Genomic DNA, 60,948 nt, shown 5'->3' on the forward strand with positions numbered 1-60,948 from the left:
TCCAACCTGCTGTCTCTTAGATTCAAAGACTTCAGGAGCTCTGCAAGATTTCTGCACTCACCAGTTTAGAAGCTACTACTCACTCAAGCTGCTAAGCAGAAAAAAGTCAATAGGAATTGTATACATTATGTATTGTCATTACATGCTGGCATGATTCCCTGGCAGAACAGATTAGGCTACATTTCCAACATGTTGATTTCCTAATAAAGCATATTAATTTGTCTATGGCAGTTATTGCCTTGAACCACCACAAATTAAGGATTAAATAAAGTATTTTATTTTTAACATTTTCATTTATATGCTCATCTGTTGAAGTACAGGCATTATTTTCATGCAAGTTATGATGTGGGTGAATCAGATTCACTTGCTTGTAAAGTCTTAGTAGCTTGTAATTAAATTGCTTATTTCATATGCAACCCAGGGCAGAGATTTACGGTGTGTGCACTGTCCTGGCATGTGGGTAGCTTCCCTTGCAGACCTGCACAGCACAGCCACTGCAAACCTCTATGGCTACACTTGATATTCCAAGTCATGCCCGATTAGCACTGGCCTCCAGAAGAGGACAGACCCAGGCTGGGGGGATGGCTGACACAGCTCTGCTGAGGCCATCCAGCTCTGAGCACCCTGACTCACACACACACACACACACACACACAGAGGAGTCCAGCACTGCTGGTTTGGGTTCTGGGTTCTGGCACTGCTGGGTTTGGGCTCTGGCACTGCTGGGTTTGGGTTCTGGGTTCTGGCACTGCTGGATTTGGGTTCTAGCACTGCTGGGTTTGGGTTCTGGCACTGCTGGGTTTGGGTGCTGGGTTCTGGGTTCTGGCACTGCTGGGTTTGGGTGCTGGGTTCTGGCACTGCTGGGTTTGGGTGCTGGGTTCTGGCACTGCTGGGTTTGGGCTCTGGCACTGCTGGGTTTGGGCTCTGGGTTCTGGCACTGCTGGGTTTGGGTTCTGGGTTCTGGCACTGCTGGGTTTGGGCTCTGGCACTGCTGGGTTTGGGTGCTGGGTTCTGGCACTGCTGGGTTTGGGCTCTGGCACTGCTGGGTTTGGGTGCTGGGTTCTGGCACTGCTGGGTTCTGGGCTCTGGCACTGCTGGGTTTGGGTGCTGGGTTCTTGCACTGCTGGGTTTGGGTTCTGGCACTGCTGGGTTTGGGCTCTGGGTTATGGGTTCTGGCACTGCTGGGTTTGGGTTCTGGGTTCTGGCACTGCTGGGTTTGGGCTCTGGCACAGCTGGGTTTGGGCTCTGGGTTCTGGCACTGCTGGGTTTGGGCTCTGGCACTGCTGGGTTTGGGCTCTGGGTTCTTGCACTGCTGGGTTTGGGCTCTGGCACAGCTGGGTTTGGGCTCTGGGTTCTGGCACTGCTGGGTTTGGGCTCTGGCACTGCTGGGTTTGGGTTCTGGGTTCTGGCACTGCTGGGTTTGGGCTCTGGGTTCTGGGTTCTGGCACTGCTGGGTTTGGGCTCTGGCACTGCTGGGTTTGGGTTCTGGGTTCTGGCACTGCTGGGTTTGGGCTCTGGGTTATGGGTTCTGGCACAGCTGGGTTTGGGTTCTGGGCTCTGGCATCGCTGGGTTTGGGCTCTGGCACTGCTGGGTTGGGGTTCTGGGTTCTGGCACTGCTGGGTTTGGGCTCTGGCACAGCTGGGTTTGGGCTCTGGCACTGCTGGGTTTGGGCTCTGGCTGGCCGTGGTGAACCCACAGCTGCTCCCAGGCTGGGCTGCCAAAGGCCCTGGTAAGCAGAGCAGGAACACACAATAAAACATCCAGAGCATTTATCACAGCTCCAACTGCAAACCTCCCCCAGGCAGGAGAGGCAGAGCACAGCCCTCCAGTTTGAGCAGCCAGAATTTCCATCAGCTTTATTCCCTGCACAGCCTCAGTGACGGGGCACATCCTCCAAGCTGCATTCTGCTCTCTGCTCCTGCTCCCAGAAATTGTGTCAGAGCACAGCTCCTCATTTTCGTATTCCTGTCTCATTTGTGTCCAGCTGGAGCAGGAGCCTTTGTCCAGCAGGTATGGGAGGGAGGTCACAGGTGCACAGTGCCAACCACAGCAGTTCCTGCCAGTGGAAAACCAGCTGTGGCCATGGAATGACACCAGAGATCACCTTCCACAGGGACACTGAGCTTGGAACCAAAGCAGGGGGGACTTCATACAGATGGTTGTGCTGCCACCTGAAAGGCAGTAGGTAGTGGTCAGGGTAGAGTTCAAGTGAAATAAAAATCTATGGCACTTTACAGTTAAATAGCATGGACAGCTGGAGCCAAAGTCATGGAGCATTGCTAAGGAAGTATTGTGGAGAAAGGTCATTCCTTTCTACATCATGCTGCAAACAGAAATGTCTGGAAGCTTCTGAAGGCAGAGAAGCCACTAGAACACAGCCCCTTTCCCTCCCAGCTATAGATCCCTGTGAGGTATCAGGAACACCTCCAGCTTTCTCACAGAACAGTCTTTTCTCCAAAGAATCCCCACTCTGGATGAGCCCTTCTCTCCCTTGACAGCAAATCAGGGACATTTAGTACCTATGGCCAGCCTATGGCCTTTGCTTCCTTCTGGTCCCTTCAGCTGATCTCAGAGCAGCCAAGATTTAGCTCCTAAGCATCTGATATTTCCACATGACGTTCTGACATGATATTTCTGACATGAAACAATCAGAAATTACACTATTAATAATCTCTTGCACTCATCACCCATTGAAGTGTCAACCTTTTGACAGGTGAATTGTCAAGGTTGTGTCAATAAGTGACGTTAATAAGTTTTTCCATAATCCTTAGTGGATCCACTGGTTGCTAGGCAAACTTCTTATTGCAGCATTGCATGAGATGAAGAGGTGCAAAAAGACATATTAAAAATGGTAAAGTCATCCCCATTCCCCAAAGCAGTCTAACAAAAAGCCATTTACAAAATCAAGATGAAATAGTGTAGAAATTACCAGGGACTTTGATGCGGGGGAGATATTTTGAGTTATGCACCATTTGGCTGAGTTTTGCACAGCAAAATATTTATCAGAAACTTTGAAACGGTAATTTCTTCCTGAAAATTCAACAAAGCAAAACATGGATATCTGCCAGTTTCCATCCGAATTCCTTCAGATCCCTAAATATCAGCACAGCTGCATCAGCACCTGAGGGAATACTTGGGAAGTAAGGCACTATTCATGGGAATCTGTCCCTTGGTTCTGCCTAATATTTACTCTGGGATATGTACTTAATTTATAAACATTCATTTTCAGACATGTCTTCGTTTTCTGGGTAGACTTAACTCACCTGAACAGCTACACTATCTGAATGGCGCCTTCATCCCAGAATTCCCATTTTTACAGGATGTGCAGCTACAGATTTATGCCCTTAAAGGGGCCTCTGTCAAGGGGCAGAACATAAAACAAAGACCTGTAATTAAGTGTCATTCACCTCAATCCCCCTGTGCTCCAGCAGCCCCAGAGAACAGCCCCTCTGCCTTTTTTGCTTGCCCTTAAGACCTCCAGCCTGCCACAACCTCCCCCTTGCTCCTGCACCACCTCTGGCTGCTGACAGCCCTCATAGACCCAGCAGAAAAAACTCATCTCCTTTTCCTCAAAAAGGAGATTAAAGGATCAAAAACCTCTGAGCACCTCTCGCCAGGAGGCTTGGCTACCACCCTGAAATATTCCCTTTCTTGCAAGTGTATGAAGGTTATTAATCCTTTCCCATTAAGCCTGTGCCACCCAGGAGCCGCACCCCAGCCTGCCATGGCCAGGATGCCCCACTGCACGGATTTTCTGCCTGCTCCATGCTCTGAAAAGCTCTTGCTCTTCACTCCCAACCTATCTAAAATATTTAATGAGTACTTGAAACAGTCACCAACGTTTAGTTTGTGTCCTGAAAAACAAGGGGGAAAACATATGGGTAATATGCAGCCTGTTTTGCAAAACAATAACGAAGCATCTGGTAACTTCTCCTGGAAAAGAAATGGAAGCTGAGGGGGTATTTTGCAGAACTTGGAAGCATGCATGGGATGATGTGCTGCTACCCAGCATGTGTCTAAACACACACAGTCTCCTAGCACAGCTTGAGGGGAGATATTTGGTGTATTCATTGTAAATCTCTGGCAAGCACAGCACACGGCCACTCTGTTGCTGGCAGCAGTCACGGGAGCCAGCCCAGGCAGGAGGTGTGCCCAAAAATGCAGAGACACGGCTTGGGACAGAGCCATGGCAGATCACACCTTCACTGTGGCACAGCCAGCTGAGCAAACCCCTCACAGGCCAAGTGACTTTTGCCAGCTGGGGTGATACCCCTAACCTAAAATTCCGTTTTTCCCTTCATTTAAAGTTTAGCATCAAGTCTAATTCTATCCCCTGCTATGATAAATAAGCAAATTCAGTTTGTTTGATTGAAATCTGAGGCATCAAAACTATGTCTTCCAGATATCCCTCTAATTGTATTACTACACGCCCCATAACCATGCATAAAATGCCAAATTTAACAAGCAGTACATATAATGCACTACATAATTCTCACACCCACGTGCTAGGTAATGTGTGTTGAGCCACAATATCAGCTGGTACAACAGACCCAGGCTTGCCTTAGCAGTGGAAGAAAAGAACACTAATTAGAGAACTGTGAGGGAATTGAAACCCAAGTGGTTATAAAAGATTATAAAAAGGATCAATGCTGAGGGAGGGAAGGGCATGCAAGTAGAATACACTCAGCAAGGACATGATCAAAGGCAGGACAAATAGACTGCAAACACTCTGTAATGTGCAAACACCTCCAAGGTGTGCTGAGGATCTCAGGAGCATCCTCCTCACAGCAGGAGGCTGCAAGCACATTTGGCGTGGCCTAATTTGCCAACAGATCACAGCCAACTAATAAAGGCATTCCTCAAAGCCAGGCACGCTCTGCTGGGCTGGGCTGGCAGTGAAATGAGGGAGCTGCTCTCCATGCAGCAGGCACAGCCACCCCTGGCTCTGCTCCACCTCCAGCACTGCAGCTAGCACAGGGCTGGGGCACACAGGCAGGAGCCTGTGGAGAGAGGAATTCAGCATCCCCATTTTGGGGTGTGCAGGAGCCCATGGGGGGGACACTCAGCATCCCCATTTTGGGGTGGGCAGGAGCCCATAGGGGGAGGAATTCAGCAGCCCCACGTTCACCTCGGGGTGAGAAGGGCCAGCAGCAGATCCCAGCTCACATCCCATTTCAGGTCCCAGCTCAGCTCCCAGCTCAGGTCCAGTTCACACCGAGGGCAGGAGCAGTGCTGGGAGGGGCTCAGCCACACTCAGCTCACACTCCTGCCCTGGGACAACCAGGCTGCCAGGCCAAGCCCCACATCCCACAGATCCCAGTGAGCACCTCAGAGGCCCGTGTTAACCCTCATCTCAGCTGAAGAAATATTTTCTTTTAGGTGCAGCTCATTTCCCAAAACAATCCTCAGAAACACCGAGCCTTGGGTGCTCTTCCTCAAAGCAACAACCCAGGCCCAGATTCCCTTTTGTTCAGGAAATTCCTCAGGGGAATGGCATAAGGGAACAGCCAAGCTGCAGAGCTCCTGGGGGTTCAGGTGACCTCCAACCCCAGCTGTCAGGCAGGACCTGCTGCCACATCAGCAGCTTTACCTGTCCCCTGCATGTCCCCACCAAAAGCAAAGCAGCCCACACTGGCTCAGGAGGGTCCCACACCCATTCCCCAGCTGGACCTCATGTCACTCTGTCCCTGAGCCTGTCTGATCTCTGCACCCATCACTGGAGACAGACCCTTGGGCTATGAATACTTCTGTCCTTTGAAAATTAGGAGGGAAAGGTGGCAGTTTTAAAAATTTCAGCCTTAACCCAAACCAGTCTTCTGTACAATGCCCAAGCACACAGAATTCCAAGGGAGAATTAATTATTAATATCTAATGTAATGATAGCTGCGGTTTTCATTCTCCTCACAGCTGCCAGGGAGGCACAGATGCAGCAGCACCTTGTGTAATTGGAACCTTTATTTTCCAAACAGTGCACTAGGCTGTGTTCATCTCCTCTGATCCCTGTGTGGTGCAATCAAGGCTCACCAATCCAGGCTCCTTCCCCTTTGTTTGCCCTTCAGATGCTGCAGAGAGCCTCTTCTGTGCCCTGCACAGTGAGAGTGGTGTGACACAGCTGCATCACTGAGAGCTTTTGTCCTGACTTTAAGGTATTCCCAAAGTGCCAACTGGCAGCATATTCCAGCCTGGCCAGGTGCTGTTCTCCAAAAGATACCATTATGCACCAACAATTAACAAATCTATCGACAGATTTCCTTTGTGCTCCTTGGTACAGAATTTAAATACACTGCAGAAGGATAGCAGTGCCTGCATGGCAAACAGAAACACATCCAGCTGCCAGAGCTGACAGCAAAACAGCTCTGCTGAGCCACAGAGGGACGGGAGCACACACAGATCATCATCCTGGGGAAAATGCTTCAGCCACAGCCAGGCCAGAGGCCATCCATGGGACACTGGGAACTGCAGAGCATCAGCTGCAGTGAAACCTTGTCAAATCTTAACCACTTACAGCACTTCAAAGGACATATTTGGGATGAGCATTTCAACTCAACACTCCTGCTGTTCCTGGGATGGTCCCTAAAGGAAGAACAAGCTCTTTTTGCCTGGGCTAAATACAAATATTTTACTTTAAGACCAGGATACTTTTTTACTTTTTCCAGGATACTTTTTTACTTGTAGATAAGGCAAGTGCTGGGGAGCAAGGAGACAAAGATGAAATCAGCTTTCGTATTCGTGATAACCTACCTGATTTTGAGATCACTTTATAAGTAAAGTTTCATGCCCATTGAGTATAAATGCTCAATGGATTGGATGAAGACCTAGGAAAACAGAGTGGATGATATGAGGAGGAAAGATTGTTAATGATTATTAGTGGCTCTACATATTAGTGGTTAGTTGGGTTTTTTGTTTGTTTTTACTCAGAGTTAGGATTGAATGCATGGGGGACAGATTTTTTGTTTGCAGTTAGTCGTTTATTAATTCTATTTATAGTACAGAGAGTTTTGCAGTACTTCTATCCAACAAGCTAAAAGCGAGAAAATGTTGGTGGACTTAGTTAGTTACAAGGTCTTTTAAGGTTATCAGATTGAAAGCTAACATCTATATTATTTATACTTTTGACCTAATGACTATATACCTGTGATCTGCACTGTGGGATTTTCTATTCAACCAAAAACTATTATTCAAAACTAAAAAGGAACAAGAAGGAAGAAAAGGACAACACTTAAGAACTTTCATCTTGTCCCATACCTACTACTATATTCTAAAACCCCAAATTCCAAACCCTTCACCATGTGATATTACACAATTACTCTATTCTCTATTACTCTATTCAAACTACACACAATAATTTTAACTCTATTACTTATATTTGGAAGCCTTCTCCAAGGCCTTAAATCGAAAGCAGTGTTCTCCTGGGGGTCAGTGTCAGAAAGCACAGAAAGCTCAAAACTCCCAGGTTTCAGGGTTCCCACAAACGATCAGAGCTGGAGACTCTGTCCCAGGCTTTGCAGGTGAGCTGAGTAACTGCAACAGGAAAAGCAGGACTACCTGAGCAGGGCTTTGGCTTCAGACACGAGAGGAGCAAAGGCTGTGCTTGGACACAATGACCTAGAGAATGGGCTTGTTTGAAAGGGAAGGAAAAGCAAATAGGATTTGGGTAAGTGAGCAGCAGAACATGTGTCCAAATATTACATCTTCTCCTTGGCCTCAGCATCACATCCTGGGCACAGAAACATCTTCATTATTTTAGGAATAGGAGGAAAGGATGTATAAGCATAATTAGAAAACTAATTAAAGTAGTTATCAAATTATCAAGTTAATGTACCCTGAACAATCCTCTGGTAACCCTGCAATCCAAGATCAGGGCAGTTTTGGAAGTCTCTTTTTCTCAGGAGTCACAGCTGGATCTCACAGCTGCATCTGGCCTAAATGGGCATCTCTACTGCCCTGACCTGTGGCCACTTTCTTTACCAGCCAGCAGTGGCAGAACAAGCAGGATTTATATTTTCTTTGCCGGGGAGTCTCTAAAGAGACTAAAGTGAATTCACCTGCCCTGGGCTGGCTCCCTTCTCTTGGAGCACACAGGGCAGTGTGAGACCCTCTCTGCAGTGCAGCCAGCCAGGTTCACTCCTGCCTCTGCCCTGCCTCTGTGCCTGCCTCACCACCTTCCCTCTGTCCTCTGAAAGGGCTGCAGGGAAGTCCAGCAGCAAGGAGATAAGGAGGCTTTGGATCAGGGCCTCCATTCCCTACCAAGTCCCAAGAGCTCAGGAGCTTTCAGCTGTATCCTATTCACATCTTTTTCCTTGTCAGACATCCCTTGATGAGAACAGGGTCTGACAGGAGGGGAGGAAGAAGGAAATTACATAAGCAAAACAAAAGTGTAATTAAATTCCTTCTGCAGATGAGCAGATCAGGTCTTGATTGTTACTTTTCTTCTTTCTGGCACATTCTTTAAGGACTTCTCTAAAATGAAGCTCAGAGGGCAGGTTAAGGGTTCGTTTTTCAAAGGAGTGGCAAATATCTGGTCTCTTGTTTCACTCCCACTGTCTCCTGCACTTGCACGATGTGAGCATTGATGGGGGAAGCACGAAGTGTTTCTTTTCAGGGCTCTGAAATGAAAGCACCAAGGCCATGGCTGAATTATGCAGGATGAAAGCACACCTCCACCCAGAGCCAGCCTCCCTGGGGTGTAGTCCTGGGCTGTCTCAGCAATGCTCTCAGCATCACAAAATGCCAGCTGACTGATACTGTTAATGTTCCTCAGGGCTCTCATCAATCACAACTTAAGCCTTTCCCAGTGAGTTACTTAGGGAAACAAGGCCATTGCTCCTGCTCATCCTGCTCTGGAGATTTTCAGAGGCTCCATTATTCTGAGTAAGACAGGTGCTTTGTTTCTCCCCTCTCACAACTTCTAGGTACAAACTGCTTTTGATTTAGCACCCAGATTAAATCCTCACCTATCTCGATTTTCTAATTGGAAAAAGGCCTGAGGCAAATTCAAGGAAAATTGTCCCTGATTCTTTCTCTCAAAGTAAAGCTGTGACATATTTAAGAAGTAGACAGAGGATGTTGAGAGTGAGGTGTTTTCAATGCTGCCTGGAGAAGAAAGACCATGAAGTCCTGATGAGAACACAAAGTGATGTCACACTGAGCTGCTCTACTTCTGTTCAAGGTTACTGGGAGAACAAACTGAAGATACTCCTTACAGTGGGGACAGTAGATCAACTCTGGATATTTTACCTGCAGGCAGAACATCACCCTGACATTCCTGGAGTGTTTAAACAGATCAAGACAAACTCCAGAGGCTAAATGCAGTTAAAACAGGTTAGATCTTCTAAGAAATAGAATGCAAATTACTGAACTGGAGCAGGCTTTCACATCCTATGTCCAACAAGAACAATACTTTTGCTCACTTCCTGACAATTTATTTGCAATATGTGCAACCAGACACAGTGCAAGGCTACTTTGAAATAGTCATTCAAATTCATAATCTGATTGCCCACATGGAAATGTTACCATCCCTTTCAGATACTTCAGCTATGAAATTCTGGTAGCAAATTATCCAAAAACACTTAAAGGCTCAAAATTAATAAACATTACCTCAATTTCTTCTAAAAACAAAATTATGTCTGGTTTTCTCTCAGTAGTTCTACCAGCTGAAAGCTATGTTTTATTTTGAGGGGCATAAAAAAGGAAGTAGCAAAGTTTTAAAGAAATTGTGAACTTCCTTGAAAGCTGGAGAGAAAAGGAAAGAAGTGAATCTTTCAACTCCAAAATGCAAGGTCAACATCAAATCTCCAGCATTTAAACAGCAAGGTCTACATAATTTTGCAATCAAGATTACTGCACTGACAGCTTTATTTCTCAAGTTTTAACTTGGTAACATTTAGCAGAGGTTTCAGAAAGTATTTATTTAGGTGGAGGTTTATCTTATTTCTAAGGTATTTCATTATTTTGTTTGGGTTTTGGCTGGGTTTTTTTAGCTAATAGGAGAATGATAGTGATAGTTGAAAAAAAACAATCTTTAGTTATAAATGCAGTAGAGGAAAACTTTCCCTGAATACCATTTAATTTCCATGACAGAATAATTTCTGAAATCCAGATTCCAAGAACTGTCAATTTAATGCGTTAGATGGATTTGTATGTGCTTAAATTCATGACTTCAGATGGTAACAATGGTGCTCACACAGAACTACACATTCACTCACTCACTCCAATCACTCATGACCATTTCACTGACCCTCACTGAGGGGCTACTGGTGTTTTCCCAGGCTGAGGAAGTGATTTACTTCAGTGATCCTGAAGAGGGGAAACTCCAGCTCCAAGTTCTGCCTTCCTTGCCCTACTTTAACACCTAACCAAAACTTCTGGGGGAGCAGTTCCTCATCTGAGAGGTGGAACACAGCCAGAGCCCCTGTGGGAACACAGGGCTGCTCACTTCCACACAGCAGCTCTGGGAAATCCAACTGCACAGAGGGATTTCTCAATAAATCAAGCAAGGAGTTCAAGGGTTCTTTATGGAGGCCTTAAGGATGGAATGGGATGGCTCCACCAGCACTGCAGATTCCTGAAGGACACACACTCCAGGAGCTCTGTACACTGTGCTTTGGGAGGACACTGTCCATGCTGCAACATGGATGGATGGATGATGGATGGATGATGGATGGATGATGGATGGATGGATGATGGATGGATGGATGGATGATGGATGGATGGATGGATGGATGGATGGATGATGGATGATGGATGATGGATGGATGATGGATGATGGATGATGGATGGATGGATGATGGATGATGGATGATGGATGATGGATGGATGGATGATGGATGATGGATGATGGATGATGGATGGATGGATGGATGATGGATGATGGATGATGGATGATGGATGGATGGATGGATGATGGATGGATGATGGATGGATGATGGATGGATGATGGATGATGGATGATGGATGATGGATGATGGATGATGGATGGATGATGGATGATGGATGGATGATGGATGATGGATGGATGGATGATGGATGGATGATGGATGGATGATGGATGATGGATGGATGATGGATGATGGATGGATGGATGATGGATGATGGATGGATGATGGATGGATGGATGGATGGATGATGGATGATGGATGGATGATGGATGATGGATGGATGGATGATGGATGGATGATGGATGGATGATGGATGATGGATGGATGATGGATGATGGATGGATGATGGATGGATGGATGGATGGATGGATGATGGATGGATGATGGATGGATGATGGATGGATGATGGATGATGGATGGATGGATGATGGATGATGGATGGATGATGGATGGATGGATGGATGGATGGATGGATGGATGGATGATGGATGGATGATGGATGATGGATGGATGGATGATGGATGATGGATGATGGATGATGGATGGATGGATGATGGATGATGGATGGATGATGGATGGATGATGGATGGATGATGGATGATGGATGATGGATGGATGATGGATGGATGATGGATGATGGATGGATGATGGATGGATGATGGATGATGGATGATGGATGATGGATGATGGGTGAAGGGGTGAAGGGATGGCTGCAGAACCACAGACTTTATTACCTGTGCAGTGGCTGATGAGCTATGGGCAGCACATTTTCCCTCAGCTTCTGGGTTTTAATCTGAAAACTGCCCCTGCAGCTGCTCACAGCCTGCACTCAAAGGCTCATCCCTGAATGTGGCACAGCCCAGGTCCCTGTGTGCTGTCCAGTGTAATTCAAGGGACCTGGGCACCTTCCAGGGAACTGGGCAGTTTCCAGGGAGCAGACACAGCTGTCCTGCTGTGCTCAGCAGGGGCCTGTGCACCACATCTTTTGTGCCCACCCATCCCTAGGAACAGGGACAGCTTTCCAAAGCCTGTCTTCTGGTCTCAGCTGTAATATAAACAATAATCATTCCAGGGAAATAAAATAAACAGATGAAGCATTAAAGCTTTTCTATACTTTTAAAGAAGTCTGAGTAATTACATGAGTAAAAATTGCTAAATTAGTTGAGGTTATGGTTCTCTGCAGTGAACCAGAGAAATGTCAGTAGTGGAGACACCAGGAGTTGTAATGGCTGGAAAATCAAATGGAGAAATTGTTGGGGTGGAGTTGGCTCTGGAGAAAACAGATAAAATCCCCTTTATACCTCCTCTTTCTCTAAAACTAAATTATACTTGACCTCAAATGTAAAAAAATTATATTTTGTTCAAGAGTCAAACCAGCAGCAGCATATTTCTTAAAAAAAAAAAAAAAAAAAAAAGAGAAATTCAGAGTTACAATCAAATTGTGGTTCACAATACCTTCCATCAAATCCTGACAATAGCTTTTATTGTCAGTAGCAGCAATAAATGATTGCCCATCTTAGCTGTGGAGGACATGCAGCTTATATGATCCAAACAATTGCCACTAACGTGCACAAAAGTAAGGAAAAAGCATTATCCAGATTACTAGAGCAGCAACCTGCTGTAACAGGCTTATATAGTACAACCTGTAGAAATACTCATTTATCTCTTTGCTTAATGCAATGCCTAGTACATGAAAATGATACTTTGCACCATCTTATTTACTACAGGCAAGAAGGTTAATGCAGGGGCACATATTAAAGGTCATTTCCATTCTTTAGAATAATTAAGTGTAGCACTTGCAGAATCCTTTTAGGGAGATTTGCAACAGAAATGCTTTTAAATAACTCCATGGGTAACTGCATTAAAATAAATCCTCAGGCAGTGGAGACTGGACAAAGAACCTGGAATAAAACAGCAGCCCCCATTTGAGAGTGTCCCAAGGTGTCTTGAGTCTCCAGACCAGCAGTGCCCACTGCACACCCTTTTGTTCCATGGCTCTTGTAGGCCCAATAGGAACATTTTTATGTGCTTACAACTAGATTAATGCAAGATTTCCATATTGGAACAAACCTATAGTGGACTGGAAATACAACACATTCTCCACTGTCATTTAACCAGATCTCTCAATGGCTCCAAAAATACTGAGGCCACTAAAGAGAAGCTCACTAAACAAGAGCAGGAATCAAGCTGAAAACCTCGGGGTCCTGTGGTGCTGGACTCAGAAGCTCCTCTTGTCATCTTGCAGAAAAAGTTTGGTTCATTTGGAGCAGAAAGAACTGTCAGAACTCAGCAGCCAGCACGGAGAGCTGGGTCTGCAACCAGTGAGGAAGAGCCCAGGCAAGCCCAGCACTGCTGGCATGGCTGGAACCCCATTTCCTGCCTGTCTTTGGGGGAGATATTTTTGTTAGATGGGGCACTTTTAAGAAATCGTTTTTAATACTCTTTCTTCAGTGTTGTCTCCTCTTGAGGTAACACAGCTAAAATACCCAAACCTGGTGATAATGAGGGAGATGCACAGAGAAAGTGGGGGGAAAGCAAAGAGGAGGCTCCTGTATTTTAATCAGCAGTTGTAGCACACGTGGCAGGAATCATTGAGCTTCCACATGCAGGAAGCACAGGAGAGGCAAGCATATCTTCCCTAAATTAGGTCATAAGAGGAGCAATGAGATGTGTCAAAATTATGAGGTGGAGAGGCTCCAGCTGTGTAACATTTTGGTGGTCTCTGTTAGTGCTGGCAGCTACAGGGACAGTGCCATGCTTGAATTACACCAGGTGACATTCCCAAAGCAGTGACAAGCTCATAAACACCACAGATCTGTTCCCCAGCTCCACTGAAATGCTTCAGCAGCCTCGAGCTGCCCACAGGGACAGCGTGAGCACCAGCAAAGCCCTGCTAGTGCTCACTGGGCATCAGCTCCCAGGGAGCTACAAACATCCCACAGAGAGCAGGCAGGGACGAGCTCCTGCTCGGGAAGTCTTCTCATTTTGTTAATTTATCACATTTCAGACTCAGTAATCACTTCCTTCTGCATAAAAGCCATGAAACCCCAATGGAAAGGCCGAGGTGAGGGGCAGTGTCAGGTTCTTTAGTGCTGCTGGCCCTGGCGGGGTCAGCAGCTCAGTGAGTGCTGCCTGCTCAGGGATGCTCACAGCTCCACCGTGCAGAGCAGCAGGGTCTCTGCCCTTGCCCACAGCCCCTCTGAGGGCAGGCTAGCCCTCCAAAGAGGGGGCAAGATGCCACTGAAAGGCTTCTCCTTCCAGCACAAGTCCCTGTGGCATAAACGTCAGGAATATTTTCCTGCTGAGCTCTGCCGTCAGGTACAGGCTGTAATTTCTGCCCCCGGACACATTACAAGCATAATGGAGAACACATAAATGAATGCACGATCATTACAGATATTTATATGCATCCTGCTGGTGAGAGATCATGCCTATAATTCATATGTGGTAAAGCCACAAAATTATGAAGGTCTTCCTAGCACAGCCGTTCATAATCCAATGGGAATCCATTACATTTTTATTTCTCGTGCTACAAGAGGCAATTTATGACTGTCTGTATTTCACATTATGTTTTAGAGGTGATGATAATGTAAAAGCAGCCTGACCTCAAAATGGAATAACTGATTGAAGCAAAGAGCCATTGCACAAAATTGGTTTCTTAAAGAAATAAGCAACTACACCTTTTTAAATTTTTGTCATGGAATTCACTTCAGAAAAACATTTTCATGAAATTAATTTCTTTCATTGATTTTTATTTTCCTTTTAGGCACAGAAGTCAGGATTTATTTGATTTCCTTAATTTCAACCAAACATACAAATTGAAGCTCTTTCAGAAACATTAAAATACCTCATTCTCTGTTCTTTCAGTGCGGTTCTTCCCAAGCCCCTTTGTGGTCAATACTGAGCTGTTCTCAGCCCAAATGGAAATTTCAAGATTGTTACTATTTATCTACTTCCTCATTGTGTTGTGAGACATAAGCTCTTGGTGTATTTACATGTATTTAGGAGTTACTGTGGTGACATTGCTAAAAGAGGCCAAGAATTAATGTCAGAGTTGTCACACCTAACTACACAAAATTTGAGTTGTACTTATTCCTTCTTAGAACTGAAATAACATTTGTGATAACAACTATCCCCTATGTCCTCTGCAAAAGTGTTCCTTTACCAGTGCTGTTGTTGTGGAGATTGTTATTATTTCTGAGGATAAGTGTTCTATTACACCTATTTGATTTCCTAAATGCAATATAATTCTGTCCATGCCTTTGCAAACCCACCACATTTTCATTTTCAAATTCTCAAGTCCCCAGTATTAAGGATAGCATTGCCATATTCTGGTAACAGTTTTTTAAGAGCAGTAAATTCTGTTCTCTCTTGAAGGGCTGCCTTTCTGGGGGCATGAGTATTTCAGAGTAGATCCATAAAAACTGACAGCTAGCTAAACTTTATACATCTTGACCTCACTAAGAGTCCTGTTTCACCTGCAGCAGAGCCATTTATATTGGCATCATGTGTTGCACAAGTCTGGCTGCAGTAAAATTACCCCAAATAAGCCAGACTATATTTTAAAAGAAGATGAAATAATGGCTATAATATTTAATGTGTCATTTAACTGTCACATTAATAGTAAATCCATCAGTAAAGATGACAGAGCTACACTGATTTAGCACTCACCAATCCAGACCATCAGAGCTTTATGTTAACACCAGCAAAGAGCATTTTGGGGCTGAGCCATGTAATTTTTCAGATGGAAAATTACTTTCTTGAGGTTCCTGAACAGTCACAACTACATGGCACTTGTAATGAGGCTTGTAATTAGTCAGGATACCAGAATGTGGCTCTAGCAAGGCTAAAACATGGTGCCATTTCCCAGATTTTACTGGGATATCTCTTGATGGACTATTTGAATTTTTTTTAATATCATTCTGACTGCACAGCATTTCATACTGTAACAATGCTTTCTTCTTTTCACATTAAGCAAGCCTAATGCTGGGCAAAGGTACAAATTTATTTCCCACGGTGTGACGCCTGCATTGCCTGCATCCAGAGCTTCTGGATGTTTCAGGGATGTCAGCCCCAAGCTCTCTTAGTTCACCAAGGAAAACTCCAATTGCCCAAAGAGCCTTCTTTCCATGGAAAGGCAACAGCTCGAGTTCCACATGCCCTGCTGTTCCTGAATTCATTGAAAAGGCCACCAGGTCAGGGTTAGCAGTTGCCACATGGCTCAGGTGCTTGAAGCCCCTTTTTCCTGGGGGGCAACCCTGGGCACTGGGTGTTGCTCTGCACCCTGCCAGAACAAGGGAAAAGCCCCAGGGTCCATCAAAACATCCCAGACCATAGGTGATCATTCAGGTTAGAAACCTCCAAAGATCACCCATCAGCACACACAGGCTCACCAGGATCTGCTTTAGGCTGTGTGCTCTGGGGAAGCTTCCAGGACTGAAGCTGCAGCCTTGGTTTCAATCTTTGCTACTGACCTCCCCCAATAACAACTTTCATGGCCACTGTGCTCTGCTCAAAAATTCAGTAGCCTCTGGCCACAGATAACCATCTACCAAGCAACCTTAAATGTTATCCTCTCAAGGTTAAAAAAGTGTGTTGAGGATTACCTTGGCTTTCAGGTCACATTCTTGCATCCTTCCTGAACTCTCGCTTCCCAGGAGATTCTGCCTGGTGATGGATTCAATGTGTTTTTACTCCTGTTCTTTAAAGCTGATTCATTCATCACACTAGGTGGGGTACATTTTTTAAACAGTGGAATGAGCTGCGCAGTACAAAACAGCATGTGTGAAAGGGAAAACTGTGCTGAAAGCAGACCTGGGGTAGTACTGGCGAAGAGTCCAGAGAAATGCACAAAAACCTCTCTTATCAAACCCAAAACTTTGTATCAAGCAGCTCTCTGCACCTCCCTTTCAAGATCTCTGGAATCTCAACTGATGTTCCAGTTGTTATCCTGCATTAAGATTTACTCATATTACTCTGGAATATGGCCCAAAAATTTCAAAATTTTCTCTCATCTATGCTGAGGGAAGGCATCAGGAAAGAAAACTGCTCCACCACTGGCCTGGATTTGTGTTGTCTACACAATGAACACAACACCATAGACAGAAACTATTGCAAGTATTTTTCACATCACTTTTAATAGACAATTACTTTTCTCCATATATATTCTCTGTATCTACACTCATCCTCTTGGCTCTCCCAAATTATTGCCAAAGAAGATCTTTAGAAAACAAGACCAACTTTCTTTGCAACCAGAGTTGTGCACATCTTTATAAGATACATTCACCATTTACTTTTCATGTTACAACTAAAACAAATTAGGATGTTAAAAAAGCACATCAAACAACAAAGATACTCCCAAGATGTAGTAAATGTAAAAACTGAGGAAATCTCATCTTAAAATCAGATTAAATTAATAACAGGCTCTGCCTTTGCAGAAATACATTCTTACTGGAAACTCCCTGGTCATCGAAGATTTGGCTCTTGTAAGTCCAGCTGTGGGTTTGGGACTGGTCATAAAGCCCAGGGCATGGGGTTTTCATCTCTAGGGCTACTCACTACTGCACTGTGTGCACATAAACAAACCCACTGTTCAGAACTCAGGTTGTTAATACCCAACAAAATCACAGAATGCATTTTCAATTCAGACCTAAAAGCATTGTTGAACTACCGGCATAGAAAAAAATTAAACCCTAGAGATGAAATCTTTCTGCTGCTACTGATTTTCATGTATCACTAACCTACATAATCTGTTATTTAATCTACCATCACTGATTTTAATGGGCCAATGCTGATGATTTTTTCTAAGCTGTCATTAAACACAGAAATGAAGACAGACAGATGTCACAGAGGAGACACTAACCAGGGAAGGGGTGTGCCCACTGAAGTCCTATCAGCACACAGGGTCATTACCATATCTTGAGGCAACAGCTCCTCAGGAGGGGGCTTCAGATATAGGCAAGGGGAACACAACCCTTATCTGTTGGAGGAAGCTGATATACACAGCAAAGGGTATCTTGGATCTCCTCCGTGATCTCCTATTTCTAAAGTGCATTAGTATTAAAATACTACACTAACACAGAAAAACAATTTTCTCCCTTTCCTTGCATTCTGCTTTGTTTCCCCAGTTTCTGAGGCATGGAAAAAAACTCCAACAATCCCGAAAGAGAAAAGCCCACTATAAAGGTACAAGTTTGCCATTCTACCACAATCTATACTTTCTTTCAGCAAAGTCCAAACACAATGTGCTTCCTGTCCCAAGCTTTGTTATACACCGGAAATCCTTTCAACAGAAGCATAGATGGGTCAAAACACACCAGAAGTACTGCATTCAGAGAGAAAAAAGTTCCCTTTCCCACCTATTATTCCATTCAAAGTGTGCTTGAGAGCACCAGTGGCTCCCAGGTTGTGTGTGTCCCTTCACCATGATATTCATTTCACTGAATGTCTTCAGAGAGCCGGGAAATGAGTTGGTCATTTTCTCCCCAGTAAAAATCTCCTCTTGTGACAAAGGACAGGGGACAAGACATACAATAATTAATCCAATAAGTGAGCACATGTAACAAATGCTGTGGGAAATCCTAGCTGGGACACTGGACCTGCCCAGCACCACCAGTGCCAAGGCAGTGTCACTGTGGGCTGGGCAGGGGCAGTGACAGAGGGGCCAGCAGGGAACAGAGCTCCCTGCTTCCAGCTGCTTTTGGGGTGTTCCTCACTTTGCTCTCCCGAGTTTCAGAGATCCTGTGGTGCTGCACATCCCTACAGGCAGAGGAGGAAGGAGGAAGCAGCACATGGCACAGGCACACACACAACACCCCGAGGGGCCAGGGGAGGCCAGCACTCAGCAGCAGCCCCTGTGTGTTTTTCTTCCTTTGACTGCTGCTGCTGAAGTTCTTTGTGTGTTTGCATCATTTACACAACAGAGAGCAGCTCACACTACATAATGCACACAGCAAAATATTTCCAATCCAATTAAAGCCAGAAGTCAGCTTCTGCTTTCCAGAAAATGAAGGCAGCAGTTGATTTTAAGTGGTAATAAAAGCCTTTAAAATCACCATTGTGGTTCTTACTACTTTCACAAGATACCCTTCCAAGTCTCATCAGCTTCCAAGGATAAAGCCAGAATTCAGACTACCTGACTGATTCCAGCAATTAAAGGAAATGGGACAATTCTTCCCACCATAGGGCACACAATAAGTTGTATTGTCATAAAATTCTGTGTCACACATCAGGATCCAAAATGGAAAATCTAAGCCATCCTTGAAGAAGTATGATCCACAAAACCAAGGAAATCAGTAAGAAAATCAATAGGAAAAAATATTTATTTTGCAGAATCATAGAATTGTTTAGGTTGGAAAAGGCCTGAGACCATCAAGTCCAACAAATCCCCCAGCACTGGCAAGGCCACCATGTCCCCAAGAGCCACATCCACACACCTGTCAATTCCTCCAGGGATGGGGACTCCAGCTCTGGCCTGAGCAGCCCGTTCAGAATCCCAGGATCCCTGAGGCTGGAAAAGCCCTCCCAGCCCATGGTGTCCCAGCTGTGCCCCATCCCCACCTTGTCCCCAGCCCAGAGCTCTGAGTGCCACCTCCAGCCCTTCCTGGGACACCTCCAGGGATGGGCACTCCAAACCTCCCTGGGCAGCCCCTGCCAATCCCTGCCCACCCTTTCCATGGGGAAATTCCTGCTGCTGTCCACCCTGAGCCTCCCCTGCCCAGCCTGAGGCCGTTCCCTCTTCTCCTGTCCCTGTTCCCTGGAGCAGATCCCAAATCCCCCCGGCTGTCCCCTCCTGTCAGGGAGTTGTGCAGAGCCACAAGGGCCCCCCTGAGCCTCCTTTTCTCCAGGCTAAAGCTCCAGTTCCTCAGTCCCAGTGCTTGACAACCCTTTCACCAGTACTCAGCCACAGAATTTAACATAAAATCACTTTTAAAACTTAATTAAACTACGGCAGGATAAATTGATTAAAATGTTGCCCTATTGCCTCCAATGCCTTGCAGGAGTGGAGAAATGAGCCTGGCTGGCCTGAAGATTTCATTTGCACAATGCTGGGCACAACAGGGCCCTGTTCCATCCTGGACATCACAATAAACTTCCTCAGCAATGGTCCCAGCAGGTCCCACCATCATTTGTGGCACTGCACCTATGTGGATGAGGTAAAGCTGAAAAGATGTGGTTGAGCCTGAAACACAGAGCACCAGCACAAGACTCTGCATTACCCTTCAGTCAGGAGGCTTTTGGCATGCACATCCAATCAGGAAATATTTTTGGCACTGAGTAGGCCATATCTGTTGTGGCTGGGGAAAGTCAGGAAGGCCAGGAAAGCCAGGAAAGAAAAGCTGGATTCCATCACTTGAGATTCCGTGGTGCCATGGCAGGGGCTACTCCCTCCTGCTCTGCAGAGCTTTGAAGGCACAGTTCTGCAGAGCAATCTGGAGGTGCCACAGGGGGAAACAGGGCAAGAGTAAAACCTGAGGAGTTGCAGCAGGAGAAGGATGTTGAGTGCAGGAAAAAGAAGGAAATGCAGTGTATTGGCTGAAAAATGAGGGGGTGAGAAGAGAATCCCCAAACAGCAACAGAAAACACAAATTCCCAGTTTTGTGACAGGAATATCTGCAATCATCCAACATTCACCACCTGTTTAATCCCAGCAATTCCCTTCAAACCAGCATGTCACACCACTGCCAGCCAAGGAACCTCTGCAGCACCCCAGGCTCCTGGCTATACCTTTCCAACAGAGCTGTGTGCAACCACACTGCTCCTCCTGACAGACACAACTTCTGCAGAAGCAAGACAGTCTCTGACCCTCCAGCCATAGCAGAATGAAGCAAAAATTGTTCCAACACTGAATTCTTTTTGTTGCATTTATGATACAAACTCTATTTGTGCATCTGTATTAACAGGGCACACGACAGAGCAGGCTCAATTTGTCATGTACTAGTTGGTCTGGAAAGCCAAAACAAATACTGGAATTTCTCATTTGCCTGATTTGTGATGCATTCAGCCCTTACTGAATAGTCCAACTCTGTGGCTGCAGTTGCTCATCATTTTCCTCTACTTCCAGGCTGTCAAATCAAAACAATACTAATACTAATACTAATACTAATACTAATACTAATACTAATACTAATACTAATACTAATACTAATACTAATACTGATACTAATACTAATACTAATACTAACACTAGTAGTGATAGTAGTAGTAGTAGTAGTAGTAGTAGTAATAATAATAATAATAATAATAATAATTTTACGTGTAACTCAAGACACCCACTGCACTGGTCAATTACCACTAAAGAAGTACAATTATATGTCCAATTACTATTATTATTATTAATAATAATAATAATAATAGTGCAAATTTTTGCACAACTGGTGTTTACAGCCTTGGCAAGAGCTGTTTATATTTGCATGTGTGTAAGAATCAGAGATCAAGTCTGCTCCAATGAAGTGTTTTATTATAAGAAACCTGACTTTGTTCCAAGCTTTCCTGCAGTGTATTAAATACTTCAGCCTGCCCACAAATGCAGCCACTGGGTACCCATCCTGTTAGTCTCCATGTGAAAACAGATCTCCTTTTTGTAATGATAGCAATAACTTTTTTTTTTTAACTCCAGGTAAGACAGGACAGAAAATCTTTGCTGTGATAGGCAGGGAGAGCTTGTGAAACAAACACACACAGATGTGCTCCTCTATTTTAGCACCAGCAAAGCTGTCCCTTGCTGGGCATCTTCCAGACAGTGAAATCCCAGGCAGTCAGACTCTCTCTGGGCCCACACCTCTGGATTTTCCCCCCACACCCAGTTGGAAGAGCCACCAAAGAGCATCCCCCAGCCAACAGCACATTCCAGGCTGTTGACTCACAGCATCCTCTGCCATTTCTAAATGTGCTCGAGTTTAATGCTCACATTCCAGACCTGCTCTGCTCTCGTTTGCTCTGTGCAGCCCTGGCTGTGATGCCACTCCACAGGGATGAGTGGGAATGTCTCCTTTCCCCTCCCAGCCTCCCCTAAGCCAGCCCCTCTGAGGATGTGAGGGCAGCACGTAGAGGGCATTTCTCATTGTGCTGCCCTGCACCTGCAGCTGCCGGCCAAGGTCACGAGAGGAAACAACAAAATCCTCCAAGAGAGCTCGTTCCTTTGTCATGTGAACGTGGGCAGGAAGCGCTGGAAGTGTCCTAAGAAAGTTTTTCTAATGAGCTCTTAGCCCAGCCTTGCAGAAGCCAAAGACAGATGATCACTGCAGGTCCCTTCATAGCCTATTCTACCCTACCCTGCTTTGAGGAAAAAGAGCACCAATACCTGGGAATTCCAGACCAAAACCCACATCCTCGTGTTCACGGGGATTGCTGTGCTTCAGAGCACAGGAACGGCCACAGAACCTGGGTTAGAGGGAAGGGCAGGGCCGAGGTCTGGTCAGAGGTGCTCTGGATGAACTGCCCCATCCACCTGAATTCAGGCTCTGTCGCTCTGGTTTAACCTCAGGAGCCCTTCAGAGAAGGCTCTGAGTTATTCTGCAGTATAAATAATACTAATTACCAGCCCTTTTATTTCTTAGGTACTCGAAGCCCATTTAAAAATATTGCACTCGGTGTGCAAATAATACATAAAAGGTGGGGGTTTTAAAAAGCAAGTGTTCTAAAATTATGCTTTCTCTTCAAAACAGATTATTAAAGTTAAATCAGCATAATTTTCTGCTGCATTAAACCGGGGACAAGTCAAAATGGCTGCAAGTCTGCTTGAAGTAATTCATGAACATTTATCTTTCCTCTTGTTTATTGTAATGTATCTTTATAGAATAAGTTAATTTTGCCACATACATTTCCAGGAGCAGTCAGGAGGACAGATCCTAACAGAGCTGTTCATGCACAATCCTTGCAAACTAGTGAGATTAATCATTTTCCTTTTCTCTGAATTTCCAAAATGAATGTAAATCCTGAGAAGTCAAAGCAAGGATTTAACTACATTAAATTTTCCATTGTGCTTTTAAACATGCATATTCTCTCCTTTGAGACTCTGTTTGAATGTTAGGAACCAGCTCTTATTCTTTTTAATCTGTGTAAGAGTGCACAGGGATGGACACAGCATCACCATTTGTACAGTCAGGATGAAATATCAGCAAAAGGAAACTACCCAGGGCAGATAGATTTCAGTACGAATCATTAATTCCTAAAGCTTGAATTTTTCCATTATTCATTACCCATTTTTCATCCTGTATTACTCCCTCAGTTTGCAGTGAGATCCTCACAGCTCAGAAGTGTTGGTGTGTGCCTGGGGGGAGCAGCCCCACACCTCAAATGGAGCAATTCACAGGTAAACAGAAGATTAAAAATTATTTTTCCACTACACTGCAAAGATCAGTCACTGAAATCTGGAATTTTATAGACTAAACCCTCCAAGGTCTGAGACTGATTTCCCTCACTATTTGCAGGGTACCTCCTCATGCCAAAATTCCAAATGGCAATACCCAAACCCAAATACTCAGATTTCCATCAGATTTGCACCGCCCCTGTGCTTGAAAGCGAGGAAGTTATTGATGCAATTATAAACATAGCATTAAGAATCAGATGTTATTTTATCAGTTCTAGGGAAAGCCTGAAACTTTTATATTCCACATTCCACCGCAAAGGCTAAATTGAAACCAGCACAAATCAGAGCAGCCTCACTGCAGAGGAGACATCAGAGCCTGCAGAGTTTAAATAAAGGCAGAGCCTGGCTGCTGTAGCTGCACACAGATGGCTGGCTCTCAACAGGCTGGGGGCAGAAATCCATCCTGACTGGTTTCCAAGCCATTAGGAGCTCTCACACATCCACTCCATGGCTAAAGAGGCACAGTGCCCACAGCAGCACAGGGACAATGCCTGGGGGAAGGCACTGGTGCTCCTAAACCATCTGCACTCGTACGGGCTTGGCAGCAAGGGCAGCACTGGCAGCCTGGGCCTGGGGTGTGATAAAGGGGGTGTAATAAATGAGTAAAAGTCACCGAACCAATTTACAAGGCATTAGTGCCTTGGCTCTCACACCCCAACCCCTCGGCAAGGATTCATCCAGAGCAGTTCTCTACACTCTGCTTTTGGCAAATGCTCAGCTCCTCCAGCAGCTTTGGAGAAGGCACATCACCTCCTTCCCTCACCCCACGGGCCTTGGAGCTGCACAAAACCCATCTGGATCCCGTGCCCTTGGGAGAAGGGTGGAGTGGGGTCCATGTGATCCATGTGGAGAACCTGGGGAGTCTCACACAGGGGCTGAGTGGAGCTGAGTCCTCATCTGGCACTGCCCAGCCCAGCATGGCCCCACACGGGGCACAGGGGTCCCAGCCAGGGAAACACAGGGAATGTATGGCACAGGGAGCTGGGCACAGCGAGGTGACACCAGCTGGGCTGGCACAGCGGGCAGGCAGGGCCATGGCTGTGGCACAGGAGACACTGAGTGTGGGTGTGAGTGTGAGTGTGAGTGTGGGTGTGAGTGTGAGTGTGTGAATGTGTGTGAAGGTTGAACATGAGCCAGCAGTGTGCCCAGGTGGCCAAGAGGCCAGTGGCCCCTGGCCTGGATCAGGAATGGTGTGGCCAGCAGGAGCAGGGCAGTGATTCTTCTCCTGTGCTCAGCACTGGTTGGGGCAGCACCTCGAGTACCGTGTCCAGTTCTGGGCCCCTCTGTTTAGGAAGGATGTTGGGATGCTCAAATGCATCCACAGAAGGGCCACAAGGCTGGTGACAGGTCTGGAACACAAGTCCTGAGGAGTGGCTGAGGGAGCTGGGGATGTTTATCCTGGAGAAAAGGAGGCTCAGGGCAGCCCTCATCATTCTCTACAACTCCCTGACAGGAGGGTGCAGCCAGGTGAGGATCGGCTCTTCTCCCAAGGAACAGGGTCAGGACAAGAGGACACAGCCCTAAGCTGCACCAGGGGACGTTTAGGCTGGACATTAGGAAATATTCTTCACAAAAAGGGTGATTGGGCATTGGAATGGGCTGCCCAGGGAGTTGGGTGAGTCACTGGCCCTGGAGGTGTTTAAGGAAAGCCTGGATGTGTCACTCAGGGCCATGATCTGGGTGACAAGGTGGTGTTGGGTCACAGGTAGGACTCAATAATCTCAAAGGCTGGTCCTGTGACTCTGTGGCTCTGTGCCTGTGTCTGTGTGTGTTCTGTGTGTTTGTCTGTTCCACAGCACAGCCAGAGAGCTCCAAGCCCGCGTGGCCACACCTGGGGAAGGAAGGTGAGCTGTGAGCAGGACACACCAACGTCAGTGCTGGAATGCACACATGGAGATTGAATCACTGGAGCTCACTGTGAGGACATGGAAGGAAAACCTAGAGACATCAAGGAGCATCAAGGAAAGCATTTGAGATATGGATCATCTGACATCCCGTAAACACCGCTTCCCTTCAGGAACTGGATTATTGGCACTCCCTGGAACAAAGCCCCAGCGAGCCACGTCCCTTCTCCGGCAGCTCTCAAGTGGATACAGCACAGGGGCAGGGACACTGGGGTGAGCAACAGCCCTGAAAGCAGCCCCAGCCAAGAGTGTGACCTGCCTGTTGTGGCACCCTGCTCTTTTCACCCCAGTACTGTAAAATCTTCCTCTCAAGACAAAACTCCTTCTGCACTTGAGCAGCCACATGAATCCCAGCACAGCAGAGCTTTTGTGTGCTGCAGCTTTTAGGATGACAGCTCTCCTCTGCCTGGAATGGTTATTTGGTATATAGGTTGCAGTTCAAGCAATAATCTGACTTTTTATGTCCCCTGAAGCTCTCATAGAACAGTGAGAGGCATAAAAATTAGATTTCGGACTTTTTTGAAAGAAAAATCAACATTATTTCAACCACTTAAAAATCTTCTTCTGTTTTAGAGCTTTCTAGCACACATTTAACTGCAGGACAATCAGAGAGCCAGTACTGGTGAGTGCAGAGACCTCTGCCCCTGGTCACCCCAGCGTGGAAGCCAGGAGCTTGCAGGCTGAGCCATCAATGGGCACAAAGCAGTAGGAGAGCCAGGACTAGGACAGACAAACAGTTGTGTAAACAATGCAGGAAGAAAAGGGGAGAGGCCATCAGAGCCCTGGTTCTATCTGATCCCTCACAGCCAGGACATGAGCACAGGGCTTGGAGCAGCCCCAGTGGGGCTCCCAGAGGGAATCCTCGGCAGCTGCTGCTGCCCCAGGAGCTCCACATTATCTGCACACCCTGCTTCTGGGGTGATTTGAAATTAATGCCACTGACATAAAGAATGTTTGCACTGCAGACTTTACCAAAAATGAAGATTTCAGATCTGGCAGATCTGGCAGATCTGGCAGATCTCCCTCTGATTTCAGATCTGGCAGAGACAACCTCTTCTACACCAAAACATGAGCCTCCCATTTCCACCACCAGTTGGAGGTGAAAGCTGGGCTGCTTCAACAACCAAACAACAGAGCTCATGCATGAAAGGTGACAATTTTCATCCCTTTTGTTTAGGAACAGATTGTCTTGTTTTGAATTTCTATTTTAAGGGGCATTCCAATTAAAACAGACATGTTCTTCGGGTATAAAAAAAAATCACTGAAATTAAGATTGTTTACAAAAACATTTGTGAAAAACTTTTTCTCAGCTTCACACCTTTACACTAGACCTGCTCTTCCAACTGAAGTCACATGTAAAGGTTAGTGTGCCAGAGTTAGCCTGCAGGCTTGTTGTTCCAAATCCCTGTGGATTGTGTCTTCAGTGAACACATCAAAGGGATTCATGATTCCTTCCTTCAGCTCAGTGGTGACGCAGTTCCATTTTATGGCTCCTGCTCAGGGTGTTACAGAGTTTTAGTGCAATGTGGCTGCATTTTGTACCATCTATTCTTCCCTGGCATTTGCAAACAAGGCAACAAGATCGTTTGGGATCATTCCCTGCTGCACATTTTAGGAAAAAAACCCTGTAGTCATTGGTCTTTATGAGGCCAGAGGTCTCATTGAGGAGCATAGGGCTGACCCTTCCACGAGAGATGTGGTGCAGTGAAATGAGAGTGGTACAGCCAGAACAGCGCTCTGGAAAATATCTCAGCAGATGCTATCACACCTCCCCAGCAAACCCAACTCCACCAGCCTTAAACAAAACTGCTCAGTGTTTTTTTTTTAAATACACCTTAAATTAAAAACAAATCAGAACTAGATTCCTTTGTTTAAGAAACCTGACAAGAGGAAGCAGAGTCCGAGTCACTGCAGGATGCGCACCTCAAGCTGTGACAGAAAGGAAACCAGTGACCGAGTGGAAATGACTAAGAGCACTGCACTGCCCTGATTAAAGGCCCAGAAATAACAACACAAAGTGCTGCAGAGATTATGCCTTCCACATGGAGCAGGAATTGTTATTTTTTAACCTCCAAGTAATGGTCCTTCCAGAGAGGCTGCAGACAACCGTCAGATACAATTCACATTTCAGATGGGAGGGATTTTACACCGATTACCCGAGCTGCTGGAAATTAGCATTTGGGGTTTATTTTTATAACTGAAAGAAAGCCTGAGCTCTCCCCTACCACATTTCCTAACTGGTCAGAAAAATCCTGACATGGATTCACTGCTGTGACTGAATTCCCAACCTTGGCAGCCCTTCACTTGCACAGCGCCTGTAACGTGCTGGGTTTAGCAGGACACGGGACTAAGTCTAACTTTTATAAACTGTTACAAAAGCATTCTTGGGCTGTGCTGCCAAGGGTAAAACCCTTCCCTAGTGAGAGTCAGATAGTAGGATGAGAATTAAAAGATTATTAGTTGCAGCTGTGTCAATAGCTCTCTTTGGTTTTGATGACTGTGCTTATCAAGAAGGGCTTATCTATCATATGGAATTTCACCATAACTCAAAGTACTTGTGGAGAAAAGGAAAACTCTCACTCAGTGAAAGTCATGGGGCTGCTTTATCCACCTTGCTGGGATTTGTGCTGGTTAGGAAAGCAATGAACTTGTTCTTACAACTATGTTTTCCATGAATTCTTTGAGGAGAACTTCACAGAGCACTGATCAGACGAGACAGAGAGCAAGCACTACATGGCAAACCTGAAACCAGCTGTAACACAAGTCAGCCTGCTCTGCTGGGTAGACAGCAAGCAGAGAAATTGGAGCTTCTGATCACAAACCTCCTCAGCAAAAGATAAAATCTAATTCTGAAGAAAGTGCTTTAATCTCACATTTATTCTGTGCACTTATCAACCCAGTAACTTACACTAGCCTCCTCACGGGTGTCTGTGCACAGTGAGCACAGTCAGATTTTAGATTTAATGTGGTGAGTGAGGGCTGTGTTTCTGCCCATTATAACACATTATTCCTCACAGCAGCAGCAGCAAGATGACAGTTATTACTTCAGATTCCCAGGAATGTCAAATTCAAACTATGCACAAGCACCTGTACAGCAAAGTTGAATTCTACCCCATCATTCAAGAGAGGGAAGACTATTTTAAACTTTACTAGTTTGACAAATTGCTTAGACTCCAGAATTTCAATAACACAGGCTAAACTCAAAGTTTCACAGAAAGAGATGCTGATCTGAACCAGACATATCTGACCCAGGTGCCACAGAGCCCCAAAGCAGCAGCTAATGAATATCTGTGGGAAAAGCACTGGAAAGAAGCAAATGATCCAGTATGGGCAGCTGGATATAACATGGAAAAAAACTCAGAAGCAGAGCTGAACTGAAAAAGGCCAGATGCCATTTGGAGAAAGGAATGGCAGGAAAACACCGTGAAATGCCAAGTACATAATTATCATTCCTTTTGCTCATGCCACCATCTCCATGCATGAACCACACAGACAGTGTGTGCTAAGGTTTCTATTCATTTTTTACCTGCTCCCTTCAATTCCACAAGCTGAACTGTTAAATAATTTTTCATACACAAAATCACACAACTAAGAGGTAATTATGTCTGCCAATGTTGTCTGATCATGCGAAGGATTTTTCTCATTAGCAGAACTTACTGTGAATTAATAATATTTTTGAAACATTACCCTCTGGATTTCAAAAGGCATGAGCCACCAAGGAATTTTTCCAAAGTCTTATGATTTGGCCCCAGTGATAAAGTCTGAAAGTCTAAGATCTACAAGAAATCCTGCTTGCCAGCATTTTGTGTCAGCAGCTTTAGAACATGGTGACATTCACTGCCTAGGAGGGACAGCAGGACAAATGTCTGGGATGGACCCGAGGGCACAGGGCACTCTGAGCCATCAGTTCTGCTGAAGAATTGGTTCTTCTTTCCATAAAATCTCAGTGGACCTTTCCTCATAGCCAGAAAGGAAAACTAAAGAACCAGTTCAACAGAGATGAAATCTATAAAGCATCGTGGGGAGGTTTTAGATGGTGAATCAGGTCTCTAAAATTTCAATGGAAATATCTTCCTCTTAAACTTACAAAAGGTTTTTGGTTTTCTATCGAGCTCTGAAGCAGAGCATGTGAAAAGGCCTTAGAAACTTTCTCACTTCTTGCCTTGAACTTTTTGGGGGAGATGAAGCAGATCAGATAATAGGAAGGTAATTTTACAGGCATTGAAACAGACCTGGCCAATCCCAGCCTGTGGCCTCAGGGCACACAGAGAGAGCCCTGGGGTCTCCTCTTCCCTCTGAGCAGAGGGATGAACCCCTCCCCTCCTGCTTTCTGTGGAACTGCTGAATGTCACCCTCAGCCCCAGCCCCACACAGGGACATCAGAGGTACAAAGGGCTGGAAATGCAGCTGGAGCCACTTGCAAAGGGTAAATCCTATCTGGGTCCCTTGTCTGCTATGGGCACCAGATTATCAGGGAGCTGCATCCTGACCAGAGAGCTGCACTTCCCTGGAAAACCCCTATCACCATCTCCCTGCTCCTCTCCCAGCAGTGAGCTTGTTTAACAGCTCACTTTCCTGCAAGGAAACTGGATTCCCTGAGCTCCTTACACAAGACTTTGAAAAATGTTTCCTTTTTTTTTTAATAATTAATGTAACAAATTCCATTAGAAGCCATTCATCTTCACTGCTGTACACCATGAAAACGTGAAGCAATCTGACCAACCTCAGCCTTCTGGCAAGGCAGGAAATCAATGCCACCACTTGTGCTGGACTGTAATGACAAATAGGGGCAAGAGAGTATTTAACTGCAGAATAATATTAAATATTTAATTCAATAATTAAAATTATTAAAGTCATACTTAAGCTACATTGAACATTTGCCTACATTTATTGTAAGTCGTTCCTAAGAGTGTGTTTTGAGTAAGCCCCGGACTTCTCAGTTTTCTTCTGCATTATTTAGTGAAAAAAATCCTCTTTCATTTGTAGTGCACAATGCCAAGAGCTACACCCTTGTGTTCAGTTTAACACTGAAGTTTCCCCTTCTGTGTGCCCTGAGTGGTCTCCAGACTCAGAACTCCCCAAAATCAAGATGCTATGAACATTTTCTCCTTCTGAAAGGTCTACCTACACTGCCTTGCTCCTCAGCTCTTCACTTTACCCATGAAAAATACCATGAAATGTCATCTTTACACCCTGCACTGACAGAACTTAGCAGGAACCCAGTCTCATTAACAGTCTCTACCTTTTTGGTTTCCAGGTATAAAAATTCTTATAGATAGGACACTTCCAAACTGCTTTGAAAATCCTGTTTGTGCAAAGCAGGCATAGTCTGTGCTGATCAAGTGTCAGACACCAAAAGTTCCTCTCAGATATTTGCTAGCTCCTAAAACTCTCTCTAAAACAATACTAAATAACAGACTAACTCTGGTATTTCAGAGCCAGTTTCCTTTTATTCAGTTCCCTCATTAGAGTCAGCAACAAATAAGTAGATAGAGCAATAACAAGGCTAAGTTTATCTTGTTTCCTCCACTCCCTTTTCTCACTGTATTACTAAGACTTGGAACAATAACAGGATGCCGGGATGCAGGATGGGAAAAGGCTGACTCCCAGCTGGAAAACCTTGGAGACTGGAGAGCTGAACACTCCCAGTATTGCTTAACGAAAAGAGAAGTGGATTTTTCTATTTGATCTTCGTTTTTTGTATTCTGCTTAACATTTTGGGATACTGTTGGGTTGAGTTTCCTGATTTGGTACAAGACCGAAGCTCCGCCACCTCGGACTCGGGTAAGAGAGAAATGATATTTTCTGTCCTTCAGCTATGAAGTTCATTTCAAAGGGTTTTTTACCTCCACCCAAGTTATTTTCTAATGTCTTCAACACTTAAGAAATACCAGTAAATAGGCTATGAATTTTATACATATCCACCAAATCTCTTGGGCCTTACACTGGTGATACCCACACCAAGTTAAGTACAAGCAGTAGAGGTATTTACAATTGACACTGGAAGAGGAAAATCTCTCATTTTGTTGGGCTATACCATAATAATCCCAGATTTTTTTTAAAAAAAGAGACATTTCATGGGTTTGTTGAGTATTGCTTTGTAATATTAAGGTTGTGTTGCCGATGTTCAGTCATCATGGAAGAGGGGGGAGGTTGTGCTGCCAGTAGTACCTTTAAAGCCTTTAGGAAGGGATTTCACTCGTGCTGTGGACTTTTATTATTATTTATTATTTTATTATTATTATTTTATTATTATTTTATGTTTTATTGAAGTGGGGTGGGTTTGGGGTCTTTTTTCCTGTGCCCAGGACCTCGAGGTGGCAGACACTGTGTGCACTGGCCAGCTCTGGCATATCTGTTTAAAACTGAGAGGGGAGTTTATACAAACTCAAATCAGTGACTTGATCTCCTATTTCCCAAGTTGAAAGCATCTCAGGTACTTTAACACCCTAACTCTGGAGTGCCGGTTTTACAGACCTGTTCTAAAAGACCAGCAATTCTTATTCCAGAGGTTTCCTGATCTCAGTGGTTAAAAAAAAAAATTCTGATGAGTTATTTTATAAGCAGTGGCTTCACACAAAAAGTTGGTTGCAAAGGCTTTTATCTTGTCCTAGAGCCAGTGTAGCAGGTCCCTGAACTAACAAGCTCTCTCCACGGCTTGCAGACACAAAGCATTTATGCATAAGAGATGAACTGATAGTGGTTTTTCTGTAAGAAATCTATTCTGCAATAGTGGGACTGTCAGTGTACACAGCACCTCACTGTGCTGGCTGTCACACAGTAATAAAGATAAAGGAAGGAAAGAAATGCAAGGAAAAAGAAAGATGTGGAAGAAGATGAATTTCTGTGAGAAAATCTCTTCCATTCTTAGCTCTCCAAAACATTCCAAGCTGGCTGTTTCTGCAGTTAACAAAGGTATAGTTAATCAATGTGTCCCTGCCTCCTGTGAATATAAATCATTAGATCAGCATTTGTAAAAGCACACAGTATTATAGATGTTCATGCAGGAAAATATATTAGACAAAAGCAAAGATGCTCCAATGATTTACAAAAGCTTCTCATCTTAGGTTAATTTGTGCCTGGTGACAACGACCCATATACCAGAAACAAATCACAGAAATGCTGACTTGAAATTTACCTCTGGTATCTGCAGGAGGTACTTTTAATCCTTAAATAAAGGGTGACCCACAGGACAAAAGGACACAGGATGCATTTAGCATAGCAAAGCCTTAGAATAGTACAGTATACTAGAGAGAAGAATGTCAATTTACAAGCAATAAAACAAAATAATTTGAAAGCAAAGGATAAATTCAATTAAAAAATCATTACTGCTTTGCCCACAAAGCCACAAACCTGGGTTATTTTTCAGACTGCTACAGCTGCACTGTGTGCAACAGGAAGCATTTCCCAAAGCTTTGCACTTTAACAGAAGACCATAAAACTGTTCTTTAAACATTTTAAAAACCAATGTTAAGGTTGAAATTGTGTCCTGGAAAAAGAGCATGTCCCTGAGCAGCATGCAGCAGGCTGGATGTGGGGCAGAGGCAGCTGAGGCAGGGCAGAGTTAACAGCTCTGCTGCCAGCTTTGATTCACATCCTGCCTCTGCTGAGGGAAACTGCTCTGAAAACAGGATAGAGGTAAAAATCACAGGGCATCATTCAGAAACTGTTCTGATTCACAGCACTTATGGAACAAAGGACTTCGCTGTCCATCCATAAATCTATTACTTCAATTATTATTTCAAATTCAACATAGAAAAAACTTTCCTAAAATTCCCTTTTCTTGTCTGGGTATGTGTCTACAGAATTACAGGCTTAAATCAAGCCAGAAAACACTTTATGTTTTCTAAAAGAGCGGAGGTTCACAGAATCAAGATAACCGATTCTTTCTGGCAGCTGAGCTTTCTGTAAGGAATCTTCATGGTGTTTTCATCATAAATCCAGGTTCTACAGTTAAATTCAGAGGTTCCAATGTTAGTGCCAAAAAGAAAATAAGAGGTTCCCTTCGTGAGAAATTTGTTGGGCATGAAATTACTTTGGTGTCTTGGGTTTTTTTTAACAAATGGGTTCCCTTGTTATCTTTGAGTTTACAAACTGAAAATCCCTCAAAGTTTAGCACTGGTGTGAGTGGTTTTCCCTGCTGCCCAGGGAATATTTGTGCAGACTGGAGATTTGCTAGGACAGAGAGGTGCCCAGCTCACAATCACCAGAGCAGTTCCCACTCGGGCCTTGCAGAGCTGAGAACAGACCTGGGTAAGCCCAGAGCTGGACACTCTTCTGACCCATGACCAAGAGGTTTTTGGATCTACCTGTGGGCTTCCCTTCAGGGCTCTGCTCTGCCAAGGGCCATGCAGGTGTAGCAAACACAGAGGGCAAACACTCTGGTGTCACTGTCCTGACCAGGAGCCACCAGCTGTGCTGTGAGAACTTCCAGGGATCCAGAGCCCGTGCCCAGCCCAGGCACTGAGTCCTGCAAACCCAGGGCTCCCACCAGCTAATGCTGGGAATGAACCTGTGCAAAAGGAAGGCATGGTTTAGAAACCAAGGCACACCAGTTCAGGAAACTGCCCTGTCCAGCCATCCAGGAGGGACTCAGGCACCCCCACCCAGACTGTCCCTGCTGGGGCTGGAGCCCCTTCCCAGCTCCAGGGCCCAACAGGCTCTGCTTGGCTCCCTACACACACCCTCCACCAGACCAGGATCTCTTCCCAGTCCCAGCCCAGGTTTCCCATGGCAGAGTGTCAGATATTTCCTTCCATAAAGCCATTTATCCCCAGTGCAGGAGCACAGAGCAGCCTGAGCTGGTTCCTCCCAGGAGGGATCTCAGCCAAGGAACCCCTGGGCTTTTATCCCCTCACAGTCCAAGGGTGCCAAAGTCTGCTCTCCCTCCTGAGCCACATCTCTGGCTGTGCCACAGCTCCCTGTGCCCTTTGCTGTGCTCAGAGCCTCTTTCCTGGGGCTCCACCCATCCCAGGGCTCAACCTGAGCTGCCCCCAGACACCTGCACAGAATGAATTCCTCATCACACCACGCACCACTGCACCTCCTGAATTCTGCAGTGAGGCTGGCCTCAGAATATGAAAAATTAATAAAAAATTGTGAAGAACCTGTTTGCAGTTCTCCAGTGCAGGAATACAAATTAGCCCCTTTCATTTGACTTTCACTCATCTGCATCTGAATTTCAGATCTGTCAGTAAGAATGGAACTGGCTATATTTTGAATGCAAGCTTTTGCTGAATATGTTAAGTAAGTTCTCTCATGTCCTGAAAGGGAAGTTGTTTGTGCCATGGGGCTGATCTGTGCATTTGCTGCTGGACACATCTCTTGGGCAGGCAGGGAGATTTGCACCTCCCAGGTGCTAATTAGGACATTCACAGGACCTGGGGCAGCTCAAGACCTGGGATTTCCAGGGCTGGCAAAGACAGGAGAAGGGCACAAGGGCAACTTACCCATCCATTATCACTGCCTACACTTCAGTTTTTCTGAGAATACCCCTTTTAAGGTTTATAATCCATAAACCAGAAAGAGTCAAGAGGTGAACAGACACTCTAGAAGACTTTTAGACCTTTCTCCAGACAAGCATTTTTGTGTGAGACAGAGAGCAAAATTCTTACAATAGATGAGCAGCTGCCTGTGAAAGCTTTATCAAGTATTATCCACAAAAGTCCAAAACTTAGAGTGAAAAATTACTGATATTTTAGAGAAAGGCAAGCATGGTTACCTGGACAAGCGAGGGAAATTGCACAGGTACCTCCCCAAAGAGCAGCAGAGAGAAAAGAGTGTTCTTCTACCCCAACATTGCTACCTGAAATGCAAGGACCTACAGAGCACCATCGTAGTTAGAGGTAGACAAAAAGGTAAAAATGTTTTAAATTCCTCATTTTTGACACCCGAAGAGGTCACTCTTATTGTCCCAACTGTCACCAAGACCCTTCTGTTCCTGTCCAATTTCCCCAGCATCCTCTGCCACAACTTGAGGTGACAGAGACCACTGTTTTTGTTACACATCCTGTTAAATAGCCACAAACCAGCGGTGACACATCTGGCTTTGTCCCCACTGGAGTCACTCATTTCTCTGCATCTTTCATCTCCCAGACCCTCCCACAACACCTGGAGTGGTGCCCCTGACACCTGGCAGAGCTCAGCAGGCACCAGGTGGGAAATGCAGCCCAGGGACCCTGGGCCTCATTGTGCATGGCAGTGGGAAGGGAAATTCCACTTCCACCCGAGGATACACTGAATTCCTTCTCCTGCCTTCGTCCACATTTCTAAGCAATGCTGTGGTAGCCCCAGGCTTCCTTTTCCCCTTCCTTTATCGATGCTATCTGCTGTGAGTTTGTGCTCTGGGAATCCTCACAGGAGGAGCACAAAGTCTCCCTTAAGCCTTTGGCTTGAGGAGCCCGAGGGTTGCTGTCCCGCAAATGATAGGAAATCCTGCCATTGATGGCAATGGTTCCTGTGATGGGCTCAGCTCCATCAGCAGAACCCCCACTGGCACACAGCTTTAGGGGGGCTTCTCCATTCTGTGTGTGCCAGTTCCTGCCTCTGCCTCCAGCCCTAGACCTGAATTCAGCAGACATTTGCTTTATCTTTCTGGCTTTTGCTGTCATTATCTTTCAGATATAAACGGTCTGCCTGCAAGAAAATCAGTTTACTCATGACTTGATGATCTTAAAGGCCTTTTCCAACTTTAACAATTCCGTGATTTTGTTAGGATTAGGCCAAGTAATCAATAGTAATAATAATGTATCAGAATTTTCAACATCTCCTCTAGGAACCCAAAGCTGCAATGAATTAGTGTATATTGGCTGTTTGGTCAGTGCTGTTAATTTAGGGGTTTAGGCTCTCATTGAAGCATAAACAATGATTGCACATTTTAGCATCATTCAGATGGTCAGTGCACTCCAGACACTTCCCCAGCACACAAACTGTGAATTGAGGGCAGATAGCAGGAGAGCTGGGATGGTTTTTGCAGTGGGTTCATTTTACAAAGACAGAAATGTGAACTTGACAGGGACAGAACTATCCCAGAGCTCCATCCTCTGCAGCACCATTTAACAAACACCTGTGCTTTGTACCCTGGATTTGCCAGCAGCAGCTTTGGTAAAAGTTTAGGGTTAGAACAGATACTGAATTACTGAGTTGCACTTGGACATGACTTCAGTCCCATACAGGAAGGAAGGGACACATTTCTCTGGGGACTATATTTTCTCATTTCCCTGCTGTGAAGTGATGAACTGCATCACCTGCAGCTGGACTGACCTGCAGCTTCTTCAGATGAAGAGAAAGGCTTTATTCACACCAGAAGGGGATTTTCAATGGCTGTGATTAAAATGTGAGTTGTGGCAGAAATAAATGTTCCACTTACATAGTCTCTGAAGAGAAAAAAATGTTCCACCTCAGCTCAAGAAATATCTTTGTTAAATCACAACCATTCCCACATAGAAACAAATCCACACAGAAGAGAGTCACACAACTTACAAGAGCTTTCCTCATCTTTTTAAGCTTCCTTGTGTCTGAGTCCTCTATTTCCAGGCTCTCCAGCTTTCCTTTACCAGCACATTAAAGTGGAATTTTGCTCCTCTAGTTTTATTTTGATTTAAAGATGGAATGTTCCTGACAAAAGCTAAGCTGTAACTAAAACTATTGAGAGACTCATTGTAAATTCACAAGAGCAGTAATAATATCATTTGCATCATCTCACAACACATGGAGATAATACAATGGAAGTGTTCCAGGAAAGGACTGTGACTCCAGGGATGGACATAAAAGGTCTTAAAGTTAATTAAGCCTGGTCTACAAGTCTTGTTGGATAAGAGCAGGAAATAGAGAAGAATGAACTGACATTTGAATGAGACAATCTAAAAAGGGAGAAAAATACAGAACACCAAACAAAACCTATCCAGACACACCCTGCTTTTTTAGCCTCTTGCCCAGACAGAAAACAGGAGATTTATGTATAAGTGCATGCTTGCTTTATCTGCCACAACATTAATTTTCAGAGGAAATACTAATGCATTCAGTTACCCCAGAGAATACCCTGGACAAAGGAATGAGCACACACAGCCAGCTAAGCAGGGTTTCTCTGCTGCAGATTCTGTTAGTGCAGTAAATATCAATTATTTGGGCATGATGCTCGTGTTCCACACAGATACTTTTGCTCCTGAGCTTTTGTTAAAGGAAAACATGGAGGAAGAAAATCTTATCTGCTGTAAACACAGCTACATTGTACTTTTTTAAAAATCATCTTTATTGCAAGTGATTCCTCAAAGGAGAGGGACTTTTCCTTAATGAGAGGGGCTCAGCTGGAGCTCTGTGCTAGGAGGCCTCTCTGATATTAAGAATTTATGTGGAAGCAAAGGGGAAGTGGAGAAAGCTCTTCAATACATTATTCTGATACACACCTTCTATTCTTTCAACTTGGCCAAACCCTGAAACACCCAGTGGCAGCTTCAGCCAAGCTCTGCAGAGCTGAGCTAAGCAGGAGAAGCACCAAAACAGACCCTGCAAGTCTGCAAGGTGCACACAATTTATTGTAGAGAGCAAAGCTTCTGCTCAGAGAGGCTGGAGAAATGTTTTCAGTGATCACAAATACCTCCAAGATGCCCAAACGATTCCACTTCCACACCGGAATGAGCAAATAATTTTTGGAGCATTCTCTTGTCCCCCAGCTCCCCAAAAGTCAAACAGCATTGGAGTGTGGGGAGTGCTGGGGATGAGGGGGCTCCTGCACCTCTCTCTGTCCCACTGAGCCACCTCAGTCTGAGATAAGCAAAAGGAAATTGGCTCAGAGGAAGCAAGAAAAAAAGCTGGATCTACAGCCAGGTAAATATGTCACTGAGACTGAGAGAGCCCCTTCCCAGGGGGAGTACACCAGATCATCCCTGAAATTTGCTTTTGGACACAAGGAAGGGAATAAGTTCTTTGCCTGTCTGCAACACTGACACTCATCACTATTTTCAGCATCTGTCTTCATCAATAATTAATCCAGATGGGAGGTATCTTCCTCTTTATCTTGGACAAAGAATTCAGAGGGGGAAATAGCTGCAGTTCCAAACTATGCATGCAGGGTTATCCCACCCATCTTATCAGCTCACTTCAGAGCAGAAGGGCTGCACTGAACCCGGAGTTAACCCCCAGAATGGCTCTGGCTTCAGCATTTGACAACTGTCACCACAAGACATGTGGCCAAGAGCAAATTTTCTGTCATTTGATTGTTTGTTTCACCCCTGCAACATCTGCAAAGTAAATAAATCATACCTGTCATAGGTATTGTGGGATTTCTGATCTTAATAAATGGAATGCTCTAAACCAGAGAGGACAGAATCTGTGTGACAGTGATGATGAGGTGAGAATATTCTGTACCAACCCCCAAACTCTGCCTGTGGGTTTGAGCACATTCCCTAAACACCAGAACACGCCTGCTCCTCACTCAGCCCTCATAAACCTGCTCCCAGGTTGTGACCTTAAACTCCATGGGATCCATGCTGTCAACAACTAAGGGAAAGCCAACATTTTCTGTTTATGATAATGTTTTCACTTGCTATGAAACAAAATCAAAACTTGGTTTAATAATTTAATCACAACTGAGCTTCAAAATATTTCAAAAGCTGTGTTTATACTTGGCACTGTGCTCAAGCACATTTTACCCCTCATTATATTTTGGACTGACATATTTGTACATGAAGTTAAAGGCTTTTTGCATGGAAAGACTGGACAATACCACTTATTTCAAGGACTCTGATCTATTTTGGGAATATTCAGGGAAAGTAAGGCATTATTGTGACTATAGAAGAAAGGCCAGAGTCAGGCCCCTCAAGCAGCACCAGAACATTTCTGTGCTTCCTGCTTTGTATCTGTCCCATTCCAAACTGGTTCTCATCAGCTCTCAAGTGTCTCTACAGCTTCTGTGGTGACAATTAACATTATCATGAAAAATGAGCAAGACCCGGGATTCTGCACCTGGCATGAGACAGGATGTGCATGCTGAGGGTGGGAAATGAGGAAGATGGGTACAGCTCACCTCAGGGTGAGCGTGGCTCTGACAGACCCTCACCTGTGCTGCTCTTCTGGGCAGAAGCTCAGCAGATTTACCAACACTGGGGATTGCTTGCTGGACACCCCAGGATGGTCACAGGAAAGCCTTAAACCAACAATGAGCTGCATCACTCATCTGATGAGAAGAAAGTCTGTAGTGTCACTGCTCATTTTAATGACTTCAAAGTATTGTTTTACCTCCATTACATCTGTACAACAAACAACCCTCAGTTCCAGAGTGCACTGTCATTTCAACAGAAGTCATTGAAGAATTATTAATTTAGCTAGTCCAAAAATAGTCCTTCCTTAAGGTCCATGAACAGTCCTGAACTGAAACATTAACATATATTTAATTTGCTTCTCAAGTACCAGATTTACAAGAAAGGAACTCAGATAAAAACCAGATTAACTACAGATTGAGAGGAAAAATATTTTATTAAAAATAAGAATAGGAATCAAAGCTTGTGCATGTGACCTGGAGGAGCAGCCCTTCTGGGCTGGCTCATTTTCCTGGGTAAGATTTTTGACATGACACAGAAAAATAAGTCCTAGATTTTCTCAACCAACATGGAAATTGCACACTTTTGTACAGGTCTTCTTTTATTAGATCATGTAAGGGATTCATTTCCACAAGCAGAAGGGTTTCAGATCCCCAGGCATTTATCTGGGGATATTCCCATATTTAAATTAACACTATCCACAAAAGGCTGCAAAATAACTCAGGACAACCAGGCACAATCAGCTCATCTCTCCCAAATCTTTCCAGGAAAAGAGATTATTTGAGGTTTTCTTGAATTCAGAATTGATTATGAGCTATGCAGGTGTTATGTAAAGAGAAATCAAGATCTAAGCCAACAAATGTGTGTTTGTGAACAGGAAATTGAATCTGAACCACACCAGAAACACACATTCAATCAATAATTTTATCCATTCTTTATCAGATACAAGTCAGGTAGGAGCACAGACAGCATCCTCCAAACTGCAGATTTAATTCTGAAAGTTTTTAGAAAATGCATGTTATGAGAAAGTTAACTGAAAACTGAGAGAAACCACCAGAGGTTAAAAATCCTTCCACCTTTGAGCTTTTGGGCCTTGGTGCTTCACTGTCTGACAGGACTCTCTCAATTAAATCAGTTTTATCAGCAAGGAACAAAAGGGATCTTGCTTCCTCACTCATTCTATTTACAACCAAAATCTTCTTGGACCACACATTTCTGATTTTCAGCTCACACTCTGCCTTCTCTCAGGATTCACTGCAGCATTTTAAACCAGCAGGTCACTTGCTAAAATGCAAGCAGGGGTGTCAGGATCTCTGGGAGGACCCTTGGGTAGATTCATTTTTGCTGCTCACCCATCTTTAGGGCACAAGCTGTCACTCACTAGCTTGGAGAGTGACTTTGCTTCTTAAAAAAAAAAAATAATAGAAATAAGGAAGGAAAAAAAGCGGGAGGAGAAAACCCCACAAAACCAGGTCTTGCCTCCCCCATTTTCTTCCCAGTTCTGTATCTGAGATAACAGGAAGACTCAGGGCACGATATGGCTGCCTGCTTTCCACCAAGGCAATAAACCTTTGTATACAAAGCAAGTATTTACAGGTTTTTTATAGCCAAATTTCTTCATTTTCAAAAGAGAAATCTGTCCTAGCTGAGGACTACATCCACCCACGAGATGAAGTTGTATTTTGCATCATTCAGGAGAAAATTTCTGGTGAGATGAACAGGCAGGGAAAAACAATCATTAATAAATTTCCCTCAGACCTACCAGAAATTTGAAGCTCAAATCACAAAGCGATTTCAGATTAGAATTAACTCTTCCTTGGAAAGAAAATATGAGGAGCCAAATCAGAAGTGGTGAATTATGTCCTCACCTGTGTTTATACACTGCTGCAGCATCAACACCAAGAACTGAGCAGCACCAAATGCAGCACGAGTGCTCTCACAACACTGATATTTTTAAAGTAGCAAGTTTACTTAAGATATTGCTGAAGTGTCTGTTCATTCAAAGGTACTATCCCAAGCAGAAAAGGTAATTTTCCAATCGTTTTTCAGGCAGGCATTTGCACTCCAGATTGTTTAGTCATCACAGTGGCTATTTATTTAAAGGTACCATCATTGCATACAAAATGGCATTTTAGAACCAGTTCCAGGCGGGCATTTGCACTCCAGACTGTTTAGTCATCAGTGAAAATCACTTCTCACATGCATAAAATGGACACAAGGACAACCAAAAACCCAACCCCAGGTAGCCAGGCACGAGGCCTGTTGAAATCAGCTCAGTAGTGTGGACAGGAGCCAGCAGCAGAGTGTTCTCAGGAAAGGCTTGTTCTGATCATTGTGCCTTGCTGGGGACATGTGACAGACACACAGAAACACCGAGTTCTGCCCCGCCACAAATTACATCCGAGAATGAAAAAAAAAAAAAAAAAAAAAAATTCCTCTGAACCAAAGGTTGCATGATTTCCTTAGTCAGTTGTTTTCAGGGTCACTAAGGTTTGGGGACCTCCCCAGTTCCTGTTGTCACTGGGTGCCCTCAGCTCCTGTCCCACGGGAGCCCCGGCAGCACAGCAGGACCACGGAGGGGAACAGGAGCACAGGTAACAGCACAGATGGACACAGCTGGGGACACACCTGGGATACAGCTGGGGACACACCTGGGGACACAGCTGGACACACCTGGGGACACCTCCTGCTGCTCCCATGGGTGCTGGGCACAGCCATGGCCACCAGTTCTGGGCTGAGGGAACTGGGACAGCAAAACCAGACAGAGAGTGTTGTCACTCCCTGGTCCCTGTCGGGACACCACCACCACATCTCAGTCCTCTGTGCTCCCAGGGCTCTTTTGGAAAGGATCATGTTTTTATCTGCCTGCAGGGCCTGACAGAGACATGAGGAGCTTTATCAGTCCGGGTTTGCAGAGCCCTTTGTGGCCCCTGGAAGGCAGAGTTCAGTATTGCTAAGGCTATTTGCTTTTAATAATGTTCTGCCTGCTCACCAAAACTACAGCCCTGCAAAGGAGAAAGATAATTTATCCCCCCCCTGTGTTTGGTGTGTTAACTTTCTGTTCCTTGGGGCTTGCTGCATTCACACGTTTACTTTTGGTCTTACCCATCCTAGAGATGAGAATTAATGTTAAAATGGATTCTGTATGGCCAGGCTGGTCAGAGCCTTTCTGCTCCCTGAGACCAGGTGAGTTCTGCTCTCTGTGTCTGCCATGGTTTCACTGAGCACAGCAATTCTGAAGGTGTTTAGATAGTGGATCAAAGTATATTTTTTCCATCTGAAAAATAATTTTTCAGTGCTGCCTACTCCAAGAAAGACTAGTTCTTTTGAATAGGGTTTTTCATTTTCATTTACATTGTTCATATTCCAGTACGAGAAAATAATCTTTAATTTCCAGCCTTTCTCACAATCAATTATGCAAATTATCTCAACAACACGGACACGATCCTTTTAAAATGTGTTGGTTTTCTTCTGTATGACAGTCACTTAGCAAATTTCTCTCTCAGGATGTTCATTATCACCACTCTACCACTATTTGGGTTTCTTTGAAAACCAAAATTTTTCTCTGAAAAATTCTCAAAACATAAGGTTTTAGTATGGTCAACAAGGAAAATACATCACTTCAGAGGCAACTGTCCCTCATTTCCTAAAATCTATGTGCAGAAACCTGGTTTAACTTTTGTTTAACATACAAGTACAGAACAAATCTCTTTCCCAACTAAACTAACTTTGCATAAGCATTAACACGCACTTCTAGAGTTAGAAGTAAACTAGGTGAGAGGCAAATACTAGGAAAAAAAAACAAAAACCACAAATGTTCATAAGAATATTTCATCCAATGTGGTTTCATTACATGGAGACTGTATTTATAACAGCTGTTCATCACCTTTACAGTTGATTACTTGCCAAAACAACCTGTAAAATGCAAACTTTTAATTAGTACAGTATTGTCTGTATCTCCACCCGACATTTTTTAATAATTACTCCCAGTCTGGAAGAAGAAACTGCACTATATGAGTCATGTGTCACATAAATCACTTTGAATACCAGAATTTCTCAGTTAACTGTCTATACTACCCTGCAGACCAGGAGTTATTTGCTAAAATAATTCAACACATAAAATGAATAATATGGGTGGGAGAACCCATCATTTGCTGGAAGAAAATTTAAGAGCAAAGCAAGAAACTCAACTGCTTGAATAAACCATTCCCTGCTAACTTTCAGGAACATTGATGGTCCCTGATTAGATTAAAAGAAGCTGGAATTGCTGGGCTAATCAGCCAGGGCCAGAGGGATAAGTGGGGCTGTGGGAGGGCAGAGCAGGGCAGGGGCTCGTGGAGGATCCAGGAGATGCAGCTGCATTCCAAGCTGTGCTGGAAACTGGGGGGTCCTTGCTGGAAGGGATGCACCTGATTCCCTCCCCTCAGTCCTGGCTGCCCCAGCAGACACAGGAAGAAAGGAAAAGCTGATCCCTACAGGAAAAAGTGTAAATGTGTGCCTGCCCCCTTTTTTGTTTTTCCAAACGGGATTTTAAAGTTTGGTGTGTTTTTTTAATGATTGTTTGACTTGTGGGAGAATGAAGGATGCTAAAGGTGTGACATATATTCTAATTCATCAAGACTGCCTTGAGCCTTTGGGCTATGTAGGCTGGTTTATGATTTGTTTGGATTTTTGAGAAATTCTCGTGGAATTACTTTATGGTATGTAACTGTTTGGTCAAAGGGAAGGTTGATGGGCACGGCCATGATATCTGAGGGGTGTCAGGAACCTGAAAAAATCTGTGCTGCATCTGATTGTTTTGTCTTCCAGGTTAATTTCAGGGTGGTGAGTGCCTCAGTGGCCCCTATTAAAATCCACTTCTATTTTAACTATTCACCTGTGACTTTAACTCCATCACCCAAATTTGGAGCCTTCTCCAAGTCCTCAGGTCACAAGTAGTGTCCTCTGGGAGGCCAGTGTCAGAAAGCACAGAAAGCTCAAAACTCCCAGGTTTCTGGAATCCAACACCTACCTATTCATAATCCCCTGTTATCCCTCAGAAACATTCTTGCTTCTGACTCCACGGGACTGCACTCTCCTGCTCAGGCATGGGAATGTTCCCTTGTGCTGCTGCCTCTGGCACTTCTGGTGAGAGCTGCTGGGAAGGAAAGCTGTCACGGCCAGAAAAGGGAGCATTTAGTACAGCCTGCCAAGAGCTGGCATCCAGGAAAAGTGGCCTTCCCACCAGGACAGAGCCCTCATCCCACCCTGCTCTGTGTGTGCTGCCAGGGAAGGGCATTCCTGAGCATCATGAGGAATCAGTGACAGGCTCAGCAGCAAAGGCTGCCACATGGAAAATGTGCATGGTGCATTGGGAAAGTGTCCTCAGGGTCAGCCTGTCCCACAGGGCAAGGCACCTCCCATGTGCCTGCAGAAGGGTGAGCAAAGAGCTCCAGCGTGCACTGTCATTTTCACAAAATAAGCAGCTTGAAAGATGCCAAAGGTGAAGCAGAAATCAGTTTTTGCAAGAGGCTCTCCCACCTCAGTCTGTGTTTGAGCTGCAGAGCCAAGGACCTCCAAAGTCCTGCCAAAGGAACCCTTCACTTCCCAGGGAGGTTGGGCAGCTATTAACAAGGAATCCATTAATCAGGAGTCAGGAATTGAAGCCTCCTTAAAATCTGCAAACACAAAGATGGACATGCTGAGTGAAAGCGGTAGCTAAAGTTTCAGCTGAAATGCACATGTATAGATTCACATATGCACATATAAATAGATTCAGTCAGCACTTTCTGTTTTAAAACCTCCAAACAGCTCAGCACTACAGGAGAGCTCCACTCAGCACAGGAACGAGAGAAAAAGGTTCTTTAAACACTTCAGTCTGTTCTTTGGCAAAACCACAGCCTGTGCTGCTTTGCATTGTCCAGTGGCTTCCTATGGTTTTCATGTTTTGTGGTTTTATGGATAAAAGTCAGACTTATGCAATCACAACAGAACCCTATCACTGCCTTCCAGTTTCCAGTTGTAAAGTGTTCATCTACACAAATAAAATAAAGAAAAACAACTAAATCATACTCATTTTTCTAAAAATATTCAAAGTCAAGCTAAGGGCATAGAATAGTAAAAACTAGCTAAATCAAAAGGCTTTGTTTGAATCTAGAATTATCAAACACAGCTTGTCTATCAAAAAGCAACTTCAAAGGCACCTTATTCAGTCACTTCCTACACAGCCACAAAGGAGGAACATTCCTCAGTTTATGTACAACAATGTGGGAGAGAGAAAAGTACAGCAAAGCAACATTTCATGGTAAATAAAATCTTTTTTACTGACATTGATGCTGCACCATGGGATAACACTGATTGCCTGGTTACCAAGGAGTAATTTTGGAAACGTCTCAGCACCTTCCTGACGAAAATATTAATTTAATATCGCATCTAGCAGCCTGTGTGATGTCAACTTCTCATCACAATTAGCAGGTTTATTTTGATGTGCATGCTGACAGCTCCTAAAAGCTAATGGAAAGTCATTTATGTGCAATTTAAAGTCTGATTACTTGAGTGTTAAAGTTCCCTGACAGTCCTTTATATCAGGAATGGGAAATTTAGTAAGAAAATGAATCAGCTTTGATACATTAAAATAACACCTCTGATAATGAAAGTCAAGCCTAAAGTTTGCTAGTATTAACATAGGATGCAAAAATACGGTTTCATCTGAAAATCATTTCACAAATTATCATTTTGCAGATGTTAAAGTCTGGGAACAAGGGATAAAGGAACTTCATGTGAGTCTCCAAAAGCCTCAGAAGACAAGGAGTTGAATCAATAGATGAGCCCTTAAAGAAAGATCATTTGCTGTATTGTACTTGGAATTGATTGAAAATTTCACACAAATAACTTTTTCCACAAAAAAAACCCCAAAAAAACCACCTCAGATTTTATTCTAAATCAATATTTTCCATAGGAAGGTATTGACTATAGCATATTTTGTGTCAGGGCATGTCAAAATACTGCATTTATGTTTGTTAAGCCCGACCATTTCATTTCAAGTGGATTTAACTCAAGCTCAGCCATGGTGCCAGGCTGCCCTGGCCCTGTGCACAACAGGGAGCTCAGCTCTGAATGTGCTCCTCAGAGCAATGGCAGTCACTCAGGGGGATGCTGCTTCTTATACCAGCATTCAAAGTTCTCTTTTCATTTAATTGAAACACTTTGTGTTGGTTTTCACAGTTTTCATCCAGCTAAAACTATTTCATAGAAGGAAGAAGCCTTCAAATTTTGATGCTGATGCAAATGAAAAGAAAGTGATCAAATTTCCCTGTAGAAAGAATATCCACTTGCACTTCTACATGTGCTCCCTCTGCTGAATCTGATTCTGTTGTTATTTATATTTTTGCATTTCTGTATTATTTTCTAGGCTACAGAAGAAGATGAGCCACCTTATTCTGCTTCTCTCATTGTTCTTGGCCCCAGCATTTGCTGACGGAGGAAGTCAGAAATCAAGCCAAAGCCTTTGTTCAAATGATGTCAGCCACAAACGCCAGAAGAGAGACTGGATATGGAACCAAATGCACATCAAAGAAGAGATTGATACACCTTTGCCACATCATGTTGGCAAGGTAAGCAGCAACCTGTGAGCAATGACTAAAAACACCAAATGAGGATCTTGAAAAGCAGTATTTGCAGTCTAGGCAGGAGAAATGGAAAGGAAATAGAAATGGGACTTAATACCCACATATTAACATTTTAAAATCTTCAAAATGTGGGCAAAGAGTAAATGAAGAACAGTGCCAAAGGAATTGTAATTCCTTTGAAGAATACAAGTAAATGTAAGGGAATAGCAGTGTGGAGATTCCAAAAGCAGGAACAGCCACATTACCTGCAGGTGCGAGGTTAGGAAGGAAGTCTGGTGCCTGATGCATGTCAGGATTTTTCTGGCAGCACGAGATTCTTTCTAAAACCTCAGAGATCAGCAAATAAAAACATATTATTCAAAAACACACAGTTTACATCTCTCAGCTTGTACACAAAGCACGAGTGCTATGTTTCGAAATACTGTTACACAATCATAAATATTGTTGCACAAAGTGAAAGCAAATAAATTTTAAAAAATACTAACAAGCTTGCAAACTCATTTTCCTCAGTGCTCATAAAAGCCTATTATCAACTGCATATTGCCCAGGGAAATCTCTCCCAGTGCAGTCTTTGAAAGGGATGCATTGTGACACTTTGCAGATAAATGCAGCTGAACGTTTCCCTGCCCTGGACAGCACTCACATCTGTCAGGGCTGTCTCAGCAAAGTCCAGCTTTGCCAGAAAGCACCACAGAGACAGCACAGGGTCCTCTCAGCTACCACGGGGCATCTCTGCTTCAACTCAGCCCCAGACTGAGGAGCGGCTTCTGTTGCTGGAGTTGTCCTAAGCAAGAGTAATTCCCTTGGTCCAGCTCTGGGGTGTTTCAGCAGCACAATCACCAAAGGCCCCTGCAGTGTCTGCTCAGGGTCTCTGCAGCACCAAGCCCTTGATAAACCCTTTAAAGAAAGGCCCCAGCAGCAGCAGGGCTGAGTGACAGCTGCAGGAATGTGCTGGAACATTTGGATTTTATCTTGCACCACCTGCGTGCTTTCCTTTGTGTGTTCATCCTCAGCACCAGAAAAGGCATTCTGAGACGTTTATGCTTTTTACACTGAATAGGTGCATAAAAAGCGAGAAAGAAGGCACAGACTGTCCCATCTTTGAGGCAAGGGATTTCTCATGTGGCATCTCCAGAGTTGTGAACTGCTCTCCAGCACTCCCAGCAGCCAGCAGCATGATTAAGGAATGAGGAGTGGAAATATTAATGACACATTTCAAAAGAGAAAACCGAAATTTAAACGATGCTCAACAATAAATAACAACTACAGGATGAATCAAATCCTGAACACCCAAGAGGTGACATTTATGATAATATCAGTAACTAAAGGCTGGAAATTTTTGGTCAAACCAGCAATCTTTGATAATTAGCTGGCTGAAATAAGAATGCTGATATAGTGCATGGAAAATTGTGGTTTAAACCTTCTAGCAGTGACCCTGTATTTGTGAGAGTATAGAAGGGAAAGCATCATTACATTATCTGCAGACCAAGTAGTGTGCAAAAGAATTGGATTAAATTATATTTTAAAACTGATTAATGCTCATTCCTCTTATCACATCCCTTTTTCGTTTAACCTTATATTTACCTTATAACCTTACCATATAACCTTACATTTTAAAATCTACGGGGTGGAAATGTCACCTTGCTGTCATAGCATGAGCCTGAAGACTGCCTATTAAAGGATTGCATGTGAGTGAGCACAAGAAAGCTGTCAGCAATGGCAGGAATTCTGCTAAATGCTAAGGAACAGAGGTGAATACTGAATCGTGTCAGGAGCTGTGAATACAGATTTCCTCCTGTAATCCTGTGAAACTGAGCAAAACCCCCTGTAGGTAGCAGAAAGCTGCAAATAAGAGTAACTCAAGCTGAACGGTGGCTCGTGTTGTTTCAGACATAATTAAGTTAATTATTTGTAAGTGTTGACTGCATGGACAATTTATACCTTTAGGAAGCATGAGGTATGATTTAAAAAAAGCTTTGCTCTGTATAACAAGCAAGTTTCAGTGCTGGTGAAGTGCCATCCTCTAAACCCAGTGCTGGCTCAGCTGACAGTCCTGAGGGCTGCTCTGGTTCCCAGTGAGGAATTCCTGACTGTGTGAATCCTCTGGGAGAAGCAGAGCCCAGCTTTACCTCTCTGAATTACACTTTCCTTCCAGATCACATCCAGTGTAAGGAACAACAACGCCAAGTACATCATCAAGGGTGAATATGCCAACACCATCTTCAAGGTGGAGGAGACCAGTGGGGACGTGTACGCCTTCGAGAGGCTGGACAGGGAGAAGAAGGCAGAGTATGAGCTGACAGCCCTCATCATTGACAGAACAAACAACAGGTCCCTGGAGCAGCCCTCCAAATTCATCATCAAGGTGTATGACATCAACGACAACGCCCCTGTGTTTGTGCAGAAGGTGTTCAATGGCTCTGTCCCAGAGATGTCCCCAGTGGGTATGTGCTCCATCACTCATCTCCTGCATGGCTGCCACTACAAAGCACCATTTATACTAATATGCACCTTGAAAACCCTTTTCTAGGAACCTCAGTCACCAAAGTGACAGCTGTGGATGCTGATGACCCCACAGTGTCAGGTCATGCCACGGTGACCTACGAAATCACCACAGGAAGTGAATATTTTACCATTGATGACTCTGGTAAGCCAGACACACAAATGTCCTTACACTTCATCCACACCCTACCCTTGGAAGAAAACACAGCTTTAAGAATTTTTCGTTCTGGAAAAGAGGATTAATCATTCAAAAATATCATTTTAAATGTGAATTAGAAAGGTTTTTCATTCACACTCCACAATGCTAATGTCTGCATCTGGAGATGAACTAATAAAATCAGGATATCAACTGCCATGAACAAAATGAGAAGATAAAAGGTCATTTTTTCCCACTTATGGAAAGACTGACCAGGAGCTCAGATGAGTTCATGTTTTCAGCTCAGCATAGATTCTGTTCCAGTGACCAAACAGGAAAAGGGAATACACAAATTCTGAAGCAGCATTCAGTAATCAATAATCATTTGCTTTCCTAAACTTTCTAGCTTAAATTTTGCCCAGTTTTAAAACCAATGTCAGTATCTCTTGTAACCACACTAGAGCAAAGAACACAGGTAAAGAGGTTAAAGATCCATCAATAGGAATATTCTGCACAAACTCTCCTAAATATTCCATCATGCAGAAAAATTTCTAACATTTCTTGAAAAATACCACTGTAAAATTGGTACTTAAAGCTGAATGTGTGGAGATAAAAAAAAAAAGATAAAAATTGGCTGTCAAAATTGAAGAGATGTTGGACGTGCTGCAAAAAATCGAATTGTATTCAATATTATTTTTTCACAGGTGTGATTTCTACAAAAGAGCCCAATCTAGACAGAGAGACCAAGTCAACATATGAGATTGTTGTTCGAGCCAAAGATGCTCCGGGATTTTCTGGGGATTCCAGCACAGCCACGGTGATCATCACCTTGTCTGACATCAACGACAACTTCCCAGTGTTCAAACACCGTGAGTGCCACGCAGCCTCTGGGCCACCCTGACACCCAGGGCTGACACAAACACAGCGAGCTGAGCTCACAGGCCAGCACAATTCAGCTTTCCTTAAAATGGCCAAAAGAACTTTACATGTTCAGAAGCTCTTCTGTGCTTCAGCCAGAGCCACTTTTCCTGGGCAATGCACACCTAGAACAGAAAACAAAAATCAGTATTAATTTCAGCCCTTTGCTAAAGATCCTGACAATTTGGAGTATTATTTATAGTTTTACATGTTTTAGAGATACACAATGCTAAATTCTCCATTAAATATTTTGATGTGCATCTGTCAAGTAAGAACAGTTTTAACTAAGTTCTAACTTCCATGTACACACTCCTTATGTATTTTTCTCTTTTTTTTAACAGCATCATTTCACTTTAAAGTTCCTGAAAACATTTCAGTAGGAGGAGAAGTTGGCAGAGTCAAAGTAGAAGATATCGATGAACCACAGCACAGAAATACAAGATACAGCTTTATCCAAGGAGAGTTCAGGGACACCTTTGACATTGTAGCAAATCCATACACAAATGAAGGAATCATTAGGCCAAAGAAGGTACTTTTCCTTGTAACAAAGATGATTGTTGTAGTTTTCTATGTGTAACAAGTGATTTTTTGGTTTAGGCCTAGCAGCAGGAAAAAACGGAAAGCCATGAAAGTCAGTATGAAATATATTGATCCTGAACACCAGCTCTCCAAGCTCTGAGAGAAGAAGAGCTGGTGACTTCTAGTCCTTTTCGACCTCCAGACTTGAAAAACTTCAGAATTACTGCAGAGTGTAATGGAGGCTGTGTCAGATATTCAGGTTACACACTTTGGGTTCCTCTCAAACTTCAGGCTGTTGAATGCTTCAAAGAGGCAATGATTTAGGAGTTGAACCAACTGACCAAGTCAAAGAATCTTTCCCTTCTGCAACCCATGTGAAACCAAAGCAGAAAATGTGAGCAAGTCCACCTGACCTCTTTTCTAAAAGTTGCTTTGCAGTTTGGCATTTGCTCCGATCTGAGCCACAGCTCCCTCACTTTCCTCAAGGTGTTTTCAGAGCTTCCCCACTAATTTCTTATAAGTCTTTAAGACTATCCAAAGCCTTTATTAGGGTCTGTTCTTTATTTTTTCTAAATTCTCAAATCCACTTGATTTGTAACAAGGGACTGCTGCAGAGCATTGCCAAACCAAGACTTCATTGATTTCATTGATTTGCTGTTAAAAAAAAAAAGAGAAGAAAGAACTATAAACTAGCTCCTGTAATTCTCAGATTGACATGAATGTGTTTTTCCCTTCCAAATGTCTCTCTATAACTGCTAAGACTAGAAATGTCACTAAGAAGAGAAAACTTTCAGGAAAAACAGTACCAAGGATTTCAAGACTGGCAGTAAAATCCTTGGCTGTGGTCACAGTAGTTATGAGCAGCCTTCCTTCACCTGGTGCAGCTCTTGCCCAGGAGCTGGGGAATGCAGAGCCTGCCCAGAGGAGGAGCAGTCACAGACCCCACACACATTCCCTGAGGGATTTGGAACCAGCTCCTCCTCCAACACACTGTGGGCAAAGCTCACCACCCCGTTTTGCAAAGTGATTTTGGCCGTGCATATGCTGTAATTTTAAATACACAGCCACATAGGTCCCATCACTTCCCTTTGCAATGTCAACTCAAAGAGAAAAACAAGAGTCACCATAACTGCTGGGTATCTCAGTGTCTTTAGAACCTCAGGTGGTAGAACAAAGGAAACTTTGGAAGGAGCACTTCTTACTGCCTGAGCTCCTGCCTTCCTCCCATTGTGTGGTTCCTTTTATAGTCTCACCTAAGGGAAAAAACAGGGAAGAGGATGCCATTTATCACTAAATGCCCCAGCTGTCAGGCAATGCAGATCTGCAATCTGCCTTGAGTGCCTTCAGAGCACACAGCTTAGCCAAGAGGAGAATCTCTTCCCCAGCCTTTGGGGGACAGGACCTAGCCAAGTTTTGGTAGTTACAGCATTATAAAAAGAAATTTATTTAACCCAAAAGAAAATTATTTTGCCGAACTTAAACTACTGGATGAATCTGTTCCACACCAGAGGTAGTCTGAGCCATGCTATGATAGAGAAGTTCAGCTGGGAAATGTTCTCCCATGGGTTCAGCCAGGATGAAATCTGGTAACATTGCCAAACATGAATTAGAGCACAGATCCTAAATCTGCACAGAGAGCCAATGGAAAGTCGGCTTAGACATCACTAATGGAAGAATTCTGTAACTGCCTTCTTTTTTCTAGCCCCTGGACTTTGAAACAATATCAGAATACAGGTTTAGCATTGAGGCCACAGACCCCACGGTTAACCTTCGGCATTTCAAACCTGGCAACCCCCGGAGCATCTCCACAGTCACCATCGAAGTCACTGATGTGGATGAGCCTCCTGTCTTCACCAGACTGCCATATGAATTTAAAGTGAGGGAAAATCATGCAGAAGTAAAAACACTTGGTTCAGTTCATGCAGAGGACCCCGACGCAGCAAAACGGAAAATCAGGTAAGACAACGCCAGCTTTAGCAATTCTATTTAAAAGTGCAGAATCCACTAATAGTGCCAAGAATTTGACAAAGAATCCAGACTTTGGCCCTATTTTTTTAGAATCTGCATGCCAACCAAAACAAAACAAAAATAATCCAATTTAATTTTTCCAGCACTGCAGCCATGGATATACATGCTCACCAAAAGCTGAACATAAATTTCATTTACACATGTAATTACCACATGGATTTACTGATAAAACATATGCACATTTCAGGAAAAAATATCAACCTGGATATTTTTACATGGTTATAATTTATTGTTATATTTTTTATTGTAAGAGGTCTCTCAAGCATGTGCTTAGAGAAGAAAATAGACTTCTGAAAGAGCAAAGTACAATAATTTGGAAACTACTGCAACAGATGTATTTCACTCTCACAGCTTACACAGTTTTAGGGCAACATTCTCAGCCCTCCTGGTCAAGATATTAATGTAATTTGTCACACAAGAACTCTCTGACCTCCCTCTGAGAAGAAATGAAGTGAGACACAGCATTATCAGCCTTGCATTGACACTTCTTGTTTTAAACAAAATCCAGATATATTCAGCGTAGAGCAAGTCCAAGTGGAGACTATGTCAGGGTATCCAATAATGGAGTTATTCAGCTTCCCAAGCCTCTGGATAGAGAATTCAGCTCCTCATACAATATCACTGTGGCAGCTGTGGAGATCCTTGAAGATGGTAAGTGCCACCCATTTCCCAGTTTGAAAGAAATCTGGGTACACCAACAGGGCTAACAAAAAGAAAAGGCAAACCCTGACAGCCTGTTCCTACTGAGCTAGGAATGAAAGGAAAGCTTCAAGGTTTGCATCATCATCTTCCCAATCAAACAAGTCCCTGCAAATAGGTCAGAGATCATTTTAAGCTTTGGCCCCTGGCTTTGCTCAGCTCCAGGAAGCAGGGGAGGCCAGTCCCAACTTGGTTTGATATTTCACAATATAGACATGGCCTGTTCTGTCCATGTTGCTTTAGTGCTAGAGAATAACACTCAATCCATCACCATGCAGTGGGAAGGATCAGGAAGCCATAAGCTACTGTCATTTTATTCCTGAGAGATCCTTGATGATTTAGCCACTAGGAGAGATTTTAGGAAAATACCTAAATCTCAGAGGACAAGTTTAAGTTATGATGGAGCTAGAAATTCTTCATCATATGGGAGGCACAGAAGTGGGCACAAAGTGTGGGAAGGGGAGTTTATCCAGCACTGAGCTCCAGACTTGTTCCCTTGTCATTCCAGGCCGCCTTTCTGACAGAGAGTCACACGCCCACGTTCACGTCATAGTTGATGATGTGAATGACAATGCTCCAGAACTTGTTTCTCCTGAGGAACCCCGAGTGTGTGAAAATGCTGCACCTGGAAAGGTGAGACAGGGAGAGCTTTTCCCAGAAACCTGAATTACTGCTTGTCAGCTCAAGTGAAAGGTGTCTTTTATTAAAAGTGAGGCTCAGTTTTCATGCCAAAACACCTGATCATTTCACTGATGTCCAAAACATGAGTGGTCAGGAATATCTCTTAAGGATATTGCACTGTTGGAATATTGAATTTATCTGCTTGCACACATGGACTGCACTGCTCCTCTCCCCCCAGGCTCTCATGTCTGTGTATTAACAATTGAGCCATGAAGGACAGTCAAGCTTTGCACAGCAAGAATCAGTAACTCAGTCCTATCACACAAATGCTTGAACGTGATACTGAGAAGGAAACCATTTCAAAATAGCAAGAGAAACATTGCTGCATGGAACATTATTTTGTAGTCACAGAGTGCACAGATCTGCACACACAAATTGTGTTACTACTTGGCAGCACTACAGTGTTGGTATTTTGGATTTACCTGTTTGGCCTCAGACACGGGTGTTCAGCCCATACTGTAATATTTATTTAACTAAGACCCTTTGTGTTGTGGTTTAGGGGTGGTACTCCTCAGTTTAGTGTTCTCACTGAAACTCCAGACCACACGCCCCTCACTCACCCCCTTTTCCCCTACAGCAGAGTGGAGAGGAGAACTGGAGGCACAAAAGGGAAAGATCATGAGCTGATATAAGAACAATTTACTGTAAACAGAAATAAGAAAATTAGCAGTAATAGCAACAATATAAATAACAAAAAAATACATATAGAAAAAAATAGAGAGTTCAGAGCAGCCACACCACCCAAAGTGCTCCCTCTGGCTCAACAGCAGCATTATCCCACCCCTCCTTCAAACAAGGAACCCCTTGTCCACGAAGAGTCCCTTTCCTCTCCCAGAAATGACATGAGGTGATCAAGAATAACCACTGTGCTTCCTCCCAGCTACTGAAAAAAAGAAATAAGTCTTTCCTGGTTGGAACCAGAACATTATCACTGCCTGGACTCTCTGATAGAATAAGCAAGATATTAATTTCACCTTTAATTTTTAAAACATTGGAACATAATCAGACACATTTTTTATATTTTATACATCTAATGTACATCAGGTTGAAGATTTCAAAACCCAAGCATGTTCTTCAGGCATGGCAGTCTCAATGGCATTCCAAGAATGATAGTCACACCTCAGAGTAGGCTGAAGACTTTAGAAAACACCATCTTAGACATTTCAACAAGCCATATGTCTTTAAAAATGAGGCTTTTTTCGTACTTTCATTATACAAAATTTGAAGAGGCAAGACTCACAAAGAAATTCCTTGCCTGAAAAAACTTGAAGAGGAGAATCCTAAGATGTTTGTGTCCTGCCCTTTACTGAAAGGTTACACAGGACACGCAGCCCAGCTCAAATACTCCACATGTTTTATCATTGGAGGCAAAGTACACTGAAAACTGTGACCTCTTCCTTCCTTGTAGGTGATTGTCAGGATTTCAGCTGTTGACAAGGATGAAACATCACCCAGAGGTTTCTTCAGATACTCACTGGCCACAGAAGACAGCAACTTCTCCCTGATTGAGAACTACGGTAGGGTATCCCTGCAATGCCCTTCCTCACTCCCCAGAGTGGGACCCGAGGACTCAGGGAAGAAAAGCTGCAGCACTGACCTCTGCTTGGTCTAGCTGAGCTGAGTAACTCTTTATTTTTAAAGGATTTACATACTAGAAAAACAGTATGTTTAATGAAACCAAAGTTTCACCGGGTTCCTGGAAGGCTGGCACAGTCTAAGAGGCAGCAGCTGACTGCTGATCTGTGAGGACAGGCTGGTAGGGATCATCACCTCACGGGTTGTCCTTGCTTCTCGCAGACAACACGGCTAACATCACCGTCAAATACGGCCAGTTCAACCGGGAACTCGCCAAATTCCACTACCTGCCCGTGCTCATCTCGGACAACGGCGACCCTGACCTCACCAGCACTAACACCCTGCTCATCAGCGTCTGCAAGTGCAACGAGGAAGGCGACTTCACCTTCTGTGAGGAGAGAGCAAAGCAGGTCGGTGTCAGCATACAAGCACTGGTGGCAATTTTTATCTGCATCTTCACAATCATTGGTGAGTATCTGACTTCGGGAATGTTCTCTGCTCTACAGTGTGAGGATTGTTTTGCTCTTTCTTTAGCTGAGATCTACAAAAGCTTTGTGGCTATGAAATGGTCACAAAGCCAGACATGCTGTACCTATTTGATTCACCTCACGTGCTCTTCCTCTCTGGCCTGTTGGAACAGCTTCAGCTGCAAAGCTGCTCACTCCTCTAGACAGGCTATTGCACACATGTATAAGATACTTGATTTACTGGTACCAGTCTCATACACAGTTATAAAACAGCAAATTTGGGTTGGGGCAATAACAACAGGATTCCTGGTTCCTATGGCAGAACCAGTCTAGAAACCCTTTAAGCAGTTCAGTGAACATAAATACATTTGTAACAAATCAACAGCCAGTATCAAATCAGAGAAGGCTGAGTACTTTTTTCTTGCCTGAAAACTGGCCTGCTTTGCAAGTACTACATAAGTAACATGTGATGCTTGGCATTAAGGGATTTCCCAGTTCAAGGCAATAGTTGATTCCATGACCCTGTGACACCATGCATTTGTACTTGTGATTCCAGCTCAAGAGTCAGGTGGACAATCCCTGTCCAGACTGAATTCCTTCAACTAATCCTACAGTAAAATAGGAATTTTAATTATTTTTAGAATAAATATATGTTTTAAAAACACTCCAGGAAAAAAACAATAAATAAATAACTACACTTCAGGGTATGTTACAAGTTGTTTTAGCGTCTTACTTCTCTATCCACACGAGTTCATCTAAGTTTCCTTTGCAGTAATTGTGTTGCTGATTCTGCTGAGAAAGAGGCACAAGAAGGATCTGAGCGGGCTGGGGAGGAGCGTGGCAGAGATCCACGAGCAGCTGGTGACCTACGACGAGGAGGGAGGGGGAGAGATGGACACCACCAGCTACGACGTGTCCGTGCTCAACTCCGTCCGCAAGAACGGCCTCAAGGCAGAGGCCGCTCCCTCTCCCTATGCACAGGTGCAGAAACCTCCAGGGAACATCACCCCTGGCGCTGGGGGCATGGAGATGATGATTGAGGTGAAGAAGGATGAGGCTGACAACGACAGGGATTTGCTGCCCTACGACACCCTGCACATCTACGGCTACGAAGGCGCCGAGTCCATCGCGGAATCCCTCAGCTCCCTGGGCTCGGGCTCCTCGGACTCAGACATTGATTATGACTTTCTCAATGACTGGGGACCCAGGTTCAAGATGTTAGCTGAGCTGTATGGATCAGAACCGAGTGAAGATTTTGTGTATTAAGCTCAAACTAGCCATGAATTTTCTCCCTCCCGCTACAGATAGACACCAAGAGACTGCCAGTGGCCAAAGAGGAACTCACAGCTCTTCCCTCAAGCTATAGTAGGATTTCAAACAGGCACGGAAAAAACCTGCAGTAGGGGCAAAAAGACACACAGAGATCACCTATACTAACTTCTCCCAGCACTATTGTCCTTGCTAACACTCATTTTTTGCCCCAAAATTCCTGCCCACTGACCTGCTCAAGTCTTCCAGGACACACCTCCTCTCCCCATCTTCCCCACTTCTGGTTTTGTCCCCATTTCTCCCTCACTCCTCTCCTCCTGTGCTGTTCCCACCCACATGCATCCAAGGTCACCCTTTGCTGGGAGAGAGGTTCAGTGGCGTTGGGGAGGGATGTTTTAACCCCCCTGCATCTCCAGCTGGCTGCTTTGCCTGCCCCTCTTGCAACATCTTTATTGATATTCCACACTTATGCCTACCCAGTAGAAGAGAGGAGGAACATATGGTCTATCATCCAGTATTAGAAATTATTCCATCACTTTCAAAAAGAAGCATTCTTTTTTCCTTCTTTCCATTCTATTAATTATTTTTGCTTTATAGCCCTCTACTACATCTATGAGTTACTCAAGATAAAATTAGACAGGATTTTTAGACACACAATCTGGTTTCATCTGTCATTTTTAACAGCCTGATGACAATTTCAGGCACATTTCTGGCGTGCTAGAATTTGCTCTAGCTAGCAGCAAAGTTGTTTTTTCTCTCTGTAAATAGGATCTCAGTGTTACTCAATGGAACATATCCTGCAGGGCAGGAAATGTGGAGATCAGGGGAATGTTAAGACTCCAACACTGTAAATCTCTCTAGATGGAAACACAGGTCTCTCTAGATTTCTAAAGAGGTTGAATAGGGCGTTTATTCAGCATTATTAGAGCAATAGCGTTTTTTCAGGGACAAAAAAAATGAAGGGCCTCATTACTGTGAAACTGTTGTGCTTTTTTTCTAAGCAGGTACTGTAAAAGGACTATTTTCCACACAGGAAAATATTGTAGACTCCCATACCAGAATGCTACACACCCACACACTTGGCTGCACAAAAGCACCACAAATGTAAGGCAGGTTTGGAGCTGCAGCCACCACATCCCTGGAGAGGGACTGTGTTCAGTTTCCCACCTGGTGAAGAGCCACAGAGTGACCAGAATGAAACTTCCCACATTGGAAGCAACCCAGCCAAATACATTTTGCAAAAAGTGGGTCCCTTAGGACCATGGCCTGTCTCTGGCTTCCAGCAGTGCAGAGTCCTGTTGCCTCCAACAGGAACAGAGCCCTACTACACAGATCCTCCACTGTGCAGGATCTGTGCTGGAGCTGTATGTATTAGTTTAGTTGATTTGATTATTTAAATCTGGTAGCTAACCAAATAGTACTAAATCTTTCTCTTTTTTTTTTTCTTCCTTCTTAAACCAGTATGGTGGAACCTCACAGATTTGCTTTTTACTTGTTCATGTCATCTCTAATTCACACTCCCTTCCCCAAAAATGTTTTCTTGGCAGGAAATAGCAATGCACAATAATGGTCTCACACTGCTCCTCACTGCTGTAAAAAGTTGTCCAATGAAATACTTGGCTGGACACTAATGCATCATCAACAAGGTAATCACTCAATTTTTCAAAGATGAACTAAAGGGAAACTGAAGAGAATTCTGTCTATTGGTCAAATCAACTTTAGATTCCATCCTTTGTTTTTAAAAAGTACATTTTGGGGTGACAGCCTTGTTTTTATTTTGAATGAGTTCATCCTCTTTTGCTTATTCCAGCCAGCAGTATGTGCTATAGGGGTTCCACATGTTTGTGTATTATAAAGAATGCTAACTAATAATACTTACAGTTTAAGGATTTTGTCAGTACCTGTGGTATTGGCTATCAGCAGGTAAAGTTAGTTATGAAATTATTTAGTGCAGTAAGTCAAGTACTTTGGTAGGTATCAGCCGGATTCTATTCCCTGGAATTGCTGTTTTTAAGCCTGATTTTTTTAAAGTTATTTTAAGGAACACTGTATCCATTTCCAATGTATATGATGTTTGCACTGGACAGTTTCTTTTTATATTCCTGTACTGTATTATGTTGTTTTTTACTACATAAAAGCCAATCTCAAGTCTGGGTTTTCTGTGCATTAATGAGTTCCACTCAGAAGACAATATCAGGCTTTGTGCCACAGTGACCTCAACCATAAAAACCCCCGAAGTGAACCCAGCCCAGGCACCAACTCACCCAAGAGCTTTCTGCAGAAGCAGTTTTCTCTCTCTCCCTGCTCAGCTGTTGGTAGAGAAAAGCCTCAGCAGTGCAGTTGGGCAGGTTGGACCCTGTGGGGCCTCTGCCAGCACTGCAGGACCCATCCATGGCACATCTCAGTTGGGATTTCAGCATCAGGATGGCTTTGAACCACCCTGAGCTTCTGCCCTGTTTTCCTGCCTCTCAGGTGGGGAAGAGAGTCCCAGCCATGGCTCAGCACAGCCCCAGAGCAGGGAGCCCCAGGGGGATCCAGGAGTGGGATCCAGAGGGGAACCCAGGCTGAGCCCAGCCCAGCCCAGCCCTGCTCCCCCAGACTCAGCAGGGTCACTCTGGGCTACAGAACCCTCCAGCTTCCTCAGCACTGGCACAGGACAGACACAGCAAAACACATCAATGCCAGAAAATTAAATCACCCCTAAATCTGCAGCTTCAGGCAGCACAGCTCCTCACCTTCTCTTTTTGCTACTGCTAATGACTACCCCAATATATTCCCAAGATTATTCTAGCACTTTAAAAAAACACATCCATTTTCCCCAGATGTGGCACTTATAATTTACAAAGCCTGGAATAAAGCAAAAAAGTTCAATTCCTTCACTGCTAATTGCCATGAGCAAACACCAGATCAAACACACTTTAGCACAACTTGTATTAAAAACACAATAGATGTGCTAATTATGTTATAATGAAATGCATTTTCCATAGAAAGAATTTGATTAAACAGCTACTTGCAACTTGTGGGAGAGAATCTCACAAAGGTTTTCATTATTCATTTAATTAATATGCACTTTAATCTCTTATCCCTAAAAATATATCATAAATTATTATTTTATTCTGTTCAGATCCAGAAGTTCATGCCATTTCATAAAGGTTTTTTCACTCCCACCCCATTAGAACTTTTTATGAAGCAATGGCTTGTGATGAGAATCCTTGATATGTATCAAAGCAACAATGAAAAGCTGTTTGAATGTGAACACCTGGCACACAGTGGCACATCCCAGGTAGGGCAGGTGAACTAAGGTCCCCTTATCAAAGCAAATTTACACAGTCAGTGAAAGAAAGAACAATTTATGATTT

The 60,948-nt window shown here is 44.0% G+C and overlaps 1 protein-coding gene across 1 annotated transcript; it reads left to right on the forward strand.

The window, feature by feature from the left end:
• The first annotated feature begins 30,781 nt into the window (after positions 1–30,781).
• CDH5 (cadherin 5) lies at positions 30,782–59,737 on the forward strand. The gene is made up of 12 exons (XM_014887913.2): positions 30,782–30,936; positions 46,579–46,780; positions 48,951–49,239; positions 49,326–49,442; positions 50,138–50,302; positions 50,693–50,880; positions 52,573–52,826; positions 53,407–53,549; positions 54,106–54,230; positions 55,687–55,795; positions 56,076–56,321; positions 57,093–59,737. Exons 2-12 carry the CDS (start codon positions 46,592–46,594, stop codon positions 57,584–57,586), a joined length of 2,319 nt encoding a protein of 772 aa, XP_014743399.1. The 5' UTR covers positions 30,782–30,936; positions 46,579–46,591; the 3' UTR covers positions 57,587–59,737.
• The last annotated feature ends 1,211 nt before the right edge of the window (positions 59,738–60,948 follow it).

This window comes from Sturnus vulgaris, chromosome 12, assembly GCF_052056855.1.
Source record: "Sturnus vulgaris isolate bStuVul1 chromosome 12, bStuVul1.hap1, whole genome shotgun sequence".
Lineage (NCBI taxonomy): Eukaryota > Metazoa > Chordata > Aves > Passeriformes > Sturnidae > Sturnus > Sturnus vulgaris.

Bases quoted from the DNA above. Each gene is read 5' to 3' on its own strand.
- CDH5 (XM_014887913.2), top strand. From the start codon at position 46,592: ATGAGCCACCTTATTCTGCTTCTCTCATTGTTCTTGGCCCCAGCATTT. The intron at 46,781-48,950 runs GTAAGCAGCAAC...CTTTCCTTCCAG, and splicing joins TGCCACATCATGTTGGCAAG to ATCACATCCAGTGTAAGGAA. The intron at 50,881-52,572 runs GTACTTTTCCTT...TCTTTTTTCTAG, and splicing joins GAATCATTAGGCCAAAGAAG to CCCCTGGACTTTGAAACAAT.